This window comes from Gracilinanus agilis, chromosome 4 (assembly GCF_016433145.1).
Source record: "Gracilinanus agilis isolate LMUSP501 chromosome 4, AgileGrace, whole genome shotgun sequence".
Lineage (NCBI taxonomy): Eukaryota > Metazoa > Chordata > Mammalia > Didelphimorphia > Didelphidae > Gracilinanus > Gracilinanus agilis.
Genome location: NC_058133.1, coordinates 450,670,017 through 450,742,105, shown reverse-complemented (window position 1 = coordinate 450,742,105; position 72,089 = coordinate 450,670,017).

The window sequence follows — 72,089 nt, the reverse complement described above, 5'->3', positions numbered from 1 at the left end:
GAGGGGGAGAGAGGGAAAGAGACTTTTTTTCCCCTCCACTCTCTTCCCTTTTCCCCCTCAAGAATTATTGCCTCAGTCATTTGGTTACAATTTTTGAACAAGAGTCTTTAGAAGTGGATTTCTTCCACTGTTAGATTGGTGATCCACTGTTGGTTTAATCTTATTTTTTTACATAGGCCAAGTAGTGTTTCTCATTTCCTCAATAAATCAATAGATGTTTCTTGTATGATCTGTCCTTCATTCTGTCTTCATTGTGGAATCACTATTATCCTCTAAATTGATCAAGGAATTATTGGCACTGTGCATTTTTGATTGATTCAAAGAAGCTTTCCACACCAGTGAATACATTAATTGAAGTGGGTTTTGGAATCCCACTCACATTTAGAAACAACCATACATCATTCAGAACCAGCTCACCTTTCAATGCAATAAACATTTGGTGAACAAAGACTATGTGGAAACACAGTGCTTCATGCAAAGATACAGACAAGGAATAAAAAACAACCTCTACCCTCAAGGAAGTTATAGTCTATTGGAGTGAATAAAGTTAACATCTAGAAAATAAAATAGCACGGGCAATATGAATTAGGATACAATATTCCTGTTTTATGCTATGGAATGTAATCATTGAGTCATGCTTCACTTCTTTATCATCACACAACACCCCCTCAATGATTTTGCAAGTAGACATATAAACATTTTGACTTTTATGAGTCCCTAAAATTTTCTCTTTCTTATTGACCTTTTGGGGCTTCTCTTGTGTCTCATGATTAGACTTCAAATGTTTTGTTTAGGTCTGGCTTATTCCTCAGGAATGCTTGGGAATCTTATATCTTATTGAATGATCAGTTTTCCCCTGAAAATATATTCAATTTTGCTGGATAGGTGACTCTGGGTTGTAAACACACATATTTTGCCTTCCCAAATATCATATTCCATGCCTTTCTATCATTTAATGTAGAAGCTGTTAGGTCCTGAATGATCCTGATTGTAGCTCCATATTATTTGAATTGTTTCTTTCTGGCTGCTTGAAATATTTTCTCCTTAGCTTGGTGGCTCTTGAATTTAGCTATTACATTTCCAGAAGTTGTCATTTGAAGATTTCTTTCTGGAGATTATCTATGAATTCTTTCAATTTCAATTTTATTTTTTTGTTTGCGGATATCTGGGCAGTTTTCTTTGATAATTTATTGTATTAAGATGTCCACGGTTCTTTCTTGATCATGGCTTTCAGGTAGTCCAATAATTCCCAAACTGTCTCTCCTAGATCTATTTTCTAGGTCAGTTTTTTAAAACAAGGTATTTCATATTTTCCTGTTTTTTCATTCCTTTTATTCTGCATTATTGTTTCTTATTTTCTCATGAAATCACTCATTTCTGTGCTCAATTCTAATTTTTAAGGCCCGATTTTCCTCCATCAGATTTTGGTTCTCCTTTTTCATTTCTTCTTACATTGCTTTCATTTCTCTTCCCCACTTTTCCTCAGCCTCTCTTGGTTTTTGAAGACTTTTATGAGCTCTTCCAGAATCTGTGTCCAATCCATATTTTTCTTTTGGACTTTCTATGTGTTTGCTTTGCTTTCACTGTCCAATTCTGTATAAAAACTCTTTAGAGTTAGGTATTTTTGTTGTTTTTTGCTCATTTTCCCTACCTAGTTATAGGTAGGCTCTGTGTTCTGTGAGGTGGGGTACCCTCTTAAACTTCAGTCTTTCCTTGATGCTATTCTCAGCTTATTCTATGGGTTTTTACCAGTTTCAGTTTTTGGAGGATGATGTGATGACCTGAGGATTGAGAGCTCTGAGAACCCCCATCCCCTGCTTCTTAAAGTAACCCTTGAGATCCTGTTAGCTTAAAGACTTGTCTTATGATTGGTTGTAAGCTTTTGGTCTAACTTTGATCCTGATCAGGTTGGAAACTACTTATATTGTAACCTCAGACTCAGGTGTAAGTTTTTTCTCTTACTGTGTATTTGTTCTAATTGGACACATCCTTGATTGCCCTGTCTGGGGAGTCTGCTCTCAGCTTTAGTAAAAAAAAAAAAACAGACCCTCCCTTAATACTATCAGCCACCTCAACCTGTGAACTATGTTCTCATCCCAAGCCCAGACTGGGACTCCTGGCTTTGCTCTGGGCCCATATGGATCAGTCCACTTCAGCTCAGACTGCCCTGTACTGGGACTCCGGAATTCTCCTCAGGCTTGAAATTTCAAGGGGTGTTGGTTGGCTAGGACCACTATTTGCCCAGGCAAGATCTCAGGGTCTGAATGTGGGTGAGGGATTAGCTGCCAATCCTGAGACAGCAGATGCCCTAAGAGTCCTCTGCCTACCTTTAGGGTTTTTCTTTTCTTGAAAGTTGTTTCACTCTATCTTCTTGTTCGTTCTTTTGCTCCTGCATTCATTTTGTGGCAATATTTTAATATTGGTTGGAGAGGATTCTCATGGTGGCTCAGAGTTTCTCTGTTCTACTGCACCATTTTGCCTCTACCCCCCAAAGCTCCACAGTAATTTTGAATGTTTAGATAATAAACTTCTCTCTTGACTAAAATTGATGCATCTTGTATAAACAACACCATAGGCACCATGTTAACCAATCTATATTGTTTCTCTCTTGAAAAACCGAGAACACTTTGGGATTTTCTTAAGTTAGTATTTTCTTCTAGGATATTAATACTTCATTTAAGGTGCTTGAGAATAAGGATTAATTTAAAAGCTAAATTTAGGAAAACAAACCTTGATTCAGTTTCTGCCTGTCACATGTATTAATTATATGACTTCTCAGTGTTCCAGCCAACTCAATTTATGCATGTATATGTATATGCATCCATATGCATATACATGAATATATGTTTGTGTGCATATATAGGCATGTTGCATATAAGTTGTTTATCTTTATTAGTGGAAGAAATTTCTATGCAGTACTTCACTTCTGTTTAAAATCACAGATTTCTTTCTATCAAAAACCCAAAATACTCCTATTGCCTAGAATTGTACCTTGTTCTTAATAAATATTTGGGGAATTTAATTGATTTCTTTTCCAGTTCACCCTGGAGTATATTTCATTGCTAGTGATTCTTTTCCTCAGAAAGTATTATTTTGTCCAGCTTACTTTTAAAGGTCAGAAGAAATGTGAAATCTCAACCACTTCTATTTATCACTCAAAATGTGTGACATGAGCATCATAAAAATGGTTCTTGTTTTGAAATTTTCCTTCAGGAAGAGTCAAGTATTTTGACACCTACATTTAACTCTATCATCTTCATTCTCAGAGTTAATTATCTATATGAACAAATCTTTTCATGATTTTCATGAAAATTTTATGGAAATAATTATAGACATGTTTTCCTTCTTTGAACTCTTATTATTACTTCATCACCATCAACTTGTGCATATACATCAAATTTCTACTGATAAATATATTTAACTTCTCATAAAATATCATTTGAATTCTTTGCTTTTAGCATAGAAACATCTATTTATTAAGCTGATTTCTCTATGTGTAAAAAGAATTAATTCTATATGATGGTTTCCAGCTCAAGACTACCTGTTTGATTTAAAAGACCTGCTAATGTAAGTTGTCTTTCTCCCTGCTATGATAATTTTGCTGTCTCAAGCTACACATGCAAATCAAGTTCTTTACTTCAGGGTAATAGTATTTCATCCTGTCTCAAATAATAGCCATGTGTCTATGGATAGATCACTTAACCTCTGTTTTATCCAGGTCTCTTATCTTTAAAGTGGGAATAATAGTAGCACCTAAATTTAACTGATTTTGTGAGGATAACTTGAAATGATATTTGCATCATACCTTGTAAGCCTTTAATCACTATATAAATATACATTATGTGTAGCAGTAATAGTATTAACAGAATAACAGTAATAACAGTCAATATTTATATAAATATAATTTTCATATTTATTTCCATCAATCATTTAAATAATAAGCATTTGCTAAGCTTTTCTATGTGCTATGCTTGAAGATATATGAAAAGTAAAAACAGTCCCAAAAGTAAGTAAATAGGTCTTCATAATCTACCTTATATATCCCCATAGAGAAGGCATTAGCCTGTGAGAAACTGGAAAAAGAGCCTCTGTAGAAAGGGAGTTTTGAGATGAGTCTTTAATGAAGCTGATAATTTTAATAAACCTGTATGAAAAGGAAGAACATTTCAGAAATGGGTAGGGATGGGGATGATATTTGAACCCCATATCAAAACTGTGATTATCCCTATTTTATAGAGAAAAAACTCTAGTGCAGAGATATTAAATGACGTTGATCTAGTGCTCTCTCATTGTGTGGTATCTTAATGTCTATCATAATCAAGAAATGTCATTTCTTTGCATAGTGAACAAATCATAATCTGTATGCTTCATTAGCCTATATCTGTGTATAGCTTAAGCTCAGAAAGCAGAGCAGCTATTGAAATTAAATATATATCAGTTTGAGTCTATTTCACAATAATAATGAACTAAATATAGAAAGATACAAATGGATGGTAATCTCATTACTGATAATATACCAATGTTGGGTCTCTTAATATTTGTGTGTGCACGTAAACATGTATGTGCATGTGCATAAGTGTGTGAGAGAGACAAAGAGAGAAAGAGAGAGAGACAGAGACAGAGACAGAGAGAGACAGAGAGAGAAAGAGAGACAGAGAGACAGAGAGAGAGACAGAGATACAGAGAGAGACAGAGACAGAGACAGAGAGACAGAGAGAGACACTCTGGCAATCCAATAAAGCCAATGAACTCAAAATATGCTTAATAAAATAACATATGCAAAGATTTTAAGGGAAATCAATTATGTTAAATTACAGCTATTGAAATATTTAAAAATCATTAAACCAAGTTAAGAACCTCTACCTCATAGACAAAATGACACATCATCTCCTTGATATAGATTGAATTCCATTATAAATCACTTACATTCTAGAATATAAGTTCCTTTAGGATAAGGGCTACACATTTTTTAAGTCTTTTTATTTGTCAAACATTGTAGAACACTTGGCACATAGGTATTTTTACACATGCTTATTGAATTTAACTCAATTATGTATTCCTTCCCATGATGTAAATTTCAACTCATCCATGCCTGCCCATTTTGTACAACTCTTGTCTGAGCAACCCCATAATTTTTCCATGGGGAATCATGCAACATATTGTGAAATGTCTTCAAATTCTAACTCAGAAAATGCATAAACAATAAAGGAGATTGCTTGATAAAATGGAGGAGAGTATTAGTTCTGTAGTAAAAGAACCCAGGTTCAAATCTACAGTCTGATATTTACTCTATTAGTGTGACCTTGGGAGGTGTCTTCTAGTTCTACATTTATGATCCTATGAATTACTTACATGAATACAGTACCTGAAAGTTTTTAAAGTACCTTATAGGTATGATATTTGAACTTCAAAATGGCCAGAGATAGATAACACAGTCATAGTCTTCCTTTACACATAAGGGAACTGAGGCTTTAAGAGGTTAAAGGATTTGACCATTATGATAAAACCAGTCAAATTATTGCAGCAGGATTTTAATATTGATCTTCTGATTCTAATTCCACCACTCTAATTTTCATGGTGACAATGGTGGCAAAGGAAGGTTTTTCTGGATGTCAGCAAAATTCCACAGAACAAAATGCGTGAATTCTAGCATTATGAAGCCTCTTTATAAACCTTAGTTTCATCTCTGACTCAAGAGGAAATGTTTAACTTGAGCATCATTTAGCATTTGTCAAAGGAGAAAAGAGCTGAGCTTTTTACCAAGAGAAATGAACAGATGCTGTCAAATTCACAAAGAAGTATGGAATGCTGCGTGTTGGAATATTTCAAGGAGAGATATAGGAAGAAATGGACTTCAATAAAACAAGATTCAGATATTAAATATAATAGAAGTAAATGATATTGTATCTGTTATGTATCTTTGTAAGAAACATAACCTTCACTAGAAAAAAGTTAATGAATAATAACCATCATTTTAAAGGGATAAAGGGAAAAGGAAGTGAAAGTAGTTTAAAGGAAAAAGGAAAGATGGAGTAACCATTCCTTCCACTGAAAATAAATTGGTAAAGGGAATAGTTCAATGACAACAGAATATCTAACAGTTACAAAGTGCAGCAGGACTCCCACAATGCACCTGGTCAATAATTGTTTTTTTTCCTTTTCATAATTTCTTTAAATTACAAGGGTTTATCAAAATAGAAGGAACAAAAATAACCTGAAATAAACAAATCTTGCTGAAGTCTGATGAGATGAAAATTTAAATAGTCATTTTTCCAGATTATTCTTTCTCCAGAGTTTTCTTTTTTATTATTATTCCAAATGTTTACGAATCCAAACAAATCAAGCATTTCCATGTACAAAGAAAAAAGAAGATATTGCACAAATGAAATCACAAATTTCCTATGTGACTTTTTTTCTTCATATCTGTATGATGGATTACATTCGTAAGTTATTTCAACCTCTCCCCCCTCTTCCTGCATCACAGAGGATATTTTCAAAGAGATCAATATGTTCATATGCAGTTTTCATGTTTTATATTTATGTTCACTTTCTAAAGGTAATGTTCTTTTTTATTCTTCCAGCATTAGTTCTGTGGCTGTGTATAATGTTCTCCTGGTTGTACTCACAATAATTTCACTATTAATTATCTCCTATAATTCCTTTTAGGTTATTTAAAAATCAATCTATTTATCATTTCTTAATATATAATAGCATTCCATCACAATTATATACCAAAATTTGTTCAGCCATTCCCCATTTGATGGCCATCTCCTCAGTTTTCAATTCTTTGTCACCACAAAGGGAGGTGCTATAAATATTCTGGAACATATGAACAATTTTCCTCTTTCCTTTATTTTCTTGAGAAATAGAACCTTCAATGATATTTCTGGGTTTAACCATATCCATAATTTTATAACTCTCTGTAATTCCAATTTGCTCTGCAAAATGGTTGTATCAGTACACAGGTCCACCAGCAGAGCATTAGATACCTCATTATTTCACATCCCCTCCAAAATTTGTCCCTTTCCTCTTTTGTCATTTTAGATGGTCTGGATGACTATTAGGTGATATCTCAGAAATGTGTCTTCTTCAAATTGCTCTTAATTCTTCCTCAAGGACCAAGGAAACATAATTAATTCTCATCATTAAGTTTCTTATACTTAAAGTCAGCTATAACCTCCATTTAAGATTCTAATTCTGGCTTAACACAACCCATATTAAAATTCTTATTACGCGGTCTCTAGTTCTCTAAAAAATTGAGTTGCTCTCTTACGTATGCTCTGAGGTTTGTCTATGATCTTTTAAAATTTGTCATCAGGAGCCAAATAAAAGTCTCCAACACACAAATTCTCATTTTGGATACAAGGCCAATCTTAAATTACTTTCAACAAAAGAGATACTACATTTCCTTTTGATCCCCAAATGGTACCTGCCAGTTCCTTGAGCACAATAGATGCTTATGTTTATTGATTTGTTGACCATTAATCCTCTAAAATGAAGACAAAAAAATTGGGAAAAATGGAAACTGCTTTATAATTGATCTATTCCAAGTTCAAGCAACATCAGACAGAATCTCAGAAATGTGTTTTTGTTCCTACCATTGAATTTCTACTGTTCCAGACAGAGGCAAAAGAAGTAGAAATTCAGTTATTTTAAAAATTAATCTCTTTATAATATCACATATTTGAAAAAACAGGAAATATTTTTTCTTTTTTTTTCATAATAGTTACTCATATTTTTAAGGTATCTTAAACTATTCAATTCCTGACTAAATATTGTTGGATATTGTTACTCATCATTAGCTTTTATCTCAAAGATCTTCTGGACTTTTCAAAATAGGCAATAAAAATATTTTTTCTCTGGTGGAAAATCACTCCTCTTCAATAAAAATATCTTTCCAGAAATCTCAACAGCTATGTTGTTGTTTTTTTTCTGACTCACAAAACCACTCATACCAGACCTTTTTTGTGTCCAGACAATTTGCTTCTCTTTTCCTTTCATTCTTTCCAATGTACCATATCATCTATGTGTTGTTTATATCTTTCTGATCTTCATTTAGATATTGTTGTTAGCGTAATTCCTTATTTTCCATTGGGATGGGAAACATTATGGTCTTCCTTTTTTATGAATGGAATTTATTTACAAGTGTCTCCTCCTTCTCCTCTCCACATCATAGAAGGTATCATTCAGGAGAAAGATATTTGTATAAAAAGTATATCTTTCTTTTTTTTCATTTTCAATTCATTTTCTGGAATTAACATTCACAAGTTATTCCTCAAGTATTAAATCTGTAGCTGTGTATAACATTCTTTTTGTTCTACAAATTTCACTGTTCATTATTCCATATAGTTCTTTCTAATTTTTTTCATAACCTGATCAATATTTCTTATGGCAAAGTACTATCACAATGACCTGCCACAAATTGTTTAGACACTTCCAAATTGAGGGGGCTGATGATCCCCTCAATTTCTAGTGATTTTTCAACATGAAGAGACCTGTTATAAATGTTTCAGAACATATACGTTCTTTTCCTTTTCCCCTGATTTCCTTGGGAAACTGACTCAGCAAGGGAGTTCCTGGATCTACATTTCACTTTTCTAATAATGATTATAAAAAAAATTCTCCTCACTCACACATTTATTTTGTGCCTAGTGTTTGCCTTCTTGGGACTCTATAATCTCTAAGAGTTTAAAAATGTTAAACAATAGGACAATAGGAAAACACATATCAGAGATGAATAAGTTACAAAATATTTCCAATAGTGACATATTCACAATAAATTGTCACTTCAAGGAAATAAGATGTATGGGTTCTCATACATCTCTAGGAGAAGGTGATAGAAGGAGAAATGAAAACCTTTCAAGAATCAAATACTAAAATCACGAACAAGTAGGAAGTAAATCACATAGTGGAGTTTCCCAAAAAGATTGCTGTTAAGGCACAACAACTCGGTGCTCCTAATAATATTTTTAAAAGGTACATAAATATGACTCCAAAGGTTAGAGTGTTAGACAAGGAGTCAGAAAGACATGATAGTCATTAAAAATCTGATATCCAAGTTACTTGATTTCTACCTTCTTCAGTTTCCTCACCTATAAAGTAAGGATTATTTCACCTGTTTTATAGGATTATTTTGAGCATAAAATGAGATACTGTTTTTAAGTACCTTAAACATCTTAAAGCAGCAAAATTCAACAAAAATGATAATGATGATGATGATGATAGGATAAAAATGTATGGAATTATAAGAATAGTTTCAGGAGTGCTCAATCTCATTATAAACTGAGGGGAGTAAGCAATACTAAACAGTGAAAATGTGTTTCTAATTAAATGAACAAAAAGAGACTAATTATAGAAGGAAAGATAATAGGGGTACTTGAAGTGGATAAGAAAATGACAACTAAAAAGGAAGCAAAATCAGCTGCCTCATATTTTGATTTCCTTGGGTTTTCGTCATGAAAAAAGAATTATTTTTGGACTGGAAAGGTAGAATACAAATGTTACTGTGGAGTTGATACCCAAAATGTATGGATAGGTAGGAAAAGAGCCTTTCTCTGCCCTTGTTGAACTAATTGTTGTTAGACTTAGGAGAATTCTACCCTTAGGTAATAAAGAAACTGTCAGAGGTGATGGCTATGCTGTGGTCAGTAATGCACAAAAGAATAAAGACAATAGAAGAAATATCAGAGGTTTCCTTATTTTGAGAAAAGTAAATTTAGTGCAACTAATGAACTCTAGGTCAGCGAATTTTATTTAAATGCCTGATAAACATTTTTTAAAAGGCATCATTAAGGGAGCCAAGATGGTAGCTTAGTAACAGCAAAAGCTGAAACTGCTCTGACAGTCCTTCCAAACCAATCTTTTAAAAGTGCTTCAAAATGACAGGAGTCAAAAACCAACAGCAAGACAGAGTAAGGGGGCTCTACCACTGAAAAGATATACCAATAAAAGATAGAAAAAGAAGTCATGTTGACAAAAAACAAAGAATCATTAAAAATGTGACTTATCAGATTGAACTAATTTCTTCCTTAAATGAGTACTCACGAGGAGATTAAATAATACTGTAGTAACAGTTTATCAAATTCTTATTGATTATATTAATATGGCAAATTCTTATGTATTGCCTGACATGCATTTTCTTATAGCATATCCATGGCCTCCATTGAAGATCTCTGATTTAATAGGAATAAGATTAATGGATTTTGAGCAGATGCCCATAAGATTGTATTTGCTATATGATGAGGATGAAAGATAACAAATTCTTCAACCCAAAATTTTCCAACAGTACCCTCAAAATATAAAATATTTTAGGGGGCAGCTGGGTAGCTCAGTGGAGTGAGAGTCAAGCCTAGAGACAGGAGGTCCTAGGTTCAAACCTGGCCTCAGCCACTTCCCAGCTGTGTAACCCTGGGCAAGTCACTTGACCCCCATTGCCCACCCTTACCAATCTTCCACCTATGAGACAATACACCAAAGTACAAGGGTTAAAAAATATATAAAATATTTTAGAACAGTGGTTCATAGATTTTTCTAAATGTCCTAGTTACCTTTGCAATCTGATGAAGTTTGTAGACCTCTTCTCAAAATAGCATTTTTGAGTGTATTCAAAAAAGTAGATAATATTACAAACAAACCAATTGTATTTCAATATGATTATCAAATTAAAAAAATAAAATGCATAGACCAACATTTGAAGGTCCTTGGTGTTATAAGATTTCTAAAAATTATATAGAAACTTAGTAGAGGATGAATGGAAGGGCATAGACCAACTTAAGCTGGGTAAAAAGCATCTGATGGGTTTGTACCTACTTTAATTAAGGGAATGTCCACATTAATAATATCATAGATACACTAATCATCTAATCTTTAGGAAAGGGCTCTAAAGTGTTTCAAATAAAATCTGAGAAAAAAATAGATAAACCAAGGATACAAAGACCAATCATCACTCTATATGCAAACACTGTGCCTGCCTATGCTTTTGACTGTTGTTGTTTAATGCGAGATAAAAAATGCTAGAGATTCATGGATTAAAAAAATCAATTTGTTCTAAGAAATAATAGAACAAATGACTTAAAAAGACATGGAAAGACATCAACTAATGCAGAGTGTAGTCATCAGAACCAACAGCATATTTTATACTGTTACAAGTCTTATAAAAATGGCTAATTTTAGACTTTTACAAATTGAAAAATAATGAAATGTGCATAAAGAAGAAAGCAATAACAGCACAGTAAAAATAATTTGGATGTTATAAGAAGTATGATTAAAATAATGATCATGATTCCAGAGGTGTGAGGATGCAACTTGAAGTTAAAGATTTAACTTACAACATGAAATGTGAATTTTTATATGAATCCATTGAGGGAAATTGTTTTGTTTGGCTACTGATTTTTATTGTAATAAATTTTCTTTCTCTTTTTTTCTCAATGGTACTGGCAAAGGTAGAAAGGAGAATGCTATAGATGTGGAAAGTTGGATACATTTTTACTCAAAATCACTATATTATTAATTTTGCTTAATTAGTTTTCTACATTACAAAATACCTCTCAGGCAGTGAAGGTTTAAGGTATTGATTTGTAGTCATATAATTAGCAAATATTAGTTATATTTTGAGCCCTAGATCTTCCCAACTGAAAATCAAGGGCTCTAATGGGAGAGAAAATATTTAAAGAGTATCAAATGAAGGTGCCATTGTTGTATATAGGAATGAGAAATGAATTGGGAATCAGATCTTTGAATGATCCCTGAAACAGTAGCTATTAACCCACTAGGCAGATATTTTAACCAACTTGGTGTTGGACTTTGGTATTTTGTTTTGTTTTAATTTTCACATTTGACATTTATGTTATGCTCTATTTCTTTTAAAAGATTTTATGATTTTGTGGTAGTATATTCAAAACCTTCATAATCCTATGGGACTATATGTATGTGACACTTCAAAAATGCATATCATGCTTGGAGAGACACATTCCTTTAGAAAGCAGACTGACTGAAAATTCACAGAATTCTGTTAATTGTGTTATCTGGACTTTCTTTTTAAACTGTCATGCCCATGATATATTAACTTGGCTTCATTTTAGAGCCTTTGCCTCTCATTTGCACTTATTTACAAGATGCAATCTTCCACATCTCATATTCTGACTTTTTAACAAGACAGCTGTCTTGCCATGGAGAGGCAGAAGTGGTTTCTGTTGTAATGAAACCATGTCAGATCTCTCACAACTGCATATTTTAATTTAATTCTCCTTTTGATCAATTGCATGCTAAAATCAATTGACATGAAGATTATATTTCAATTAAAACACACAAATAAGCATTGCTTTTAAAATTGAAATCTCAAAAAATAATCCCCATTGGCAAACAAAATGAAACATCAAGTAATTAGACATTTCAAAAGAGACAAGATGTATAAATATGCACAAATTGAGTATGTCTTTGATATAGTAATATTATGGTCCAAAATAAAATATATCTTGACTAATCATTCAGCCCCTTGTATCAACAGTCTTTTATAAATGCAGATATTCTTTTTAATAAGTGAAGCATTATTTGGAAGACCTCTAATAAAGGAATAAATATAAAAAATTCATTGAAATATTAAATATTTACTGCACTGAAATATTTGAGCTCCACCTGATAGAAGTATTTTCATACTAATCATTATCTATAGGAAATCACTGCAGCTGAGAAGCTGAAAAACAGTAGGAGACATAGAAAATATGAGCAAGTGTCATTGTGAGAGGAAAAGAAAGTTGAAAATAAGGTTTAAGTGTGCTGGGATTAATTTCCACTTCTAAGCCCTTCCTGCAGATAACAGCGAAGTTTGTTTTATTCTATGAGAAGAATATATAAAATGCATAAAACATCAAAAAAAATCTAATAAGATATGAGAGTGTGTACTCCATTTCAGGGGGAAAATTCTGCAAAACAGCAAAAGTTCAATCACTTTTCTGGGAAATATCCATTTATATGTGGACTATCTTCTTCCCTGTCCAATGATGCTGGATAATAAAGTAAAATTATAGAATTGGGGTATACATCTCATTGACTTGCTTTCAGAATCAAAAAAAGTGAACAACTAGAGTGAGATCATAGGACAAACCAAAAAAATGGAAGTAAGTTATACAGGAGTGGAGGAAAAATATTTGAGGTGAAAAAATGGAGAAGTGTCTTAAAACTAAATGCTAATCATTCATTCAAAAAAGCATTTATTTAGTGTCCACCATATATCAGAAACCCTGATATTCATTGGGATTAAAAACACAAAATCAAAATAATTCTTGTCCTCATCAATTTTACATTCTAACAAAGAAGACAATATAAAAACAGTCAAGTAAACGTGAATACATATAAAATTACTTCAAGGGAAGAGGGCATTAACTCTTGATAGATTAGGATACAATGGTAGGCTATTGACATTTTAGTTGAGATATTATGAGATGGAGATGAGAAGGGGAGTTTACAGGCACAGGGCAATAACTTTTGTAAAGGTATGGATTTGGTGCATGGAATTTGATTTATGGCACTGTAGTTTACCTTTAAAGATACTTAACTGCAATAAGCTTAGAAAATTTCTCTGGAAACAGATTATGAGCAATTTTAGTTTTAGTTTTGTTTTTTTTTTAATTTTAGAGACAGATGGGAGCCACTATAGGTTCTTGACAAGGGAAGTAGCTTTTTCAGAGTTGTGTTTTAGCATTGTCCCTTTGGAACTGAGACATATGATTGGAAATGAGAGAAAATAGAGTCAGGGGGACATATTAGTAGGATGTTTTTGTGGTAATCTTTCCTGAGGATGTCTAATGAGGAACCAATCCAATAATTGCTGAGATAGAATTTTCACTTATGGATAGTTCTTTTAGGAATTTGTGTTCCCAGTTGCTCAAACTTAAATGTGTCTTTCTTTAAATTTTTCCCTTTCCTCTGAGCTCTACTGTTTTCAGAACAAACATCAAATTTCAATTCCATTTTTATATCACAGTCTTTCAGTTATTTAATTCTCCACCTTTAAAATTTCCTCTTTTTTCAAATGCATTAGTCCTTTCAGCAAATCCTTATATAATGTACTAAGGTATTCACTATACTAATTGCCTTGTTCTGAATGTATATCACTTCATGAAAGGCATTCCTAAAACTTGGCTTCTGGAACTAAATGTAATATTTCCCATTAGAGGGCAGACTGCAGCAAGACTAGCATCCTTATTCTGCCTACTCTGCCACTGAACTTGAAGACTTAAGATTTCACAATCATTTTGACTGCTAGATACCATATTGATTTCTACTGAACAACACTGAGTCAACTAAACCATCCCAGTTCCTTTTTTAATCATGGTCTAGATACATCTCTCATTGCTCTTAAGAATTGCATTTTTTATTCATATGCCATATTTTATATTTATCTCTATTAAAATTAATCATACTAGATTAGCCTTTGATATCAGCTTGTTGGGATCTTTTAGGACCATTATTCTATAATCAAAACTTTTATTGTTGACATTCCTGATCCCTTTGGTATAACTGATTTTTCTGTTTTGAAATTTTTCATATCACCTTGTCAAGTTTCTCCTACTAATTTGCCACATGATCAATTAGCTTATGCTTATGTTGTTATTTATTTTGTTCCTCAATAGATTGTTGCTTCACTGTAGGTGAAGGCTTTGACACATTTCATTGTTCTTACTTTAGCACCTAGTACAATTCATTATACACAATAGGTTAATGTAAAATCAATATTTTGGACAGACTTGCAATAAAATATTTATACAAATAAAACAATATTTATTTCTTTAAATTCAGAAATCTCTAGGCTGTTTCAGATAAAATATGGATATATATTTTGGGATATTTAGATAAAATATGGATATGGAATAACAGTAGATGTTTTAATTGGTAGTCCTGCCTTTTCTCCCTTCTTTCATCCATCATTAGTATATCTCCTACCATGATGTTAATAAAACTTGTCTGGCCATATAACTCGCTTGCCATGTAAATTCCCTTGACTCCCTATTTCCTCCAGAATTAAATACAAACTCCTTTGGATGGCAACATAGTAGATTTCAGATTATGGCTCCAACCTACCTTTTGAGCTTTACTGTACATAAATTCCCTTTAATGAACTATATGATGAATATAAATTCATGTTTCTCAAATTGATTCCATACATCTAATGAACTCCCAAATTCCTTTGAATCTTAGCTCAAATGACACTTTTTACATGAGATATTTTCATGATCTACCTTTGTTGACAAAATTACCTGTTCTTCTCTGTACCTCAAAAATACTATGTTTTGGTCTTGATATTATTATCTCTAAATTTACTGTGCTCATTCATTGAAGAAAATCCTTTGACTTTCCTTTTTGTCTATATATCACTAATGCCTAGCTTAAAGGATGGCACATGTTACTTTCATAATAGTATTAAAAAAGGATTCATTGGTGAATGAAAATGACAGGTGATCATATTTCATGTCTGTTAGATCCTTAAGAAGAAAGATTGTTTTCTGCCCTTCTTTGATCCTTACCACAGTGCCTGGTTCTTAGCATATACTTAATAAATGCTTGTTGATGGACAATCATACAATAAAACTAAAGTTTCCAAACAGATGAGGATCACTAGAAAGGCAATATAGAATAACATGATAAGTATGAGCATGCTGTAAAATGACAAAAATTTATTAAAGACCTCAGTTCAAATCTGCCTTAGACACTTATTAGCTGTGTGACCCTGGGCAAATCACTTAAACATATTTGCCTCAGTTTCTTGATTTGTAAAATAAGCTGGAGAAGGAAGTGACAACAGTGTCATTGTTTTTTGTTAAACTTTTATTTTTTTCCAGATATGCTGATGTAGTTTTTAATAATAAGTTCCTGGCATTTTGCAAAAAATTTTGCAAAGAACTAATATAGTTTGGGCAAGCATTATCATACAAGCCATATTTCCATGTTCATCATATTGTGAAAGAATGGATGAAATAATGTGGAAAATGGAATGCTTCAATCTATATTCAGATTCTGTCTGTTCCTTCTATGATGGTGGATAATATTTATTTGTCAAGAGTCCCAGCAATAATACCTTTGCTAAGAAAACTGCAAATGGAATCATGGAATGTGAGACATGATGAAATGACTCAACAACAACAACAACAACAACAACAATACTGTGATGTAAAAAACATCATTAGAGGATGTGTTTCCCAAAATGTAAGTGAATTTGTCCTATATTGAGATATAACCAATCAAAAGACCATGTGCTTCACTGGTATTCTAGAATATAAGAAAAATAGTAGAGGGAGGAGGTTTTATGGAAACCTTGAAAAAAATTTATGGCATGAAACGGGATAGAAAATCAGAAGATGAGACGATAAGAAAGAAAGTATAGGTATCTCTGGATCTGTGCCATTGTTAGAAATGTTCCCATTCAGAAGATCAAATATTAAATAATTTATCAAAATATTAAAAATGCAATTTTTTTGGATTAGGGAAAATCTTCTTCTTACTTTATTCCACTGATTGACTTCTTTGGCTTCATTTAAGTCACAGCTTAAATCCTAACCCTTTTTAATTCCAGTGACTTCCCTTTCTTAATGTTTTTTCCCCCTACTAACTTTGTATATTTCCGTTTGCATTTTTTTCCTCCAGTGACTTACTTGCATTTCCCTAGAGGGCAGAGACTGTCTTTTGACTCAACATTGGTGCTTTACACAGGTTCTGAAACATAGTAAATACAAAATATTGATTGATTTAAAATAATCAAAATATGTATTAACAGTTTTCCTAAGTCAAATAAGAAAATCTAGGGCATAAAATGGGTTTTAGGGACATCTGAGTTGTAGCAAAAATACCTAAACATATGTGTGTCTATATAACTTTTATAAAGATATACATATACCTTCATTATAAACTTCTATAAAGATGTAATACATACCTTAATTTCTTTGTACATCATTATGATAATTTATTTCTGCTTTTGTCCCCATTCTCCCATTATCTCACTATTAACTGAATACTCCACAGAGAGCAAATTAACTTAAGGGTCACATTTAAATGTCTAGATGTGAATTTTTCTAATTGAGGTCTAGTACAAGTATTTTCTTGCTTTAGCCGAATAGAAAAACATCTACCTTTTGCATTTTTTTTCTTCCAGGATAGTCAGCAATATAAGGGGAAAGATCAGAGTTTCAGGATATTTCTAAACTTACAAAAGAAAAAGCAGAACTGCACAATACCTTTCTTTTTTCCTTTCCTCCTCCAGCTGTATAGAGATCTGCCTCAAAAATTATTGCCTCAAGCCTTGAGAAAACTGATCTTAATCTGCATTTGTATTATTTTTTTCTCCTGAAGAAGCCAAGAAAGAGGGGAAAAAAAGATTAGTTCTCTGATATCAGTCTTCCCTGTTAGCAATGTCCCCAAACAGATGGCATAGCAATATTTTTGTACTGTATCAAAGTGGTTATGTTGAAAGCAATAAAAGGAGTAGGCTTAAGATTCTTGGCAACTACTAACTGTTTTATTTCAGTTGTATATAAATATCTAAAAAGGATAATTCATTTTTAAACCAACAATGCTCTGGCTTCCTTTTTTCATTTTTATGGGAAACATATGCAAGTCTGGAAAGGATGGAATACTTGTATTATCTGCTCTTGGGGAGACAAGAATTGGGGTATCACTTTATCCTAAGAGATCTAAGTAATGGTAGAGTTAACGTCCATCAGACATTTTCATAGTCAGAGATATCTGATATACTCAGATACTAAAAAGGAAGAGATAGACAACAAGCTTCTTGGCCCAGGTCAGAAACAGAGCATGTGAAAGCTTCCATGCACATCAAAAATAAGATCAGGCCTATCAGAGGCTCTGTGAGATTGAGTCCTCAAAATAAATAAGTTAATAAGTAAGAAAAAAATGAGTAAATAAGTAGACAAAAAATAAACAGATACATATGTATATACTTATGTATATACATGTATGCATACATACATACATACATACATAAAATAATGAAATGGGATGAAATAAAATTATATATTAATATTAGGTTTCTACAATCCATATCTTGTATCACAATAAATTCCAAATGAATTCATGACATATATATATGTAAATCATATCGCAAACAAGTTAGAGAAGAAAAGGAGGAAAATGATCTATTAAATTTATATACAGATAAAGAGTACATAAAGAAATAATGGATAGAGAGGAACAGAAAAGATGAAATGGATAATTGTATTACATAAAATTAAAAAGATTTTATAAAAATCCTTTTGCACAAAATTCAGTATACAATATATCTCCTATTTATTATTCATATTTTAAATCATATTTTATTCTATCATTTCAGTAAATTATTATTTAGATAAAGAAGCCTAGTTGTCAAACATGCTTTATCAATCAACTGAAACATTCAACCTTTCATTTAGGATTTAGAGAAATTTTAATTCTTATTTTGCAAATTATGTTATGATTTTAAAGATATTTATAACATTTAAAAAATTAAGACATATTACGTATAATATCTAAGATTTAATTACAACAGGGAAGATGAAAAATTTTAGGTTTTCATACTCATCCATTTGAAAATCTTGAATTACTAATAAGTTTGATCAAGGAAAATTTGATTTATTATGTATAACTGAATAAATTTGTTATAATTAAAAATGAAATTAAGCAGAAGTTTTTAACTTTTCCTATGAAACGAGTTTCTTTTAAATGTTCACATAAATGCTAAAATAGCTCTTAAACATCACGACATTCTTTTTCAAACGTCAGTATTCAAATGTACCTGTGATCTCAACATATGGATATACACTCATCAAAGATGTTCTCAATATGGATTAAGATTATTTTGATCATTAATATAACTCCTGGATTCATTTTGCTTCTAGGATCCAATATAAAAATCTCTTGGCTTTTAATTTTTTTTTTTTTGTAACATAGCTCCTTCCAACATTTCCAGTCTCTTTAGAACTGTCTGGTTTTATATACTCTCCTTTTCAATCAAGGAACGCTGAAATTTCCATCACACACTGTTGCCCTACTCTGGGAATTTTCACTAGCTCTACCTTTATGCCTGGAATACTCTTCATCTTCTGCTCTGATTCTTCACTTCTATGACTTCCTTACACCCAGCTTAGGTCACCTTATGAAAATACCTTTCCTGTTACTTCTTGATTTTAACCATTTCTTTCTGTTATAATCTCTAGTTCATATGCTGTTTGTATGTAGTGACTTTATTTCTGTCTCTCCTATAAAATGAAAGTTCCTTGAGCATAGGTTTTGGACTTTTTTTTTAATCCTAAATGCTCAGAACAGTGCTCTGGATATATGTAGCTGGTGCTTAACATTTTTTTACTCATTTCATGACTTAATTCTATAACAATGTACAATCAACTGAGTGATTTAAGGATGTTAAGAAAGTTTGCTCACAACAGCTCTATGAATTAAGAAGTAGAAGACTTGTTACCCAATATTTACAGATGAGAAAAATGAATCATTGATTCTTCCAAATTTTTCTTCACCCCTGTACCCACCATAACTACTCTATTTTCAACTCCAGTAAATTCTAATTCAATAATTTCTCTCACAACTCTCCTTCCTTCTTTACGTATATAAGGTCTTGAATTGTTTATACCCTTATCATAACTCATAAGCATGCTTGTAAAAATGGCTCCAATGACCAGTCTGCCTTCAGCTGCCCAAATAATCTCCCTTAACTACTGATCTGACCATATTACTTTCTTCTCACAAGCCTTTTGCCAATAGTTCCAGCATCCATCTGTTTTTCATAGGAATATATATCTAACCATATCTTCCACATAATATACATATGAAATTGATTCTTCATTGAATTTATTTTTTAAAACATTATTGGTTTTGTTTTATAATATATTAAATCATATGCAAATCCTTTCCCCTCCTGCTGAGCAAATCTCCCTTCCCTTGAAACAGCAATAATAATAATAGTTTAGCAGAACATCATTAATATTTGAAAATGTATACGTTTCATATGAATAATTTTCCACCTTTTCATGCTCCAGAAGTGAATTAGTTCAATTTTCATATTTTTCTCTGTTGCCAAACATGGTAATTAGAGTTACAGAACACTCTTTAATTTATTTAAACTCTAACTGCCTTGGAATATATTCTTATCAATGTGATCTCTAGGTCAAAGAATAGACATTTCAATCATTTTTCTTAGCTTAAGTCTCAATTGTTTTCCAGAATTTTTGGCAATTTAAAAAATCCTACTAGTGGTAAAAAAAAATTGGATATTTACAAGAAGAGTGTTGACCAACTTCAGCCAATAGGTTGCTGCCCATATTGGTTTTGTCATTTTAATCTGAATTGCTACTAAATCCACAAGTTATCCACGAATTAATTTATATCTGTTTCAAGTTGCTAAATATGTAAACATGATTTATTTTAATATTCCTTGTGATGGCAATCTAGATTTTCTAAAACTGTACAAACAACCATGGATGCTGGTATTTTTACTACTTTTTTACTCTCCCTCTTCAGTTCTTTAGGCACTAAGTGGGCTAATGCTAGATGTGATTAAGAATTCCATCCTGTCCAAATTTGAGAGGACTTCCCCAATATTAGTCATAGGTACCATATCTGTTAGTAAATATAAAAAAATTGCCAGGGATAATTAATTTATTTATGTGTGTATGTATACTTACTAATTTCTTTTTTCTTTCTTTAACAAGAAATTAATAGGATCCAATGTTTCTTCTGAGCATTATCTCTTAAATATCATTTTGATTATTGTAATACAAATGTTTTATTTTTTCCTCTCCTTATTTTGGTTCACTTATAGAATGCTCTAAATTATATTCTCATATTCAAGAACTATTTCCACAATGATATCTTCTTTTTTTTTCAATGTCAGTTATGAGAAGTAGAGTTTCTGAGGTACCAAATTTAAATTCTTTTCCCACATCATGTCTGTACTATTACATTTATATTCTCACAAATATGCCTTTCCCTCACTTATTTGTAATTTTAGTGTTTTTATTTATTTATTTCTTGGTGTCACACTTTTTTTCTGTGTCTCACTTTTAGAAATATTTTTGTACCAGGTTATATGAGAGGTATTCTGTTTCCCTAATTATGAGACCTGTTTACTTCTGATTCTTACCACAATCACTCATCACTTCTAAGCCAGGTTGTCTTGCCTCTGGATTTATGTGTTCTTATACTTCTTGGATGTTAGAGGACTCCATAGACCCATGTATTCTTCCCTTGTGGATAAGATGAAGTTCTGGGAGATAAATTTGAAGGAGGTAATCTGCATGCTCATTTCTCTAAACAAAATCCATTATATGATTATCTTCTTATAACAGAAGCATACCTAGCCTATAAGTATATATCTTCACTGAAATTCTTTTCTTTTCTTTTCCAGATAGATATCTCTCTTTTGACTGTTCTCCCCTTCCCCAGACCTTCTTCTAAATTTATTTTACCCTATATCCCACTCTGGTTGAGAGAATTAAAAAAAATGACTAACCTTTATATCTATACCTCCAGGCAGTAAAGGAATATGTTTCCAGGTCTGCTTTTATTGATTGTTTTTGTTTGTTTGTTTGTTTCATTCCTTCTCTCTTCATTCAAGTGACTTACTGTTTTTAATCATCCCACAGAACATATTGAGTCAATTATTGGGAAACCCAAAATTTAATGTATTATCAAATTAGTTTATTCTCATTTTCTCCTCCTTCCTTAAAATCTCCTAAAAATTTGAATGCTTTAGATTCCTTTGACTCTTGATGATCTTTCTTTGTTATTTCATTTATTTCTCATTGCAACAACAACAAAACAGAATGTAGTTATTTTATTTTACTGATTGATCTTTATTTTATTATTTGATTTATTTACTTTTCCTGTGTTTCTTTTGTTAGGAACATTTGTTAAATCACTTCTACTTTTTTCCTAGTATTACTTCCTTGTTGCTCCATCTATTTTTTTATCAACAATTTGGCTTGAATTTTCAATATGTGTTATTTTGGATTGAAGTTTGAACTCTTCACTGTTGGGGATGAATGATTTCCTTTTTTCCCTTGACTTCTTTTGGCTATAAAATAGTTCTGAGTTATTCAAATGGATGCTTCTCCATTACTAAATGCCTTTCTCATGTATGCTTACAAACTTTGTTGTGCCTATGTCATTGAGATTTTGCAATTGTACTATTAAATGTGTTGGAGTTTCATGCATGACATGCTCCCCCCTCCCACCTTCAGTATCAATCTCTATATTCAAACAATCTATATTAAAATTTTTTGGATGATTTCCTACTTTCCATCAATAGATTTCAAGTAACTTTTTTCTTAATAGTAAGACACTGAAAACTTCTCACATAACAAAGCTTTATTTTTATGGAAAATAGTTGGAATCTCCAATAAGTCAAGCAAAATGTTTCTTTTGCCTTTCAAATTTGTGTGCGAATATATGCATAAACATATCTCTGTAAATATATGTTTATTAAACATATCTCTTTAAATATATATTTGTGTGCAAATATATGCATAAACATATCTCTTTAAATATATGTTTAAATATAAATATATGTGAGTATTTGTATACATTTGTGTATATGTACATACATGGATATGTATGGATGGATATGCATGTTGTTTTATGTGTATATGTTGTTTAATGTATACAGTTGCATATGAATGCATATAAACATATATAATCATCCTTATAGCAGAGGAAAAATTTAGCTAAATCCAAAAAAGTAAGCAACATACATATATGTGGAAAATAATTATGATTATACAGTTTACTTTCCCTTTAGAAGCTTAACAAAAGTCAGATGAATTAGTAGTTACATCTACCATGGTCCTTACTTGTAGATGACTATTTTCCTCCTATAAGTGACAATGAAACTTCCCTCAGGACTTAAAGGTTCTAGGGGGTTAAAGCTCAAAATTACTAGATAGTTGCCTGTTGATCTAAGTAGATAAAACCTAGCATGTACCTATTTCTTAGCAAATAGAGGCAAGGAGAGCTGTAATAGATTGGACCAATCATAATCCTTGGTGAATGACCTTTCCAAACTACTGTTAAGAAATTGTTATTTTGTTAAATGTCATATAGTATGCAAGTATTATATTTCATTATATTTTTGATACCATATCAATTAAGTTGCCATAATCAGGTAGAGGTCCAAAATAACACCATTATTTATTTTGGGAATTCATGTGTCAAAACATTGTTCTGTATATTAAAGCATGTAAATATATATCTAAAATTTTTATTTAATATTTTCTTTTCAAACTATCCAACATACTTGGTTTTATATGTGTGTAGGTACACACACACAAAACACACATATATAATATATCCATGTATTGTATGCATTATATGTATTTTATACATAGTTTTTATATGTGTATATATATGTATATTCATGTATATGTCGTCTATATTTGTATATCTCTATATCCAACTAACTAGTTAAAATATATAGAGTGTAAACTTCTCCCACACCTAATGCAGTGAATTATCTGCACATAACAGGTGTTTAATAAATGTTGAATATGCAAGTGGTGAATGAAAAAGTAACTAATTGTTATTATTCACTTTTTTACAATTTTTCAAGGAATTTAAAGAACAATGTATTAGCCACAGGGCATAAGAGTCATACTAAATTGTTATTCAAATGGAGCAATTATCAATAGCATAATGGAAATAGCAATAGATTAAACTGTCTTGTAGTGTTGGAAGCAGAATCACTGTCTCTACTATTCTTTCATCTCAAATATTTCCAAGCTCTAAAGATAAATAATTCAAAAGAATATCAGGAATATTTTGGCATGAAAAAATATAGAGAAAAACTGAAGGGTCCTGAAGGACAAATATTAGCTAAAAGAATAAGTACATGTATTTAAATTTTAAACCTTTATTTTACTTATCTAATTCTTTCCTAAATATCTGATTATGGTTCATAAAAATCATAAAAATGGATGGGAGAGATAAAAAATCAGCAAATTTCCAAGAATGGGTTGATGAGGCATTTATCATTTTACCTTCAAATGAAACTGGGCTGTTTTTGAGACGTGACATATGCTGTGGGCAGATTTCATCACTATGGATCAAATAAATCTTGGGACTCCAGAAAGAAAAGCTTGAAGATGTAGAGGGAATCTGTCAGTCAGTAACTATTTATTAAGCAAGTTCTTTGTGTCATGTCCCATATTAAGTTCTGAGTACAGAAAAAGAGGCAAATCACAGTCCTTGTCCTAAAGTTGTTCACAATCTAATGCATCAAAGCAAAAATCTGTGTTTAACTTCACTAGTGTCTAACTAGAAAACTTATTACATCAGGCACAAATAAAACTTCCTAACAATGCTAGATTTTGTTTAAATTCAGATTAGGTCTTGTCCTTAGTTTGTTCTTGTTGCTATTTAAATAAACTCCCTTCATGGAAGAAGTGTTCAATCATAAAAAAGTTTGACATTTCAATCAAGAAGTCTTAGAAACACAATTTCAAGTTTAATCTCTCATATATGCTAGCTATGTGATCATAGGCAAGACATTTCAGCCTTTTAATCTCCAATCAACTTTTTGAGATTATTGGAAACATGTAAATCTCCAGTCTTCATTAGTGGAGCAAATGGGAATTCCTGTGCAACTGTTTTTGGAACTACAATAAGGAAGGAGCATCAAATAGTCAAAGAACTGAGATGATAATTAGCTGTAAAAATTTTTAACAGCTCTCTAAGGTTGAGGTATAAATAGCTCAAATGCTAATTTTTATTTCTTTTTTTAATGCTTAAAATCTCAACTGTTATACTAAATAGAGGAAATTAATCAGTGACTTTATTCACTGGTTTAATATTTGTAATTCATCCATAGCCTAGTAACTGTTATCTCTGTTGCAAGCATAGGTTAATTTTCTTCCTTGAGAAAAAGTTAGAGACTGGAAGAACACTTCTCCATATTATATAGATTACTAGGAACAATTAAATTTCCTAAAGTAAAATGAACTAGTTTTTCAAAGGTGAAAAAAAGGAATATGAGTTGGAAGAAGGGAGACTGAGCCTTCATCATGGTGTTGGAGAGAGGAAGAGTTTTACACAGAAGATACTGGGAAAGAAAATGACTTGTACAATTGAAGCTTGAAAATTGAATGGAAATTCTTTTATAAGAGGAGAAAGTTGGATGGTAGAAGTAGAAATTGTATGTCCATCAAAGAAAGATGTAGTATAGGCACAGATGTTATTCAGAAAGAGATCAGCCACTAAAGGTCACAGAAGAAAAATAGTAAAAGTCATTCCTGACTCAGGGATCCTGAAGAAGCCATTTGTCTACCTGACAAAAACAATGGAGACTCTGTTCCCCTCCATATTTAAGAGAATATGGAAAGATTTGTATTAGACAATAATAGAATCAGATGGATGAAGAACTGGTTGAGTGTCTGATTGGTTTATTCCTTTTCAACATAACATGGTATACAATGGGAAGTCCTAGGGCTATCTCTTGGCCATGCAGTTTATGAAATTTTTACCAATAACTTAGATAAAATCAGAAGTATTATTTTATTTGTATCAGATTTGTAGATGGAATAAAGCTAGGTTGAAGGCATAGCTAACATACTGGATGTGTGGTCTTGGAAATTTGGGGGTCCTTGAACTAATTTTGAGGTCTCTGATCTAAACTTTTGAAGTTTAGGGGTATTTCAAACTACATTTTCCATGATTCCTGGCTTGCATAATCACATGTAATGTAGAGAGAAGAATAAAAAGGAAGTGCCAGGATTGGCAAACTCTCTTTTCCAGTTGAAGCAGCATAGTGAAAGAGGTAATGGTAGGTCTTTTAAACTGATTCTCAACAATGCACATGGCTTCCTTTTTCTAATGGATATCAATAAATCTTTTAAACCCATAATATTTTTAAATATATTGTTTTATATCCATTTTATTTCTTACAGATGATAGAATATGGTTGTAAAATAATTTTGAGAGGATAAAGCACTGAAGCAAATTTAATAAAATTAAATGAAATGGGAATAAATTTAGCATCTTATATTTGTGTATAAAATCAACTTTATAATACAAAATTGGGGAAACCTATTTAAAAAAGAATATTCCAGAAAAAAAGATGTGAAAGTTTATTTGGAGTGCAAATTTAATATAACAACATTATGATACATACATACATACATACATACATACATACATATATGTATGTATATAGACTTGGCCTTTATTAAGAGAGACAAACCTTTTTAGAAATAAGGATGTGAAAATTCCACCCAATTTTTATTTTGTCATACTTTTTTGGGAGTTTCAGTTCTAGGAACCATTTTATGAAAGACATTGCTAAAATGAAAAGTGAATGGAAGAAGGCAACCAGTGGGAAAGGAACCCAAATCTATGTTCTATGATGATTGACTGAAGAAACTATGACAAGACTGAAACATTGGGATTTTTAGCCTAAAGAAAAGAAAACTCATGGGTTAATGATACCTACTGATGAGTATTTGAAAGGCTGAAATATAAAATAAGGATTAGATTCTTTCTCTTTGACACCAGAAGGCAAAACTAGTAATGATGATGGGTAAAAGCAGGCCAGAAAGTCAGTTTAATTTTTGATGTTATAAAAAAGAAACACCCAGCTGTGGAATAATACAGAATTTGATTCAGAAGTTTTTACTTACTATTACAATGAAAGAAAAAGGATATGAGTCACAATTTGTTTAAAAGTACCATGTAATAGTACTATATTTTACTTTATTTTAGATATTTTTTATGAATATGGGAGTTTTTGTTTGAAAGCATCAGGTTATTCAGAAATTGTTACAATGATTCTAACTTTTACTTTTGGAAAGTGATGTGGTCTATGTATTTGAAAGACAACATTGAACTTTAATTCTCCTCTTTATATTGTTTCATTGTTAGGCTGTGTTTATTAGAAAAATGATGATCTTATTTTTTGTAATTCTTAAAAGCCCTTTGAAATATGTTGTTTAGTTGCTATTATTAAAGGTCTATTTAAAATAGTATTTCTAAGAAAAAAGTACATTTAGTTGAGAGAAGTGGATAAGAATAATGACATTCCAAGGAACAGCTGCTTGAGTTATAGACTAATCACATGATATCCAGCTTTTGCTGATTGCTTCACAGATAATTTTACTTTTATTACATTTGAATAAGTAATAATGAGCTATGTCATGACAGGAGTGATATATAATTTTTAATTTGCTAACCTATCTGTCAAATATGACATTCATGTAAATAGAGAGATATGGTAGTGAAATAAATGGGATTCTCAAGTGGCTATGATCAAACCCAGAATGGGTTCATTAGTAATTCATGTTACTTTATGTCTCATCAAGTAATGGGTCTTTAGGTTGAAAGGAATGTGGTCCACTTCCTTTGAAATATGTAAATATGTTTAATATTTACAAATATTAATAAATAACCTAAACTATATGTTATAAATTTAATTTTGTTGTATTAATATAGCATTATATTAATCATATAATTCAAGACTCCTTCATATAGACTATTAATCATATAATTCAAGACTCCTTCATATAAATATATAAAAATGTAGGTGAATAGCTTGCACAGGGATGGATGGATGTGTTTGTGCTATGTGCATATGTCTAAGTACATCAATGAGCTATTAGTCAGTTACTAAACATTTATTGTGTACCTATTATATGTCAGGCACTGTATTAGGTTCTGTCAACATAAAAAGAGGTGAAAGGCAATCCTTGACCTTAAGGAGACCAAAATTTAACAAGGAAGTCAAGAAGGAAGTAAATATGTACAATTATCAAACATAACATGAAGCTTGTAATCAGAAAATTCAATATTGAAGAATATTAGATAATAGGACCCAATATTCCACAAAACTTCAACTGAGTTCAAAGTGGTTTTTATGATTACAGTTCTATGTAACCTTTTCCAACTCCAGAGAGAATTGAAAAGTCAGAAATGGATGTTAGCCTTTTTTATGATTATCTGAATAACAGGAAGAATGAGTGTACTTAATAAGTCTTCTTTAAAGAGTCTTCATGTGTGAACCTGAGAATCTCAAAAGCTAATTTAATGCAAAGTTAATTTAATGGTTAAACAAAAGGAATAATTTATGTAATGAGTAGGCATAACCGTAGCCATAGTTTTGCACTTAATTCTCCTTTAACTAAAGGAATAACTACTTCTATTTTTTCAACAGAAGAAGCAAAACAAGAGGTCCTAAGAGTTTATTAATATGTACAGCTGCCCAGTTCTAACTTACAGAAGAAAAATAAGGCTATTGCCTATCCAGCTAAAACATTTTCTTTCTTTTAACACTTGTTAACTTAATGGTAAAAGAACTAGGTATAATTATCCCCCCCCACACACACACACACAGAGTCTATTGTTTCTGTGCCGAGAGACTGAAAGTGCTATAAACACCAACATTTTTCACCTTTCCAAAAAAGCTTCAGTTGCTGCGTCCTTGTTGTGGTTCTCATTTCTTCTTCTCTAACTCTTTCTGGGAAAGAGTGGTTAGAGAGAAGTCTCAGAATAAACAACACTTAATGGTAATAGAAAAAAATATACAATCACGAAGTGAATATACAAGACCAAAATGACTCACCCATTTTCATTCTGAGTTACTCCCTCATCCCTATCAAACTGGCCAATAAGGGAAAAAAGAAAAAATGATGAATGTTAGAAGGGATGTGGGAAAAGTGGGACAGTCATCCACTATTAGTCAAGCTGTGAACTGATAAAACCATTCTGCAGAGCAGTTTGGAACCATGCCCATATCAGGATTAATTAAGCATAAGAACTAATTAGGAGCGTTTGGGTTAATTTAGGTTTTAGCAGTTAAGGACAGAGGAAAGATACTGGGAGATTACCTTTAAGACCAGTTGGAATTTTGGGCAGAGTTCCTAATAAGGAACTCTGAGAAACTTGGAGTCTGTTGGAATCTGTCAACTCACTCCTGGAGGTGTTTTGCCTGCGAAGGAGGCTAGAGGGTTGGCTCTCTGGGAAAACTAGAAAACCGAGTGGCAATTGAAGGAGAAAGCTGATTGGAGTGCTAGGAATAAGGTTGTGGAGAAGAACAACAGAAAGTGAAGGAGAGATTGTGTTTTTTCCTATTGAGGCTACAGACAGAGGCAGGCCATTCTGAGGCCTATTTTAGGCCCAGAAGCCTCATCTAAGATTGAAGAATGAAAGCTGGCAGAGAGAAAGATTCAAAGCTGAGAGAAAATAACAGAGACAGTAACTAAGAGGATTATAATTTAAGCATAGTGTATTTAGAATAGAACCTGGGAATTAGTAGATTAAGGAGTGGTAAGGAGACAGGGAAACCCAAGCAAGAAGCAAGTTCTAGTGAACTAGAGGGAGTGGGTAAAAGTTTAGATCCCCTTTTAGATTAGAGAATTATTCCTAATCCTCGAAACTTTGTTTACCTTTCTTTACCCTTCCTTAAACCTTTTCAATATTGTGTTTTTTTTGTACAATCTGCCTCTAAACACCTTTATTTTCAGCCATATCTGACTAGAGCCAAATCCAACTACAGCCTCATTAGCCACAAGTTGTTAATCAACTATCTGATCAATAACTGAAAGAAGATACTGTATCCAAATTTCCACCCAACACCCAAGGGCCCATAAAATTGCTCTTGCCCTTTACCTTGATCCATATCCCAAAGAGATCAAAGGTACTTGTACAAAAAAAATCATATATATATATATACATACATATATGTGTGTGTGTGTGTGTGTGTGTGTGTGTGTGTGTGTGTGTGTATAGTCTTTTTGTAGTAGCAACTGGAAACTAAAGGAATATTCATTTATTGGGAATTGGCTGACCAAGTTGTGGTATATTATTGTAATAGAAGACTATTGTGCAATAAGAAATGATGAAGAGGATCACAAAAAACCCTGGAAAGACTCATATGAAGTAATGCAAAGTGAAGTGAGCAGAACCAGAAGAACATAACAACATTAATAAAATATGATGATCAATGAATGATTTAACATTTATTAGCAATGAAATGATCCAGAACAACTTCACTGGACTCATGATGAAAAATACAATTCTCTGCACTAGAAAGAACTGAACAAAGTCTGATTGCAAATCCAAGCATGCCAATCTTAACTTTATTTCCTCTGCAAGTGTAAGTTAAGTTTTTCACGGTTTTGCAAGAAGCCATAGTGTAAACGACATGTGTCTTGTTTCATAACATGATTAACATGAGAAAATATATTATGTAATAACTCATGTACAACCTGTATCATAATACCTATTATCTTGGGGAAGGGGGAGGGTATCAGAGAAAGAGAGAACCTGTATAGCAAAATGTTAGAAAAATGATTCTTGAAAATTGTACCAACTGATAATCTGAAAAAACTGTCACATGAAAAATTTCAAAATAAAGGGAAGCATTAATAATATTCTGAAACTTTAATGTAAAGTGATTTTTCAAATAGCTAATAAGGTACATCAAATATATTTTATGAAGTTGTGTTTTTATTGACCTCTTACCAAAACTTAAAATGAAGGGTAATGCTTATGAAAACTTTTAGAGGGACATTTTAGAAAATATAGATGATAAATGGGGAAGTGAACACAGAGAAATCTGTGAAGCTAATATTTTAGTCTTATAAATCTTTATACAGTAAAGACTTCAAGGACTGATTTTTCTCTCATCTATAGAAAACTTCTATATGCTTTGAATACATTTGTATGAAATAAATATGCTTGTGTTTATGACTGAAAAATCAGACATTTAGAGCTAAAAAGTAATCATTTAGATCTATGATTTAATGAATGAGGAAACTGAGGATCAAGTCATTTATGGGACTTCCTAATTTTCAAAATATAGTAAATTGCAACAGAGGAAATAATTTGAAAGTTCATCTTCAGAACCCAAAGCCAATGGTTTTCCACAATATGCTGTGGCCTCAAAATATTTATAACAACCAGAAAAGTACCTATACAGAATTATGTGACATAAGACCTTATTTTATGGGCATGAGGCAAAATATTTTCCTTCCTATAAAGCAATGAACATTGAGCTTTCTACACTCAAAAAATATAGAAGGATAGGGATGGGAGAGAAAAAGGTCAATATTCCTCTTGGGCAACTTCAAAGGAATTTGATTCCAAATACAGTGAATATGTGATAGATGGCACCTAATTTGAACACTTAATAGGTAACATCCTTAAAGCTATTATCTCAAAAAAATTTAAAAGCACTGATCAAATAAAAAAATGATAAATAAGCCTTTCCAAACACATACATACACCTTGTCTCCAAACTCCAAAGCTCTGCGAACTCTGCTCCATTAGTGTAGAAGCTGAAAGAAGGACTTTAATTTCTCAGGGTCACAAATATATACTCAAATAAAGGTGTCACTTTCTTTCAGCAAATTAAAGGGTTTTTTTTGACCAGCTCTACAGCTAAATCCATTTTCAGCCTTCTGAAGTGAAATACAGCAAACTTACAGTCTGAATTCACACCAATTTTTTTTCTGCTGTTACTCAATCATGAACTGTGAATTTCCTCTTCACCATGTCTTGAAGGAAAAAAAAAGACTTTAGTGAATCATTTCAATTGGGATAGTAATTTTCTATAATATGAAAAAGTTGAAAGTTGGGAAAAATCTCAGATTTTATCTGTGAGCAAAATATCTCAGCTCTTCAAAGGAGCCCCATGAATACTTTTCATTCTATCTTGCTTTTCAGACTTTCACCTTCTGTTTGCAGAAATTTCAAGCCCAATTTTCCCCCTTCTTCCTGAAATCACCAAAGGTTGTCCTTTATTTGTTAAGTCTAAGAATTAGCCAGAATACCACTATTAATTTTTTTAATTCTAGTGATAAAAGTATGAAGAATGAAATTACTAAAAAAATCACTTTTCACAAATAGATGTCAAGGATATCTCTGGAATAGAAAATTTTTTGGCAATTTTTTGTTTTATATAACTGCATTTGAGATATTGGTATAAGTTAAAAACATTTAATAAGATTTGCATATGTGAAAACATGAATTTGTTCTTTGAAAAAGTGCCAAGGTGATATGCATTCTTTAAAAAAAAGCCATTAACCTTCTCTTCTGTTTTAGAACCAATATTGGTTCTAAAACAGAAGAGAAAAAAACGTTACACAATGGGGGGGTTAAGTGACTTGCCCAGGGTCACACAGATAGGAAGTGATTGAGGCCAGATTTGATCCCAAGATCTCCCATTGCTAGGTCTGACTTTTGGACCACTGATCACCTAGCTATTGCACTGAAGTGACTTGAAAAAAAATTTTTGGCATGTTTTGACATATGAAAGAGTTGACATACATCATAGGAAAAAGTCTATATACAGTAGTGCCCCTATATCTGTTTATTTAGTATTTTTACATTTTTATCCAGCTCTACATACTCTATAATCCAGTGAAATCTACCTTCTTTCTTTTCCTCACACACTCCATCTCCTGCATTCATGTCATGAAGTGCTCTCTTACCTCACCTTCACCTCTTGATCGTCCTTTAAAACTCAGCTCTCCATTTCACATTCTACTGGAAACCTTTCATTCACTCTCTCCTTTACTTCCTTCCCTCTCCTTTTGCCTGTGTGTCTCTCCTCCTTAAAACTAAATGATGCCACTCACTATTACGTCCTACTTTTTATTACTGATTAATTTTATATTGGTCTACTTTCTTAGAACTTTATAGCTCTTTTATCTCTCTCTCTCTCTCTCTTAAAAATCCTACTCTGATGTCTCATCCCTGGATCTCCCATCCTGGGATCTCTCAATGTAGGCCAGCCAAGTACAATTCTGGCAAATTCTACCATATAAGAGAGGCCTTTTAAGTATAGGCCCAGAAATTGATTATGCTTGTTTTCAATCTAACAAGATACAAAGCTAGGCTTCTCCTCTGAGAATAAGCACCATCAAGCAACAACCAAATCAACAGAAATGAACAAAGAACAACCCAAATCCCTTGTTTACTAAAGGAGAAAGTATAAATAGTTCAAGGAAGGTAAAGAAAGACAAAATAGCTGGACTAGACCAACTATACACATTTAGCAAATCTATCCTACAGGTAAAGATATTTTGTTTTGTTTTGTTTTGTTTTTTAAACCCTTGTACTTTGGTATTGTCTCATAGGTGGAAGATTGGTAAGGGTGGGCAATGGGGGTCAAGTGACTTGCCCAGGGTCACACAGCTGGGAAGTGGCTGAGGCCGGCTTTGAACCTAGGACCTCCTGTCTCTAGGCCTGGCTCTCACTCCACTGAGCTACCCAGCTGCCCCTACAGGTAAAGATATTTTGAAGGCATTGAGGGATTGATTTTCAATTTATTTAAAAGAGAACAAGATATGAATTTTTTTCGGTGAAGAAGTAGAAAAATACAGAAGGTAATATAATGGATAAAGAAAAAGAGACAAGAGAACATTAATAACTATTAGCACATATTCATTACTTTCTTATCTTTATAAAATCTTAATGAGGATAATCTCCACATGGATTGAGGTTATCTTTGACAAAAAATATGAGTAAAGACAGGAATGTTTTTGTGAATAACTTTCTATGATAGACCAAATATTTATAATCATATAATTGCCTGAAACTTGATATAGGAAGAATCTAGTTTAAATCTACCTTGGACACTGATTAGATATATAACCATAAATGAGTCACTCAATCTTTGTTTAACTTGAATTCCTCATCTATAAAACAGGGATAATAATAACACCTACATCACAAGTTTGTTTTGAAGATTGGACAATATTTCATTATGTTTTATAAACAAAGTTTTCTACAAATACTATTTCATTATTATTCATCTATAAAAAAGAGGATTAATTTCAATGTTCTCTAAGAATTTTTCCATTTCTAAATTTCTGATCCCTAGCTATGATACCATGTAGAGAACATAAGGATCCATCATTTGTTTATAAAAATTCATAACTGAGAAAAGCAAAATTCAGGGTTAATTTCTCTTCCCAAAAGGCTTCTTTCTTATACTTGTAATTATCATACATGCTTGCTTGATCTACACAAAATTTGAATAACTTTGTTCAATGATATCATACTTCTCAATGCCATGAAAGGATTATAATACAGAGATGTGGCCTAGCCAAATATGCTGACTATTGTTACTGATTATAACCAGAGAAGAATTTGAATAAAACAATAAATTCCTTATGAAAATAAAAAGTTCAACATGTGCTTGATTTTCCGGTTGATATTTTGATGACTGAGCCAAATTTTAGAGTACTACCGTTCCTTCTTATTGATAGCTGTAACTATTTTATTTTATTATTTTATTTTATACTATTTTACTATTTTATTATATTTTATGTTCATAAAATATAACTCTAATAATCCAAACAAGAAAAATCAAATGAACAAAGAAATGTGTTGTCTAGCCTATGATATGAAGTTCATAGGATCATAGATTCAGAGTTGTATCTTCAAAGCTTAAGACAGAGTCTGGCCCATGACTAGAGCTTAATAAATAATAACTAACTGATGGACTTCTTACTGTGTGCCAAGCATTCTGCTAAGCACCATTGAAAAATATGAAAGCAAAAAGATAGATAATCTTACCCCTGAGGAGCTTAGATCCTAATTGGGGAAGACAACACAGAAAAGGAAGCTGAAAAGTAGATTTGTCAGGGAGATGATGAAAGTACCTATGAAGGGTGCTGAAGGCTAGAGTCAAAAATACAACCAGGAAAGGAATGAACTTAGGCTGGTCTAGGCTGCTCGCCAAAAACAGAGACCTGCGAAATAACTCACCAATGAGAAAAAGAACAGAGGCATCATGGATTGTTGCTGTTTAATTATTTAGTCACATCCAACTCTTTGACTCCATGGACCCTAATGTCTATGGAATTTTCTTGGCAAAAATACTGGAGTAGTTTGCCATTTCCTTCTGTAGGGATTAAGGCAAACAGAGGTTAAGGGACTTCTACATGGTCACACAGCTAGGATGTATCTGTGGCAGAATTTGAATTCAGGTCTTCCTGACTCCAGGCACTTCACCTTATCAACTGAGACATCTCACTTCCTCCTTTAGAAATTTTGCCATGGTTTAAGTGATATCTTATCCCTGGCAACAAATTCCATCTTTCAAACACTAATATTTTCTTATTAGGGCTTCATCACTATAAATCACTTTTGTTACTTAAAGAATAGGAATAACAAATACATCATACCATATTGACCTGCTATTTTGTTTCTTTTAATTTTCCATAAGGGATTAAATAGACAAGGATGGTCTTTAACTCTGATTTTTTAAAAATCTCCAACATTAATGCTAATGAATAAAATTTATCTTTTGAGGTTATTGTAATAGTCATTTCATTTCAAAACTGGAAATCAAAAATTAATATAGAAGGATGTATATAAAAATGATATTAGGGTTTAAAAAATTAAAAATGGAAATTGACAAAGATGTTGGCATTCATTATTAGTTAATTAAAATGCTATTAATTTTTCTGATTTTATGCTTTTGTTTTATTTCTATTTTGGAAAAATATGAAGATAATGAATTTGTTATTCCCAAATGCCTTCAACAGGTACTGTCTACTAATTGGGGCAGCTAGATCTTCCAGGGTTCAAATTTGACTTCAGATACTTTCTATCTTTGTGACCCCAGGAAAGTCACTTAACCCTGTTTGCCTCTGTTTCCTCATCTGTAAAATGAACTGGTAGAGGAAATAACAAACCACTCAAGTATCTTTGCCAAGAAAATCTCAAATGGAATCATAGTAAGTCACTGCTGAAACTGACTGGACGATAACAACACAATGATCTAATAATTATCCATCCCTCACCTGAATACTGAAATGCTATATTTAACCAGTGAAGTTTATGATCCTTGCATAGCAAGAACTAAGGTATGAACACAGGCAATGATTTACAAGCAAGTAAAAAGAACAAAAGAGATCATGTTAAATATGCATGATTAGAAAAGAAATTAGAACAGCTATTTAGCAATGCTGAAGAACATATAATCTAAGTGTGGCACTGGTATCCATATAAATAGGAATATTTGAAGGCAGATTGAGAAGAAAAGGTGACTTATGATTGGAAATATTAGTTAGAAATATCCATGAAAATGAGAGAACCAATCCATTTAAATATTGAATAGATCAATTCTCCCCTACAAAGTTCCATTTTAATATTTCACTATAAAGTGGACTTTGGATTTTCAAAGCTAATCTCAGATAATAAAAAAAAAAGTTCTTTATCTTCTAACCAGACTTTTTGAGGGACTATATGTTTGCTGTACCAGAACCAACCTAAGTAAATTTGAAAGTTGTATAAGAAATTATTTGGTCCCAGCAATTCTCTAAAATTCTCTACTATGTCAGAGAAAAGTTGTATTTCTGGTTAAGAAATGAAGAGTGTGGTGCAAAAGGGATGGCTGGACCTAGATGCTCTCTGAATTTCATACTATTTCCACCCCCCACATTTTTCATTTCATGCATTGCCTTTTAACATTGAAAAGTAAATTACTGGAGGGCAATAATTGTTTTTTCTTGGCTTATATTTGTGTTCCTAGAGACACTCAGGAAATGCTTAATAAATAAATGTCTTTTGTTTTGTTTTGCTTTATAAACAAGGTTACAGTATCACATATTTCCCTAAAATTACACAAGTGGTGGAACTCATTTGATGCAAGTTTTAATTCAAGTCCATTGAGGTTTCCATCATTTCCTGAAGCCTTGATAACCCCATACTCCCACATGCCCTGGGCTACTTTTATTTGAAACTTTTGGTTATTTCATGGTGATTTCCATTATGAGAATATATTAAATAAATATTTGATGAGATTTCACTTTCATATTTTAAAAACAGACTTGGGAGGTTCTATTATATATTTATTTATAATTGTTGCTTATGGATTCTCCTATGGATAGTTAATATTGCTCTGTATTTTATAAAGCAATATATAGAAGTAGTATTTTTACAATACCTGTTCCTTGGTCCCCTTCCATCATCTGATTGGAGAGGATAGAGGGTGGACATGAGATAACTCATCCTTATGCAGACAACTTATTTCCCACAAAGCTATGGGGCATGCAATGTTCTAGCTGCCCAGAACCTAATTTAAACTCCACACCCCTTTTCAGTTTGTTTCTATGTTCTGTCTTACTATTTTAAAAAGTGAATTTCTTGAGTGTAGCAATTGTCTTTTACTTTTATGTCCCTAGCATTTAGCAGAATACCTAGAACATAATAGGAAGGTAATAAATGTTTATTGACTTACTATCTCTTTATGTTCTTGAAGCCCTTTCAGCTAGAAAGCATATTCAAATACAAATTAATCATCACAACCTTTGATGGTAACTTCTATTATTATTCTGATTTAACAGGTGAGAAATATGAGCGTGAGAGAGCTTACTTGACTTTCCTAGGATAACACAACCAGTATGTGTCTGAGCAAGGTTTTAGAACTTAGGTCTTTCTGACTCCAAATCTAGCACTTCATACAGTGAGTTTTCTCATATAAAATTTAGTTGAAAGTTTATTTTAATGGGTAGGTAGAATTGTTATTTGTTATATAAGACAACAAGGTTTTTTTAAAGGTAAATATGTACTTTTATTGCAAGTTTTGAAACTTTTCTTTAAAAAGTTAAAAGTACAATGATATTACCATGAGATTTTCAGTATAAAAATTTCATATTGGGAGTGACATAATATATTTTTCAGGGATCTTGGAAAGTCACCAGATAATACTAAAGAAATTAGAGTGAGAACTGATAACAAAAGCTTAGAGGGATGAAATATTATGTCTTTCAGTCAAGGCATATTTACTGAATAAAATGAAACTCAGTTCTCTTTGGAGCATTTCAATAACAGTGTTTGAAAATCCAGGGTTGTGTTATTTTTTTCCTGCTGGTGGGAAAATGAATCCTCAGTCATAAATCAACTAACAAATATATCTGCAAAGAGTAAACATTATTCCATAGGCCAATGTTTCCCAAATAATGCTCTCTGATCCTATAGAATTGTTGGACAGATAAGGAGGCCACAGCTTTGGGGAGAGGGAAGATACATTTTCCAATTCCTATCTTTCTTTGATCACAGACCTGATTGTTAGAAATAAAATTAAGCTTTCTATAGTCAATGTCCATTCACCTTTCTCTCCTCATCTACTCTTCTGTGCCTCCCACCATAACCTACTAAGATCCTTTCTTTCTCTCACACTGAGATCACTTCAATAGTGAGTGCCTGCTCTGGACACATTAAGACATCTTTACACGTGTCCCCATGCACTGTTTTAGAAATATTGATATGGATTCTTCCAGAAGAACTCAAAAATCCCAGTGCCCTTTCTGTGACTCTATAGCTACTCTCCAAATATCAAAGATATGGACATGTATCAGAAATGTAACCCATAATCTATTGCCATTTGTAAAAAGGAGTTTATAGGTTTTTTTTAAAAAAATACTAAATCCTCTTGGCTTATATAAAATAAGTTTTTATTATATATCTTTTAATCATTAATATATATACAGTAGTGCTCCTATATCTGTTTATTTAGTATTTTTTGATTCAGTTTTTCATGATTAACCATGTGAGGAAAAGAAGGAAAATTTGCAAGTTCCAGAAAAAAAAGTAGTTCATTAAGTTCAAATCACCCACCAAGAAAGTAAAGGCTATCACATGGTGAATCCTGCTAGCCTCATATATGACTCATCTCTTTTTGTCCTTATAACTATAGTCCCATATAAATTTTCCTCCAATTTGCCTCTAGTGTTCTCATTGATTGCATTCCTTGTAGTGTTATCAGAGCATTTTTCTTTAAGAAAACTCTTAGTTATTGTAATAATGTCCCCAAAGTGAAAGAGCAGTGATACTGGTACTGTAGTTGTGTCCCTTTATCTACTGATTCAGCAATCCACTGATTCACTTGTCCATGATTGACAGCCATCATTTACATTCATGATTTCAGTCATCCATGGTAGATCTTGGAAGGCCATTGGATGCTGCTATATTCACTGACAAATAGAAACTTTAAGGATTATTCAAACATAATACTAATTAAACTCTAATCTTAATCATTTTCCTCCATATGGTATGCATAGTTAGTGGGGGGAGGAACTCTACACATGCAAACAATTCCACTTTAATTATCTCTTTTTATAATAAAACTTTATCTTTCCTGCAAAAGGTAAAGCTGTCAAGAGAAATTATACCATAACATATTAAAATTTTTTAAATAATAATAATTAGGATAGTGTCTATGAAAAAGGTGAAAAACCCACAATTATCAAATGATGATGGGTATAATGTTTTGATTTTATTGTATAATCTATTGTAAAAAAATGTCATGGAATAACACCATTAAGTTTCACTATTTAACTTTCTTTTCTTCTTCTTTAGCTATTCAACTGTTTATGCCTCATGCATTTTCCCTGATCCAGAGTCAATCAACAAGTATTAAAAGGTAACAAGAAGCCAATAGAAAAGTTCTGAGACTTGAGGTCAAATCTCATGCCTAACTAGTAGCTGAATGAATGTAGGCTAATCATTTGAACTCTCTGAGACTCAACTTACTGATAACATATAAAGTAAATAATGGCACTTACCCTATCTTCCTCACAGAAGATAAAAGTGCATAGGAAAATTTAAAAAAATCTATACTTATGTAAGTTGCTGTTTTTTAGCTAATTTCCAAAGGGTATAATTTAGGAATTTGGGGAGTTGATAAAAAATAATAATTTCTTATTCTAAGTGACTTATCTGATAATATGAAAATCTAAAAGTGTTATAATTGAAAATACAATTACAAAGGGAAGTAAAATTCATACATTCAATGTGTAATTGAAAAATGAAAAATGATTGTTTAATGAAACAAGGTATCAGGGAGGATGGAGATCACTCTTGCTTTAGACAGGATAATCTGGGGAAATTTGAGATCTGACTAGGACTGGTGGCAGAACACAGAAAAGGGACTACAACATCAACATATCAGGGGCTTTAGGCTGTGAGGACAAGTAAAATAGACAATGAATAAAATCTCATTTTTGACTTCAAAATTTTTTCTCTTTACTATCTGGGACATAATATCCCCACGGCTAATTTAGTATAAGGGAGCATGGGAGGGGCTTTGATTACAGATTTCTTGATCATTCTGTATTTAGTCCATTTGATGAGATTACATGTTTGTTGTGTATTTTCTGATGGGCATTTCTCATGGAATTGGCCAAGTCCATCTTTAAAGACAGCCCAAATTCAATTTCTGAAGCTTGCAAATCTTCAAAGAGGATTGGCTTATTAGAGTTCAATGGAATGGACTCTGGTTCAAATATGCTTCTTCCATCCTCATGGTCTCTGAAAGTAAACAATTTTCTCTTTCTCACTTGGTTTTTAGAACTTTGAAAGGACAAAAATAATGCATATTCTAGATTGGGAGAAGAGAAGTTACACTCATGTTCAGTCTTGGAGGTCGTCATATTATATTTCAACTATCAAGGCAACAAATATTTATTTAGCACCTCCTGTATATGAGGCATTGCACAGAAAAAGTGTATTAATTGGATTTTGAGGTATAAACTATTTTTGTAGGAAATAGATATGTAAAGATTAGCATTAAGTAGTCTGCTAGGATTCTGCTGGACAAGTAGATATTCCCTAATCTATCAATAAGTGGTAAAGTATGGTAAGCACCGTTATTACTATGTATTTACATGTTCTGGTTAATCCAAAAAATTTTTGAGAAGATAGATTCCATGTTGAGTTAATTGTATTCAACTTTTCTACCAAAAGTCCTCAATACAGTGATGCTACAATGAAACTTCAGATATGAGATATGTGGTATAATATGTAGTTTATAGATCTGGGAGAATCACCAGATAATAACAAAAAATTAGACTGAGAATTCACAACAAAGGCTTAAAGATGAAATAATATAACTTTTAGTCAGGGAATATTTGCTGAATAAAATGAAACTCAGTTCTTATTGGAGCATTTCAATAAGTATAGACTATCTAGACGGCAACTGAACTTTGTGAGTTGCTAAAGAAGAAAGCCCCTTTCTGTGAGACTAGTGCTATTTGAATGATTCACTCTTTCTTCACTAAGCAGAAAACTGTGCATGAAGGGAAGGGATGCAGTTTTCCTTCTCTAAGCAGTAGGTGGCATCAGAAATTCTCTTAGACCTTTAAAGGGTCTTCACCCCTCTTCTTAAAATTGAGGAAGTTGAAAGTAGGTGACCAATATATTCCTTTAAAACACTAAATCTTAATATGCTTTGATCCTGTGAACAGAACCAGGAGACTGTACACAGTAACAGCAACAAACTATGATAATCTATTGTGAATGACTTAATTATCAGCAATGCAGAGATCCAGGTTAACTCCAAGGGACTCATGATGAAAAAAACTATCTACTGCTCTAGAAAGAACTGATAAAGCGTGAATGCAAATTGAAGCATACTAATTTTCAATTTTATTTCTTCCATGAATTTTTTATCTAGTATAAGCAATATGTGTCTTGCTTCACAATTTGATGAATATGGAAATATATATTGCATAACAAATCATGTACAACCTATATCATATTACCTACCATCTTGGGAGAGGAGAAAGAGTGGGAGGGAGGGAGAGAGGTGGATTGCAAAATGTCAGAAAGTAATTACTGAAAATTATATCAATATGCCATCTGGAAAAAAGTTAAAATTAATTTAAAAACAGAAACTATGATCCTTCTACAGAAATTTCATATTGCTTTAGATAAAATGAGATTCATGAGAAAAAATTCAATAATTCTATATTTCATATTTAGGAAATAATTGAAAACATTTTACTTGAATGATTTTACTTTTCTTTTTCTACATTTCTTTAAATATAATCACAGAGCTGGGAAAGTCTTAGCTGCTCATTTGACAAATGAAGAAACTGAGGTTCAACTGAGTTGAGGAGACTTGCCAACAGGCCATGGCAAAGTTAAGATTTGAACTCAAGTATGTTCACTCCTCTACTAATGCCTGCACTACATTAGTAAAACTCATTTATTTCTCATTATTCAAAAGCTAAATGACTTTAATGTCACAGTTTTTTTTCCACTAGAGTTCAAGTTTGGGCAGTTAGATGGCACACTGGTAAGAATACTGAATTTGGAGTCAGAAACACTTAAATTTGAGTTTTCCCTCAAACACTTAACAGTTATGCAGCCATGGACAAGTCATCTAGCCTCTTTCAGACTCAAATTATTCATTTGTAAATAAAGGATTATAATAGCATCTAATTCCTAGGGTTTTTGTTGGATCAACTGATATAGAGCATGTAAAGTCTTGAAAAACAATTTAGATGTTTCTAATTTTCACTTACATGCACCTAATAGATTTTTTAAAGGAATAAATATGCATATCTATAAGCTCTCTGAATAGAACATAATTATTATCATTAAAAATATTTAATTTGAATGAAACTCCATGGTCTGTTGTGTGGTATAATAAAGTGAGAAAATATAGTGGCATTTACCATCAGAGATTTGCTCATAAATTCTCATTTAGATTCCTTCAAAAGAATTGTCATATTTTCAAATTGGTTTATATTGAATATGTGTATACACACACATAAAAACATTTTAGTTATTTCCTTTTGCAAATATATTTTACATAAAAGAGGACAATACTAAATTATATTAATATAATAAAGTCTATACCTTATGAGTCACACACTTGAAATAGTTCTGAATTTAAACAAATGAAAATATTAGTATTGTAAGCACATGTTTAAACATGTCCATTAAAACCATACCTAGAATGAATGCAAGTTCATTCATTCCAGGCCTCATCCAGATGCTCAAATCCTAACTGGAGTGGACACAAAGATCCCTATTATAATACAGCTCATTAACTCATTGTTTTGACTTTAATATGAGTCAAACCACATTCCCTTGAAAAATACTTACTGCATAAAATAATCTCATAGAGAAGGAGCTTAGGTGGGAAAACAACAGATTGGAACTGACTATCTGCAATCAGACTCTAGCAATTCCTCCACACTTCTGCCACCCACTAGGTAAGTTACAGAACTTTCTTTTCTTTCAGTCTCTTCATTTTTAATATGGGAATAGTCAAAATTAGTACCATCTCACACCTAGCAGATTGGCCAATATGACAATAAAAGAAAATAATAAATGTTGAAGGTTATGTGGCAAAATTGGGTCACTAATGCATTGCTAGTAGAGTTGTGAATTGAATCAACCATTCTGGAAGGCAATTTGGAACTATGCCCAAAGGGCTTTTAAAGACTACCTGCCCTTTGATTCAGCCATGCCACTACTGGGTTTGTACCCCAAAAGAAATAAGGAAAAATACATGTACAGAAATATTCATAGCTGTCCTCTTTGTGGTGTCAAAAATTAGAACAGGAGGGGGTGTCCATTGATTGGGGAACGGCAGAACAAATTGTGTTCTCTGATGGTGATGGAATAATATTGTGATGAAAGGAATAATGAACTGGAGGAATTCCATGTGAACTGGAACAACCTCCAGGAAATGATGCAGAGTAAAAGGAGCAGAACTAGGAGAACATTGTACACAGAGACTGATACACTGTGGCACAATTGAATGTAATGAACTTCTTTACTAAAAGCAATGCAAGGATCCAGGACAATTCTGAGGAACTTATGAGAAAGAACACTATCCATATGCAGAGAAAGAACTGTGAGAGCAGAAAAGCAGAAGAAAAACATTTTCAATCATATGGTTCAATGGATATATGATTAGGGATATTGATTATGAATGATAACTCTGTTGCATATATTAATGATATGGAAACAGGTTTTGAACAATGATACCTGTAAAACACAGTGGAATTGCTCATTGGCAATGGGAGTGAGGAGGGAGAAGAGGAGGGAAAGAGCACAAATCATGTAACCATGGAAAAATGTTCTAAATTAATAAATAAAAATTAAAAAAATAAAAAAGACATTTATTCAATAATGATTTGGAGCATTTTTTCATATGACTATAGATAGTGTTAATTTCTTTATCTGAGAACTGCCTGTGCATATCCTTTGACCTTTTTCTTATCAATTGGGAAATATGACAAATGAGAACTTTATTGGAGACAGCAGCTATAAAATAGTTTCCCCAAATTATTGTTTCTCTTCTAATACTGGTTGTACTGTTTTTGTTTGTATGAAACCTTTTTTAATTTAATATAACTAAATTATTCAATTTAGGTAATTAAAATATTCAATAAATCAAAATTATTCAATTCTTTTTTGTTTTAAATGTCTTGTTTAGTCATAAATTCTTCCTTTATCCATCCTGCTGAAAGGTGAACCATTCTGTGATTCCCAAAATGGGCACTACCGCCCCCTGGTGGGTGCTGCAGCAATCCAGGGAGGCAGTGATGGCCACAGGTGCATTTATCTTTCCTATTAATTGCTATTAAAATTTAAAAAAAAAGTTAATTTTCAGGGGGCTAAGTAATATTTTTTTCTGAAAAGGGGGCAGTAGGCCAGAAAAGTTTGGGAACCACTGGTCTATGCCTAGTTTTTGTCATACTATTTTCTAGTTTTTTCCAACAGTTTTCATAAAATAGTGAGTTCTTCCACTAAAAGTTTGGATCTTTGGGGTTTTGAACATTGGATGATAGAACACAGAGTTTATTGAACGGAGTGACCAATTAAGGTCATTAACTACTCTGTTGCTTACCTAACCTATTCATTAACCAATTACTTTAATCCTTACCTAGTACCAAGTTCTTTTGGTGAGTACTGCTTTGCAATATAGTTTGAGATACGATACAGCTAGGCCTCCTTCATTCATATTTTTTCATTAATTCCACTGATATTCTTGACCATTTGTTCTTCCAGATGAATGTGGTTATTATTTTTTCCTAGCTGTGTGAAATAATATTTGGGTATTTTCATTTATATGGACCTTGGCAGGTAAATTAATTTTGAAAAGATTATCATTTTTATTATATTGGCTTAGCTTATACACGAACAGTTAATGTTTCTTCTAATTGTTTAGGTCTGACTTTATTTGTGTGAAAAGTGTTTTATAATTTTGTTCATGTAGTTGCAGAGTTTATTTTTGTAGGTAGACCACCAGATATTTTATATCATCTATACTTATTTTAAATGGAATTTCTTGTTCTATCTCTTGCTGTGGGACTTTTTGGGTGCTAATTAGAAGTGTTAATGATTCATGTGCGTATATTTTATATCTTGCAACTTGGGTAAAATTGTTCATTGTTTTATAATTTTTTGGTTGATTTTTGAGATTCTCTATGTATACTACCATATCAGGTGAAATGAGTGATAACTTTGTTTACTCATTGTCTATTAATCCTTTCTAATTTTTTCTACTCTTATACTTACAGCTAATAATCTTTCTACTACAATATTGAATAGTAGGCGTAATATTGGATATCTTTGGTTCAGTCTTGATCTTATTGGGAAAAGTTCTCATTTATTCCCCAGTAGAGATAATACTGGTTGATGGTTTTAGATACATGCCATTGATCACTTTAAGGAAAACTCTATTATTCCAATTTTTAAAATAATAAATAATTCCTGAATACATGTCAATAACATTACATATCAATAACATAAAAATACTATTTTTGACATTTGCAATCCATTCTCCCTTTCTCCATTTCATCCCTCTTCTCTCCAGAAGACAAGCACTATGATGTTGGTTGTACATATATTATCATACAATATTTGATGTTCATCATGTGAAAGAAGACACAAATTCCTATGCTATGAGAAAATTCAGGAAGGAAATAAAGTAAAGAATGGTACATTTCAATTTTCATTCAAACTATGTTTCTTCTTTGGCAGTATATATCCTCGTTTTTGTCACTAGTCAATTGGAGTTTTCCCTGGACCCTTGTCTTGTTAAGAATAGTTAACTCAATCATAGTACATCATCATAACAAACTTTTCTAATATTCTTTTTTCCAACTTAACATCTATCTTTTCTTCAGGGAAGGAAGGGCTGGATTTGCCAACTTTTGAGAGGGCAATGATGAGATTCCCTACGAGCAAAATTATGCTGTATATTTTCTCCTGTAACTTATGTAATTTCTCCTTAGGAATTTTAATGTTATACCATTTGGTGCATTTATGTTTAGTATTGATATTATTTCATTGTCTATTCTACCTTTTATCAAAATATGATTTCCTTCCTTATTTCTTTTGGTTAGATATATTATTACTTTTGTTTTATCTGAGATCATGATTGCTACCCCTGCTTTTTTCTTTTCTTTTTTTTTTAAACTATAACTGAGGCATAATATATTCTGATCACTCAGCTTTAAATGTGTTTTCGTAGACAAAATTTTGTGGAATTCTGGCTTTTGTTCTATTCTGTTATTCTTTCCCATTTTATGGATAAGTACATCACATTCACATTCATAGTCATTATTACTTATTGTGTTTCGCTCTATCTTATTTTGTCCTATTTACTCTTCTCTCTCTCTCCTTTCTGCCTTTTTCTGTTCACAAATATTTTGCCTCTGACCATCACTTCCCTCACTTTGCTCTGCTTTTAATCCATTTCCCCTTTCTCTTATTCCTCCTGTCCACCTACTTCCCTATAGAGTAAGATAGGTTTCTATAGCTGACTGAGTGTAGGCATTATTCCCACTTTGAGTTATTTCCGATAATTAAAATGACAATCCCACCTAAATTATTCTACTTATTCAATGTAATCCCATTCAAATGATCAAAAATTTATCTTATTGCATTAGAACAAATAATAATGAAATTCATTTGGAAGAAAAAATATGATTATCAAAAGAATTGATGAAAATAATGTAAATGAATTAGATCTAGCACTATCTACTTCTAAACTATATTATAAGGCAGTAATTGTGAAAACTATCTGATATTGCCTGAAAAAATAGAAAGATATATCAGTGGAAAAGGATAGAAATAACCACAAACAGTTGCAAAAGGTTATAGTAACCTTGTATTTGACAAAAGTATAGACCCATGATATTTGGATAATAAATCACTAGTATAAATTATGGGAAACACTGGAAAGAAATTTTGCAAAAACTAGGTATTTGACAATATTTTACACTATTCCCTAAGATAGAATCAAAATGGACACATAGTCTAGACAAGAAAGGAGATATACCATAATTGAATTTGAATGTGGAATATATTAACTATCAGATTTATGGATTAGAGGAATTTATGAATAAACAAGGGATGGGGATCATTGTGGGATGTGAAATGGACAATTTTGAGTACATTAAATAGAAAAGTTTTTGTATAAATAAAACAAATGTTTCCAAGATTAGAAGGAAAGCAGGAAACTGGGTGGTTTTTTTTCATAGACATTTTTCAGTGAGTGATCTGATATCTAAAATATAAAGAGAATTTTCTTAAATTTATGGAAATAAGAGTCATACCCCAATTGATAAATGGACAAATACATGAACAATTTTAAGATGAGGAAATCAAGTCATAAATAGGTACATAGACAAATGCTTTAAACACTACTGATTAGGGTAATGAAAACCAAAACAATTCTGTGGTTATCAGTCCACACTCATAAGACTGGCTAAAATTATAAAAAGGACAAATGTCAAATTTTGGAGTGATGTGGAAAAGTGGGAACACTACTATTGGACTTGTGAACTGATCTATTTTGGAATGCAATTTGGAACTATATCCAGAGTGTTATATAACTATGTGTACCCTTAGACCCAACAATACAATTGCTGGGTCTATTTTCTAAGGAGATAAGAGAAAAATAAAAAATATTCTATATGTTCCAAAATAGTTATATCAATTCTCTTTCTGATGGCAAAGAACTGGAAATTGAGGGGGTGTCTGTCAATTGGGAAAATGTCTAAACACATTGTGATATATTGTTGTGATGTAATACTACTGTGTTATAAGAAATGATGAGCAGTTTAATTTAAAAAAAAAACTTGGAAAGAACTACATGAAATAATAGTGAAGTGAGCAGAACCAAGAGATTATTGTTTAAAATCCTACATCCTGTCTTAAAATTGATGCTGTGTATGAATTCCAAGGCAGAAAAGCAGTAAAAGCTAGGCAACAGGGGTTAAGTGACTTGGTCCGGGTCACACAGCTAGAAAGTCAGTCACCTACCTCCCCCCAACAAGTAAAAATTAAATAAAGCTACTGATTTAATATTTGAAGAAAAACTTGTAAAGGTTCGCCTCCAAAGAATGAACTAAAAAATGGAAACACAAAAGATATAATGTATGTATTATTTCCTGAATTATAGTTTCTTTTGTATGGGAAGGGTATGAAGGGACTGAGATACATGGAAACAAATTCTATTAATTAAAACATATATTAACTCAAACATCCCTGCTCATTCTTTTGTCTCTTGGCCAAAAGTAGTAGAGCCTTCCTCACTTTCTCCTGGTATCACATAGACACCAATGAAGCACATAAGCAGTCTATCAGTGATCCTTCACCTTTATTAGCTGATATAAACAAGTAATTTGCTACAAACTAATAAAACTAAATTTAAAGTTCTCTCTAGCCCTTTTCCTAGTAGACTGAGGTCCTTCTGTTTGAAAATAAAACCAAACAAATCTATCTCTTACCAAATATTTTTAATAGTCACATAGCCACCATACTCAGTAATAAATTGATCAAATAAAGGGCTTTCTTTTTAAACTTTTACTCTCTAAGCGGAGATTCCAGTTTATTATCTATCATAAAATTAGAAATTATCAAATATGAATCTGAACATACTGGGAGTTAAGTCTTAAGTTCCTTTCTGTTTTTCTGGTAAAGGAATTTAAAACAGAACAAAAGGAAATCTAAGGTACCTACCTAATGATCTCTATCTAACTAACTTGATTCCAGCTTTACTATAGATGTCTAATAGTAGAAAAAACCTGATTGTTGTTGAGCTGAATTTCGTATAGTAAAAAAACATTGTTCTTGAATCCATATCTCTTTAGGAAGGGAGATTAAGTAATGTATTCAAATAAAGGAGAAAAAAAGAGGGAAGTGGCTAGTGAGAAAATAAATACTCAGAGTTAAATTCATATTGCGGCAAAAATGGAGCATTAGATGTGGAATTGGAAGACTTAGGTTCAAATTCCAAGTCTACCAAACTACTTTTGAAACCTAGACCAAGAAACAAGAGCACTCAAAACTCTAGTTTCTTCATTTTTTAAATTAGACCATCAGACAAGACCACCTTTAGGGAGTTTTTTGGCTCTAATAAACTAGATCCAAATGGGAACTTATTTCGTAGAAATATTTCTGAATGTTGCAATCTCTCTGAGATTTCTCAGTGAATACAGTAGAAGAGTAATATGTAATGTATGATTTATATGCAAAGTCAATATTGCAAAGAACAATTTTAACAATGGACCATAAAATGGAAATATTTATAAAATTGCTTTGGTTTGAGAAATAGTTAAGATTGGTATCTTAGCCAGTTTCATGACTTAATACAATGTCAGTGTGTGAGAATGAAAGAATCTTCACTCATAAGAATAATTGGTGGTGGGTCATAGTCAGGATGGTGGCTTAGTAGCAGCAAAAGCTGAAATTGCTCTGAGAATCCTTCCAAAGTAACCCTTAAAAAGCAAGTTAAAATGACAGGAATTAAAAACCACCGACAAGATGGAGACAGGCTTCTCCTGAGGAAAACAACTTGAAAGGCAAGCAGAGGGAATTGGTTTTCTTGGAACAATGGATAACTAGAAGCAAAACTAAACACAGAGTGCTGGCTGACCACCTCCCACCTGATATGCCAAGTTCTGAGTCTGGGCATAAGCCAAATTTGGGATTCTGAGACCATCTCTACATTAACAACAGAGCGTTCCACATCCCCACACCCACACCTTGAAGTCTCAAGCCCTGGGATCTGCACACAGTGAGACCTGGAAGTCCACTGAGCTTGGCCCTTGGAAGCCCTAGCACCAGGGCACAATAACTCACAATGCTCAGTCCTACAAGTCATCAGAAGAATAGAATCAGTAGTTTTCAGAACTCCCAGTTCACAGGTAAAAAAAGAGTTGAAAAATGAGCAAACAGCAAAATAATCACCAAAGATAGAAAATTTCTACAGGGACACAGAGCAAGGCACAGAGTCAATAGAGGATGGTAAGATCCAAGCAACCACACACAAAACTTCAAAGAAAAATGGGAATTGGTCTGAGGCACTGGAATAACTCAAAAAGGAATTCAAAAATCGAATAAGAGAAGTGGAAGAAAAATGAGAAAAAGAAATGAAACTAATGCCAAAAGATAATAGCTTAAAAAGCAAAATTGGTCAAATGGAAAAAGAGCTACAAAATCCAGTGAAGAAAAGTGTTCTGAGAAAAATAGAATTGACCATAAATCTATTAAGTGAACACATGAATTAATTTCTAATCTATTTTTTAAAAAATCAACTACTAAATTATTAATTAAAAATATAGGAAAGAGTTGTGATTCAGCTTCTGAACTGAAATAAGTAACTGGAAATAGGTAGGGGATTAGAAGGGGAAACACAATTATAGCATGATAAAACTAGTCCCTCACTGACTTGGAATAGATAACACTCACAATCTTAGCTGGGGAAATAACAAAATAACAGAAACCAAAACAGCTAGGGAAACAGTGTAACTTAACAGTGAGTTCTTATAGTCTGGGAAGGAGAAGTCAAGGAAGTTTATACAAAAAGGTTTTAATAATTAACAAGAGCAGGAAAGGGAAGTAAGAGTATCAACTATCACTAAATGTCTATGGGTAACTGCCAAGAGAATGTTGGATAGGGAAAATAACTTCTCTAACACTATCTATAAGCAGCCAGCTTAGGCAGGGCTGATAAGGCAGGAGTTACTGGATATCTCATGGAGAAGTCCACTGGATGATTTCAAGCTGGATCAGATCTCAGGAAACTCCAGGTAAACAGCCAAGTAAATCCACTGAGGAAGTCAGGGAGAAAGATATATCTATATGTCCACCATACAAGATAACACTCTAATCTCATCCTGAACTTCTCAGGCTTGATAGATGATCCTGTATAGAAATAACCCAAGATAACACAGAGATAACCCAAAATCCAAAGGCTCTTCAGTCAGCTGCTAAACTCCAACTTCCCAAAAGCCATTAGAGAGAGTCACTAAGAAAAGTCCTTCTCCAACATTCCAGGTTTGGAATGTTCAGCTCTGCCAGCTTTTGCTTGGTCTGCTTTTGAACTAACTCTAATAAAGTCTAATCTATAATTTTCCTATAACAGAAATGACAGTAAATATGTGAGAGACTAAAAAAGAAATGGTTGATTTTCAAAGTATTTTCACACTGTAATTGGAATACATAAAAGATAAATTAGAATTCTGCATGGATAATGAGGTATTTAAGGTACTACTGTTTGTGAATCATATTTGCTGGTTAAGTCATTTCCCTGAAGATTACAGTCTCCTAGTAAGAGCTAAAGAATGTGAGGAATCTGCATACTTATGTTTAAAAAGACCATAAGGAACAAAAAAGGTCTATTTCTGAGATTATGATATACAACTGAACAGATAACTTTATGTAGATATGAAAAGAACAATAAATATGTAAAAATAAATAGACTTAAAGTTAAAGAGGAAGGACCAGGAGGATGTCCTATCAGAAAATGCAAAATTAATTTAATAATCCCTAGTCACTTATACAAACAAGGGTCCATCTCTTATTTTTAAAAATCTACTGATGTTCACATGCATTTCTGAGAAATGGAACACAATATTTTCCAGAGAGCTAGAAATTAATATCTCACATGGGAAAATGGAGAGATATTTGTGCCTGAGTAATCTGCGACATCCAATTAACCTAATATTTCATTTATCTAATTAATATGAACTATTTTTAAAATTTTGACTTCCAAAAAAGTCTTTGATCTGCATTCAGACTTAAGCACATAAATAGGCCCTTTCCCGTTTTGTTTTTATTTCTTTGGGATATGGACCTAGTAGTGGTAATACTAAATTTTATAGCCATTTTGGGCTAATCACAAATTGCTTTTCAGAATGTTTGAAGCAGTTTACAACTTCAACAACAGTTATTTGTTCTCAATTTTCCCACATCTCTTCCAGTATTTGCCATTTTCCTTGTCTGTTATATTAGCAAATCTTATTTGTATAGAGTAGTATCTGAGGGTTGTTTTGATTTGCATTTCTCTGATTGATAGAAATTTGGAGCACTTTCTCATCTGACTACAGATGACTTTGATTTTTTCATCTGAAAACTGCCTATTGATAACTTTTGGCCATTTGTCAATTCGAGAATGGTTTGTATTCTTATAAATTTATATATATTTGAAAAATTATGCCCTTATCAGAGAAACTTGCTGTGATTTTTTTCATGGTTTTGATTACTATGAATTTCCCTCCATTCTATTCCCCTTACCTCATGTTTATTCTACTCTTTTTCATTTCACTTTGTCAATCCTCAAACATATTTTTCTTCTAACTATGGCCTCTTCCATCTTTCCTCCCTTTTCTCAGTCTCCTTCCCTTTCTTTTATTTCCTTAATCTCCTACTTTCCTATATGGTTTCTATACCTAATTGAGTATATATATTATTCATTCTTTGAACCATTTCCAATAAGAATAAGATTCAAACATTCTCAACCCCAAAGATACACATTTCCCAATTTTCTTTTACATTTATACATTTCAAAAGTTCTGCCTTTTCTATGTTAGATAGTTTACCCATTCAACCTCTCCCTTCCTTCTTTCTCTATGAGTATTCTTACTCACTGATTATTTTTATTTTTCTATATCATCCCATCATTTTCAACAAGTACTCATGTCTTTTATCATTGTATATGTCTTCTAACTGTCTGAATAATAAAGTTATTAGAAGTTACAAATATCATATTCCTAAGTAGGAATGTAAACAATGTAACTTTATTAGATCCCATATGATTTATCTTTCATTTTTACCTTTTTATGCTTCTCTTGAGTTTTCTATTTGAAAATCAGATTTTCTCTTCAGCAGTGATTTTTTTCATGATGAAAGTCTAAAAGTCCACTATTTCACTAATTTTCCATTTCATCCCCCCGAAGTATTATATTCTGTTTTACTTAGAGGGCGATTCTCGGTTGTAATCATAGTTCCTTTCTCCTCCAGAATATCATATTCCAGACTCTTCTAGCTTTTAATGTAGAAACATCTAACTCTTATGTTATCCTTGCTTTGGCTCCACAATTTTAAAATTATTTCTTTCTGTCTGCTTGCAACATTTTCTGCTTCACCTAAGAGTTCTAGAATTTAGGTATTCCTGAGAATTTTGAAATTTTAAGTGTATTCTTTCCATTTCTACTTTATCCTCTGCTTCCAGAATATCAGAACAATTTTCCTTAATATTTTCTTGAAAGAAAATGTCTGGGTTCTCCATTCTGATCATGGCTTTCAGTTAACAGAGTAATTCTTAGATTTTCTCTCTTTGATCCATTTTCTGTCAATTTTTCCAATGGGAATTTCAGATTTTTTCTATCTTTTCTTCCATTGTTTAATTTTTTAAAAATTTCTCATAGAGTCATTAGCTGTCATTTATCCAATCCTAGTTTTTAAGGAATTATTTTCTTCAGTGATCTTTTATAAATTGTTTTTAATTTGGTCAATTCTACTTTTTAAGAGTTGTTTTTTTTCATTGAATCATTGTCTATCTTTTTAAATCTGGCCAATTGTTTTAAAGGAATTCTTCTCTTCTACAGCTTTTTTGTGCCTCTTTTAACAGTTGACCTTTTTTTTAGGGTATTATTTTCTTTAATATTTGAGTGTGTGTCTTTTACTAGGCTGCTGATTATTTTCTTCATGATTTCCTCACATCAATTTCATTTTTTCTCATTTTTTCTCTATCTCTCATATTTTTTAATTTCCATTTTGAGATTTTTCTGGGAATCTGTTTTGGGAGTGAAACCACTTAAAGTTTTTCTTTGAGGTTTTGCATGTAGCAATATTGATTTTGTTGTATCTAAGTTTGTGTTTTGATCTTCCCTGTAAACATAGCAACTTTCAATGGTCAGGTTATTTTGTTGTTGTTGTTTGCTCATTTTCCAGCCTATTTTTTGACTTTTAAATTTTTGTTAAATTAGGGCTCTGCTCCCATGATTGTTGGAACACTCCCCAAGCTTCATCTGTTTTGTGTAGACATTTTTGTAATTAGTTCTGGGGGTATTCAGTTTTTTTCTTTTTCATTCAAGGTAGTATGATTTAAGGAAAGGAGAGTCTACTACTTTCCTAACTGTGCTCTAAAGGCAACTACACACACACACACACACACACACACACACACACACACACACCATAAAAAAAACCTTGAAACTTGGAGCAGTACTCCCTTCACTACAGCTACAGATACTAAATCCAACAATTTAAAAAAAGAAAAGAAAAAGACCAGAAATTGAGGGGGAAAAGAAACAACTACCAAAAAATTCAACATAGAAAGTTATTTTGGTGACAAAGTAGACTCAAAACCAAAAGATGACACAGTCAATAGTTCTGAATCCAAAACCTCCAAAGAAAATATTAATTGTCCTAAAGCCCAAAAAGAATTAATGGAAGAGCTCAAAAAGTATTTTAAAAATCAAATAAGAGATGTAGAAGAAAAATAGGAAAAGAAATGGGAGTGATACAGGAGCATGATGAAAATAGAGTCAATAGCTTGGTGAAGGAGGCACAAAAATTAATGAAGAAATTGATATTTTCAAAAACAGAATAGATCAATTGGCAAAAGAGGCACAAATCCAAAAAAGAGAATATTTAAAAGATTTGGCCAAATGGGAAAATAGATATATAAAAATGCACTAAAGAGAAAAAATTTTAACTTTTTAAAACTTTTTAAATTATTTTTTCCATAGTTACATGATTCATGCTGTCTCCCTCTTCTCCTCCTCCCCTCCTCTTGGGGTTAACAAGCAATTCCACTGGGTTGCACTTATACTATCACTCAAAACCTGTTCCTATGTTATTCATTTTTGTAAGAGAGTAATCTAATAGGACCCCAAATTTAATACCCAAATAAACAAGTAATAAATCATTTTTTTTCTTCTGCATTTCTACTCCCACAGTTCTTTCTCTACATACGGATAAGTCCCTCAGAATTGTCCTGGATCACTGTATTGCTGTTAGTAGCAAATCCTTTTATATTTGACCATCTCACAATGTTTCAGTTACTGTGCATAGTATTCTCCTGGTTATGATTATTTTGCTCCATGTCAGTTCAGGTATATCTTTCCAGTTCTTTCTGAAATCATCCAGTTCATCATTCCTTATAGCACAATAGTATTCAATCACCATCAATTTATTCAGCTATTCCCCAACTAAGGAACATCCCCTCATTTTCCAATTTTTTACCACCAGAAAGGTACAGCCATAAATATTTTTGTACAAACAGGATTGTCCCCATTTTTGTCACTTTGGGATACAGACCTAGTAGTGGTATTGCTGGATCAAAAGGCATGCATTAGGAGAAAAAACTTCTTGAAAGAGAGAAATGACCCTTTAGAAAAAGAAGTACAAAATTCACTGAAAAAAATAAATCTTTAAAAGAAGACCTTATTTTTTAAAATTCATAAGAAAATGAGTCAAATGTATAAAACAAGCCATTTCCCAACTGATAAATGGTCAAAAGACTATAAACAGGCAGTTCTCAAACAAAATAATTACAGCTTTTCTATATCCATACAAAAAATGCTCTAAATAACCATTAATTATAGAGATGCAAAATAAAACAACCCTGAGATACCACCTATTATATTATCAATTATGACAGAAATGGAAAATGACAAAACTCAGGGGGTATGGAAAAGATGAGACATTAATGCATTTTTAGGAGAGTCATTAATGGATTCAATCATGCATGAAAGCAATTTGGACATATGTGCAAAGAGCTATAAAACAGTACAAATCTTTAAATCTAACCATACCATTACTAGGTTTGTATCCCAAAGAATAAAAAAAGGAGGAAGGAACTATATGTACAAAAATATTTAAAGGAATTATTTTTAAGGTGACAAAGATTTAGAAAGTGAGGAAATACCCATCAATTAGGGCAATGGCTGAGTAAGTTATAGTTTATGATTGTCATGGAATACTAGTGTGCAATAAGAAATGACAAACAGAAGGAACTCAGAAAAACCTGGAAAGACTTACATCAATTGGAGCAAGCTGGAATAAGCAGAACCAAGAGAATATTGTACACAGCGGCAGAAATGCTTTTACAATGAACGACTGTATTTAACAGTTATTCTCAACAATTTAATGATCCAAAACCATTCCATGGGACTTGTGATTTTTTTTAAATGTCATCTACTCCAGAGAAAAATAATTTAATATGAATCTCATCAAATCAAACCTTTCTTCACTTTCTATTTCAGGGAAGGAGAAGAGGAAAGGAGAGGGAGATTGTGAATTGCAAAATATCAGAAAATGATTATTAAAACTGTATGTGTAATTGGAAAAATGTAATTCAAAAATTTAAAAGATAACCACGCATAATTCAGAGCTTAAAGGGGCCCATAGTAACTGGCTGGCCAGAAATTAATCTATATGATTTGCTCAGATAATATAGATCACAGGTGAAAGTGAAATATGGTAAGTAGTTTTACTGAGTTGGTTTTACTTCTCAGCAAGGTATAATTGCTTGGAGGGGCTTCTGTATTGAATATTAGTTAATACACATTCATGACCCTTCTGTGTTTAAGCATTTCTCTTGCAGTAAAGGAATAAAAAGGTATTCTATAAATTTTAAAAAAAAGAATCTAAATTTTTTGAGGATAAGGGGATGTCTTGGTTGTTTGTATTGTATTCTAAGTTGCTTAATGCAGTATCTGAAATTCATTTATCTAGTCCTTTCCTTCTTGTAAAACATTTCTGATAGCATAAAGGATAACAAAAAGTTGTAATATGAAGGCAGGAAGCAACCATCTACCAAAAGTAATATTTGATTGGGAAATAAAGGGTCTATGTTTGAGTCTGACCTCCAGAGCCAGGAACCAGTTTCTATATTTGTAAAATGGAAAGTAGAAAAAAAATTAGAATAGGAGGGCTGGCATAGATTATATCTAAGATTCTTTTTAGTTCTGATATCCTAGAATCATAAAGATTTGACCAGTAAAGCTTATGACAGGAATATTTCATTATCATATATATAGGATGATTTGAAGAGGAAAAAAAAAAGGTAAACTTTCACCTATATTGATGTTGTGATCTGAAGTTAAACAGGGAACAAAAGACAACAACAAGTAGGAGATAGAGTCCTAGGCACTGAGTTGGGAAACTGTGAATTCAGATCCTGACAAATTGCTCTTTATTCTAATTAATCAATTCATTTATTTATTTAGCTGTTTGTTCATTTATTTATTTATTTGTTTTTAAGGCCTTACCTAATGTCTTAGAATCAATACTGGGTGTTGGTCCTAAGGCAGAAGAGTGGTAAGGCCTAAGAAATGGGGGTTAAGTGACTTGCCCAGGGTCATACAACTAGGAAGTGTCTGAGGCAGATTTGAACCCAGGACCTCCTATCTCTGGGCCTGAATCTCAATTCACTGAGTCACCCAGCTGCCTCCCAAATTGTTCTTTAGTTAAATGAGCTTGTGCAAAATACTTAACTGAAAAAACTCATTTTTATAGATAAAAAGATTCCATAAAAATGTTTTTAAAAAGACTTTTCCAAGAATGTTTTGAGGCATGAATAAGTTTGAGTAAATTAATTTATAAATCATGCAGTGTTAAGTAAATGATACTAATTATTATTATAGATAATTTATTAGTTTTATAAATTCATGATTTAGTTTATTCATATTGCCCTTAATTGTAAACAGACTTCAAGTTATTTAAGATTTAGTTATCACAAGCTCTTAGGAATCCATATAGAGATTTATGAAAATGCAGGCCTTTAAAACCACTCAAAGGGCAGCTGGGTGGCCCAGTGGAGTGAGAGCCTGGCCTAGAGATGGGAAGTTCTAGGTTCAAATTTGGCCTCAGACGCTTCCTAGCTGGGTGACCCTGGGAAATTCACTTAACACACATTGCCTAGCCCTTAACCCAGTGGTTCCCAAACTTTTTTGGCCTACCACCCCCTTTCCAGAAAAAAATATTACTTAGCCCCCTGGAAATTAATTTATTTACATTTTAATAGCAGTTAATAGGAAAGATAAATGCACCCGTGGCCATCACTGCTTCCCTGGATTGCTGCAGCACCCACCAGGGGGCGATAGTACACCACTTTGGGAATCACTGCAACCATTCTTCTGCCTTGAAAACAATACACAGTATTGATTCTAAGATGGAAGGTAAGGGTTTAAAAAAATCACCTTCTCAAGTTATCATACATAGCTTTCTACATCTACCAGTTAAGTATATATTTTTATGTATGTGTATGTATATACATACATTGGTTGATTAACTGCTATAGGGATTAAAAGAATGAAAACAGAGTTCTTATTTAAATGCTCACCAGGACAAAATGTCTAGACTAGAGATCCATAAAAATGAAAAAGAGAATTAAATTGAAAGCTTCAATGGCTTCCTCTCATCCTGAAAGATCATAAGATATTTTACTAATTTATCCAAAATATATGCAATGATCACTTCACTCTCCGATGAAGTAGCAATGGTAAGCTTTGTACACACTCATTATTAAACTCCCTCTAGCAATCCAGTAATATACATTGGTACCAAATATAAAAATAAAAGACTTTGTCTAAACATAAAAGAGACAGAAAAGACTATTAGAAAAAGTTAGCAGAAGGAGAGTATGCATGGAAAAGTTGATTGTTTGGGCAAATGAAATGAAAACTCTTGACTGAGGCAAAAAGATGGTGCTAGAACATGTGCATATGATAAATAATATATGCATATGTTTATGTGTGTCTATGTGTACAAATATGTATAGAGTTGTTTATGAATAAACATGTATAAAATTATACATATATGTATACCTATAAATATATACATGCATATATATTTATATATATATTCCCTCTCTCATTTAATAGATGAGGAAATGAAGAGCCATATTTTGGAAAGTAACTTGTCCAAACTCACACACCTAATAAGTGGAAAAGCTGAACTTAATACAAAATCTTCTCTGAAAGTTTCTATTTTTTTGTTGTTCTTAAACTGTAATTTTACTATGTCATGTTAGAAGTAATTTCAAATTAATATTTATACCCTGAAAAAAAAAGCTGCTTCTCTTTTGTTCCTCCCCATAAAAGGTCAACATGAAATAAAAATTTTAGGAGATGAGGAAAGGGTTAATTTATTTTTCCTATCAAGACATTAAAGGACCCTTTATAAAAATATTTCAACAGAAGTTGATGCTTAATGGTGGATGCTAAAATAACTACCAGACAGTGTGGAATATGACTGAAAAATCAGGCCCTTGAACTACATGACATTCACCCAAATGAAATCCTTATTAACCTGCTGCCATGCTTGACCATTATTTCTAAATTGACTAATAGGAAAGACTGCCTTATTATACTGTCCTGACATTCTTTCATTACTCAATATGGAATTCAAAATTTGATAATAGCCAGCTTGCTCCTGATTGCAAATAAAAGGAAGAATACTAGCCCATTTTTTGAAATATTTGAAAAAGACCTGTTTTTGTGAGTGCCCAGGAAATATTATAGTAATAATGATGATGATGATGATGATGATGATGATGATGATGATAATAATAATGACCTGTATCAATGATAGTGCTTCAAGGTTTATGAAGCTCTTTTTGTCTACATTTTTCACATATGATCTTTACAACAATTGTACACATGTGGAAAATGACAGGTTAGGCAACTTACCCAGTCACCCAGTTTCAAGTGTTTGAGGCAGTGTATGAATACAGATTTTTCTGCCTTTAAACATGGTATCCTCTCTGTTACAGAATTTTGTCTTAATATGTGTTAATTCAATCTTATTAATTATCAGAATATTGTTTATCTGTCTCCCCCAAATGACAGGTATTTTATAAAGTGTACTTTGTAGAGTATTTTTTTAAATTAAAATGTTGATGATTATTCTAGGGAGCAAAATTTGACAGGAGAAAAAGTCACTTTAGGATCAGTGTCTTACAGAGAAGAAGAAGAAGAAAATTAGTGGATAGATTCCCCATGGACAAAGTAGTTATTGGTGGTTGATCCCAAATTTTAGATCACTTTAATTTAGAAAAGATTGAGAGAGACACACTAATGAGGAGTTCTGTAATGGCTGCATGCCAGGGAATCAGTCAACTGAGCTCTTTTAAACTCTATCATTCACCTCATTAAGCTGGTGAAAAATGGAACTGAGACTTTCACAACCTTATTCCCTCCAGACTCTTGACCCACTGAAGGCTAATAGTGGAGAACACTAAGTCTCAGTTAGCTATAATAGACTGCCAGTTGGACAGGATATGATGTAGAACAGGTGAAGGTTTGAGTTTTATGACTACTATCTAGCACCATGAAAAAGTCCATAGAAGTCCAATTCAAGCTGCCTTATTTTGTTGTTGAAGTGTATATGGAATTACTTCATTTTAAGTCACAGAGTACTTACTTTACTAAATTTGGTAAAGTTTAAAAAAAGTTTTTAGTTCCTAAGTGTGAGAATGGAGAAGAAAGAAAAGGAAGTTTGCAATAAAATCAAGTTGGAAACTGAGTGTCTCACAGGTGGAACTCAAAGAGGGAATTCCAAAGGAATCTGAAGAGAGGATAAAGAGAGAACTTGAAGTCTGGAAGGGGTTGCCGAGTTCTCGCCAGCATTGGAATTTTGGAGTGACAACTTCCTGTAGGTTAATTGTTGGTCTGGGAGAGGTGCAGCTGCCTAGTTAGTGGAGCCTATGGACCAGTCTCTTCCAGCTTCTGGACAGAGCTCCCCTTTGGTTCCTGCCTGATTTTTCCTGTCCTGAACTTTGAGATACCAGTTTGTTCTTGATAAGAAGATTAAATGAATTAACAAACAACTCATACAATTCAGATGAATAAAAATAAAATACAAATACTATGAAATGACCATAATATATATTGCCAGAAAGGCAGCTTGGAGTAGATAAAGAATTGCCTACAAAATCATGGATATCCAGGTTTACATCCCATTTTAAAATAGCCTGATGAATAACCCTGAACAAGTCATTCAAATTCTCAGGACTTTAGGCATCTTGTGTCTAAAACAAGTAAGTGCTAACCAATAGTAGCTTCAGATTCAAATGTTTCTTATTTTGCAGGGAAGAGTAGTCTATATAAAATAATAGTAATTTTTGTTATTGTTATTATTATAGCCAGCATTTAAATAGAAATACTATATTCTAGGCATTATGCAAAGTTCTTTACTAACATTATCTCATGTCATCCTCTTAGCAGCTCTGTGAGACATGTGCTATATATTATCCACATTTTATATTGAGAAAATTGAGGAAATCAAGGAAAAATGGTTTTCCCCTGGCCACCTAGCAATTAAGTTCCTAGAGGCTAAATGTGACCTCAATTTTTCCTGATTACAGACATCACACTCTACTGACTATACTACTTAGTGGCACCAATAAATAAAATCACAGGTCTGAAAAACATTGAATGAATGAATTAACAAACTTAAAAAAAACCATTTTTATATGCAGATCACTGTGACAAGAATGGAGCCTACAAAGAATGAAACAAGGATGGCCCTATTCTCAATTTTCTAATGGTGGAGACATTGTAAAAGCATATAGACTTCAAGTGTGCATCAAATAAAAAATTTTAATGGCATTCAAGGTTCAGCAGCAAAATAAATGTTACAAAGCATATTATTTAATTTTTATTGATAATTATATCCATTTCTAATGATGAACAAGTTGGCAATGCCACACACTTGGGTGGCAAGAACTTTATTTTCCACATATTAAGTAGCTTTGCTTGCTGAGGAGACCTAGAGACACCTGTTGGGAGATCAAAACATGTTAGGGATTTTAAAGCAGCACAAAGTCTAAATCAGCATTACCTTAACTTTTTCCTATATCTATCACTTCTCCCTTCTAGATCAAGCCAAAAGAAGGCCATTTCCTTTTCTATTTGGTGGTTTTTCAACATCCTGATTTCGGTTTTCATGTCATTCCAGTTTAATAAGTAATTTTCAAGTACCTAAAATTTCAGATAAAACTGCCAAAGTCCTTAAGAAATATGATACTACTGGATGGATTCAACTATAAACAAATTCATGAATGTAACTGGAGAAAGGAGGAAACATTAATAACTAGGATATAATAATTATTCTTCAAGATGGCAGTATCTGTATGATACTTTTCAATGCTAATCTTTTCTTATTACTTCAACCACCTCTCTTATGACCTGATATTAGGCCTAGATAACCTCCCCTGGGTATCTTTCCTTCCCATAATTAGATTATAAAAATAAATGAATGTAAAACTTATACTTCTAAAAGATGAAAACAAAATTTTTCTCTTGTTGTAATTGACATCCTTAAATTCCCCCCCTTCCATATCCAGTTAATATGAAGAAATCATTTTGGTGGTTATCTTATCTAAATCCCTCAATTTTTTACATATGGGGAAACTAAATTGTGAGCCAGTTAAGACTTTTGCCCATGGTCACATTGGTAGTAACTGAATCAATATTTTAAGCCACATCCTCTGATTCTATATTAATTTTTTATAATATAACTTTGATTCCATTTAAAACTAATAAGTTTAACAGATATTATCAACTTTGCAAGTAATCCTAAAATAAGATACAACAGAAATTAAATTACAGACTCAAAATTTTAGGGTGAATGGAATCTATAAGAAGTCCACTTCAAATTCTTCACTTGATAGATGTGGAAGTTGAGGCTTACCTAGAAAAAATATATACAACTTCCCAATATCACACACCTAACTGGAGTGGCAGAATAGGAGCTGGAATATATTATGAAATGCATTAGTCCAGTTCCTGTCTTAAAAGATCTAGTAGAGTTAAGCAAGTCACAAGGTTACTGAAAGGGTCTTCAGAGTTCAGATAATCAAACTCAGTCAATTTAAAGAGAAAGAGACTGAGACTGAAAGTGGAAAAATAACTTGTCTTATTTTGTAATGATTGAGAATCTAGCAGTGACTTAATGATGTATGTAAAACACTTTGAATATAAATGTAAGCAATTATTACTATTATTTATTGTCTCGTTCTCATCTTTTTCAATGTAGTTCTAACAAAAGAAAATATCCTCATTATTCTTCATACATTTAATAGTCTCTACTGTAACATAAAATATGATTTTGTGAAAATAAAATGTTGGAATATAAACTCATCTTTCCTAATTTGCCTTAGTACTAACATTATATCATTTCTCTCATCTTTTTAAGAATGGAGATCAGTTAGAAATTGTCCTTGGAAAATTCTATATCTGACTGCTATATCTTATGTTACATGTAATGTTCTGAAGAATATTTCACAGGTAGATAAAATAGCAGTATTTGTAATTTGGTTATATTATTAGGATACAGGCTCTTCTTCTGTAGGCTTACCAAAAGCAAAATTTTCCACTGTTCTTGAACAGCTCCAGCATCAGACAGAATGATGGTCATAAGACACGTGTTTCGGGCTTCTCTTAAGCCTCTATATTTTTGAAAGTTGCTGTTGTTGTCATAGTTTAAAGTAGTTTTGAGATTACTGGGATCTTAGTTTGGTCAACATCTATTAAAATCATTGTTTTTACTTTTTTATGTTATAGTGATTCCAAGCAATAGTTCTGTCTTTCATAATGGTACAATTTATTTCTTAAATTTTCAAGGATATTTTGAGGTCTGTGTTTTTAGAATGAGGATTTATTATCTTTTAGTTTCATTTGGTTTGCTTTACAAAAGATAGTAAGTTTCTGATGTATAATCCTAACTACATCTATACCTCGCTAAATATGTGCTAAACTTTAACAGTGACACATTGTACAATTTATAATCAGCATTGATTCTTATGTTTAGGGATTTATTGTCTTTAAGTTTAGTTTAGGAAAGATGATAAATTTCTGATATATAATCCTCACTACCAGGTTATACCTTGCTAAATATGTACTAAAAATTTGTAGCTAGCAGTGAAACATTGTACAGTTTATACCATTTTCTTAAATTAGCATTGATCTTTAAGTCTGTGTTTCTTAAGGCTAAGCTATTACTTTTAGTGGCAATTTGTTGATCCTAAATTACCATATAAATGCTTGCATTTCTTTAAAATGTTCTTCATAGTTCAGAAATTTGATTGATAACTTATAGGGAACTTATTTGTTTTGTTCAAGTGGACATCTCTCATGGAGGAACTTTTGATTACTTTTCTTTTTTTATTTCACTGGATCTATCCATATGTAAGCCATTTTGGATTATATAAAATAGATTCATTATTTTCCCCTTTGTATCATATTTTATTACTGTTCAAATGACAACTAATTGGAAAAGTACAACATCTCATTGTAATAAGGTGGGGAAGGTACTATCTCTTAAGTCAGAGGACCATATCTAAAAAAGAAAAGATTCTAATTTAAATTATACCTGAAAACTGAGAATTACAAATGGTTACCATTGATATGCTATTGATATGTTTCTTCTTTTAGAATTAGTGTTCTTTGTTAAGTGATAAGGATTTTTAAAAAAGAAAGAGTAGTTTCCCTTTTTGTCATTCCATGTATTCAAGAAATAAATCAGAATATTCAAGTCTTCAAAGTATATTTTTATGTTGAAAATAACAAAACATTGTTTTAAGGTTTATTATTTTGAGTACATTTTTAATGATGCATAGCCTAATTAAATGCAAATCTCATGTATTCTCTCTCCTTAGAGAGAGTAGACATGAACATTGTAACTAACAAAAATTGAATCAACAAATTGACAATCTCTTGTGGGTCTCCAGTGAATGGGTCTGCTCCCAAGATAGTTGTCTGGGATTCAGGAAGTAGAATTCTCCTATAGGAGCATTTAACTTTAAAGAACTATTAACAAGTAAAGAGTATTTACTTATAAAGAAATGAGACTCAAAATGCTAGGCTCCATGTTTCCACTCCATTCACTTTTCTCTATTCAGAGGATATACTCTAGAGAACCATAGCAGATTCCTATAATATGGAGTTGTCAGAAAGGGAAAGATAGCCTATTGCCACATATTATCTTACCCCTAGACACCCATAAGGAATTTCTTGTGATAAATCCTATGTGAATTACCTGTGGATACACTGCTTCCTGTACACATTACATGATAAAATGTCTAAATGTAGTTTTTCTGGGCCAAAAAGGATAGTATTCTGGATACAGAAATATCTCTGTCTGAAAACATGGAAGAAATTGATATCTATTTCATCATCTCTGCAGAAGAGGGAACCCCAATATCTGGTCAGTCAGTTAGTAAACATTTATTAAGTACGTACTGTGTTTCAGATACTATTCAGATGAAGGGGGATTTCAGTGTTCTAATCAATCTGATCCCAAAACCTAGCCTTCCAGACAAAGGTAGAATTATTATTTAGCATGAATATTAGTGGTTGCTTTGTGTGAGTAACAGTTCAATGGTTCCAAAGTCTTAGAATTCAGGGATCAAACTTTCTAGAAGGAAGATGGTATTTCTTGAGGAGTATTACCTCTTATATCATTACAGAAAGAACAAGTTTCATATGGCTCAGGCAGCTGAAATAATAATAAAAGGGAACAGTGACTTGGGGAAATCAAAGAACCTGTACATAGTCTCCCCAAGCTAGTATGGTGAGTGATTTAGATAGTGTATGACTGATGAGAGTGTTTCTTGTTTTTTATTTCCAACACTATATTGACTTTCAAGAAGATTTCATGAGAAATTTATGTTCTATATGTTTTTTCTCTATCAGCTTGTGAGTTCCTATGAGTCCTTTGAATGTCTTATTGATATCTTGAAACTTTTTGTACAAAAAAACAACATGAGTTCTATTGGCAAGAAATAAAGGCTGTCCTATAACTGATACATCACTAGTACCCCCTTTTTCCCCATGAGCTTAGTTTCCATCAACAGTATTAAAGGAAATGTAAGTAGAACCTCTACCTGGTTCAAATTGAATATTTTTTAGAATAAATTTCAGGTGATGTTATGTTATTACCATAAAGAAATAACAATATTTTTGGAATAAGTCTCTCATATCTGATCTGTTCCATATGAAAACAAAGCATTTGATGAATGTGGTTGAAGGGGTGGGTTTGGGGAGTGGACCATATGTTCCATTATCCATGGATAGTTGGATAAACAGACAGAAAAATGGTTGGATGAATTAGCAAAACTTAAATTCTATTCTGAGACCTTATTGTAGTGTGGTACTGACCATGGATCCTTTTTTATTACAAACTTTCTAGTTTATATATCAATACAGTTTTTCAATGTTAATTTGATGATAATTTGCAATTCAATTTCTCTTTCTACCATTCCTCCCCTCTCTACAAGAAGGCAGAGAATATGACATAGACTGTACATATATTATCAAAGAAGACATATTTCTAAAGTCATAATTGTGTGAGAGAAGACATACTGCTTTCACTAGAGAAAAATTCCTGGAGGAAACAATGAATGGTATGTTTCAATTTGCATTTGGGTTCTGCATATTCCTTTTAAGTTGGTGGATATTCTTACATTGATCTTTGGAACTGTCCTGGATCTTTGTGTTATTGATAATAGTTAAATCTTTCATATAATAATGTTAAGTCATTTAGTTGATCATTATGCATTATTTTTATTACTTCACATAACTTTCTTCTGGTTCTGCTCACTTCACTTTACATTGCTTAACGTAAGTCTTTCCAGGAAGTTTTTTTTTTTGTAATTATCTTGTTTGTCATTTCTTATGACAAAATAGTATTTCATTACAAGCATATACCACAACTTGTTCATCTAGTCCTCAGTTGATGGGTATCACTCCAGTTTCTAGCTCTTTGCCACCATAAAAAAGAGATGTTATGATTATTTTTATATAGCTTGGTTCCTTTCCTTTATGTTGAATTCCTTTGGGATACAGAGCTAGTAATGCTGTTTCTGGGTCAAAGTGGATGCACAGTTTTATGGCCCTTTGGGCACAGTTCCAAATTGCTCTCTAGAATGGCTGTACCAATTCATAGCTATACCGAGAGTGTATTGTGTCCTGAATTTTCCACCTCTATCTCAATATTTGTCATTTTAAGAAAATTTTAAAAATATTTTTTTCAATTTAAAGATATTTTGTTTTCCCAATTACATGTAATAATAATTGTCAATATACTTTTTTCCCCAAAATCATAAGATCCAAACCATCTCTCTCTCTCCTTTCCCTCCCTCCCGTCAGAGATGGTAAGTAATTTTATCTGAGCCACATCTATTATCATGCAAAACACACTCACATATTGGTCAGAGTTGTAAGAACACACCCATAGAAAACCAAACTCCCCAAATAAAACTATAAACATACTAATGTGAAAGACAGTATGCTTTGATCTGCACAGTATTACCCAACATAAGTTCTTCATAATTATCCTAACTCATTGCATAATATTGATTTTACTTTGTGCACTGTTCTCCTGGCTTTGCTTATTTAGATGACTCTTGGTTGTAAATTTCACTTGGTGGGTCAAAGAACCCCAACAAACCACCTCCCTCCTGGGTTGGAAACCCCAAAGTTAAGTATTCAGTTCAGTTGGTTCTTTTCCCACAAATCTTTGCATCTTCCCAACTGTCACTCTCCTCTCCTCCTTCTGTGTTCCATTTCTCACAGTTCCAAAATGCCTGGCTTGCCTAACTTCTTACACTTGCCTTCCAGAATATCATATTTAGAAATTCTGGTCCTTCGATGTAACCCTGTGTAATCCTGACTGGGGCCCTATGATATTTGAATTATTTCTCTCTGGCTCCTTGCAGTGTTTGCTTCTTGGCCTGGGAGCTCTTGAACTTAGCCATAACATTCCTGGGAGTTGTCATTTGGGGATGTATTGTAGAAGGTAATCTGTGGATTCTTTCAATTTCTATTTTACTCTCTTGTTCAAGAATATCAAGGTACTTTTATTGTGTCATTTTTTGTAATATGATGTCTAGACTTTTTTCTTAGTCATGAATTTCAGTTAGTCCAATAATTCTTAAATTATTTCTCCTGGATCTCTTTTCCAGATTAGTTGTTTTTTAAATGAGATATTTTGTATTTTCTTCTATTTTTTCATTCTTTTCATTTTGCTTTGTTGTTTTTTGATGTCTTATAAAGACATTAACGTCTGTTCACTTGATTCTAATTTTTAAAGACAATTTCTTCCATGACCATTTGACTCTCCTTTTCCATTTGGTCCATTTTACTTTTCATGGTACTCTTTTTTTATTCCTTGTTTTTTAGAGATTTTTTTTGCCTTTTTTCTAGTGGGTCAATTCTGTATTTTACAAAGCTCTGTTCTTCATTGAATTTTTGTGCTTCTTTTTCCAGGTGACCATTTTGCTTTTTTAAGCTGTTATTTTCTTTTTGCATTATTTTCATTTCTTTTTCCCATTTTTCTTCAAACTGTTTTGATTTTTTAATTGCCTTTTTAAGTTTACTAGAGCTTGAGTACAATTTCCACTTAAAAAACATTCATATGGTTCCTTGGATCTTACCATCCCATATTGTTTTTTTCTTAGCTCTTTGCCTCCAGAAATTTTTGAGGGTTTAAGTTTTTATTTTGCTGTTTGCTTATTTTCTCAGCCTTTTTTGCCTGTGGACCAGGCATTCTGAAAGCTGCTAGCTGATTTTGTTTCCTCTGCTACTGTCTTGAGGAGCTCAGCATTGTGAGATATTTTGATGTGGGTTTAGGTCTTCACCACAGCAGTCTAGGCTTAAAAGAAACCAGGACTATGGGTTTCTGGACCTCGCTGTGGTGTCAGCTTGTGCTAGGGCCTGACACTTCAAGGTGTGATTCTTAAGTCCTCTATTTTTGGTGTAGCCTATGTCCTGGGATCATGAATTTAGCCTATGCCCAGTTGCTGAAACTTGTGCAGTAGGTGAGGGTGTGGTCAGCCTGTACTCCTCTGTGTACAATTGTCCTTCTGATTCCTTCTTATGCCATAAAAATCAATTTTCTCTGCCTACCTTTCAAGTTCTGTACAGTGGGAAAGCCCTTTCATTCTGTCTTACTATTGGTTCCATAATCCTGTAATTTTGAGGCACTTTTTAATGATTGTTTTGGAAGAATATTCAAAGCAGCTTCAGCTTTCTCTGCTACCAAGCCACCATCCAGGCTGAGACTCTGAAAAGTGTTTTGTAATTGTACTCATAATTCCTGAGTTTGTCATGGTAGGTAGACACCCACGTATTTATATCATATACAGTTAATTTAAATTGAATTTTTTCTATATCTTGTTTCTGGTCTTTGTTGGTAATATAAAGCATATTTATTTTATATTCTGCAATTTTGCTGAAGTTTTTAATTATTTCAATTAATTTTAGTTGAATCTTTAGGAGTCTGTAATTATATTCTCATATCATCTGCAAAGAATAATATTTTTATTTCTTCATTGCTTGTTCTGTTTCCTTTAATACCTTTTTCTTCTCTTATTGCCATAGCTAGCAATTCTAGAATAATATTAAATAAAAGTGGTGATAATGAGCCTTCATTCTTCACCCCTGATCTTTTGGGGAAGATATCTAGTTTATCACTTTTTCAGATAATATTAGCTAATGATTTTAAATATATTCTATCATTTTAAAGCAAGTTCCATCAATTCTGATGGTTTATTATTTTTAATAGGAATGGATGCTGTGTTTTGTCAAAGATTTTTTTCATCTTGTGTTTTCTATTCAACTTCATATCTATTCTTAATTCACTTGCTTTTTTATTGTGAGGATTGTGTAAATTCTTTTTTGGGGGGACCATGACTTTTTTTTAGTCTATAAAACCAGTACAATACTATCTCAAACATTAATTTTTAGCTGACAGACTCCAAAAGGTGGTAAATACATATGTTGGTCATGCCTTTCTCTGTTAATCTTAATCTTAATCATTAGATAACAAAAGTATCATTTAATTTTTGTTGTTACAGTCAAAGAAAGCATTTTACATAGAATACATAGGTGAATTTATGTTTCTAGAGTGAAACATTGGTCAGTAGATTATGAGATAATGTAAAGAAAGGTGTAAAGAGAAAAACTTTATTTTCTAGATAGAATTTTCAGAAATTACTTGCCCATGTCTACCTTCATTGTATTAAATATAGAGAAAATGCCATGCCAACCAAGACATTTTCAATTCCTCTTGGAAGAAAATTATAATAAGAATGAATCCTCTTTAATGCCTGATAGCATATTTTACAAGAAAATAGTAAACATCCTAATCACCTCAGTGCAAACAACTTCCCTCTTCGTAAGAAGAAAGGAATGCCTTTTTTGGTGGTCTTTGGGTTAAGAATGAACAGCTTTCCTACTTTAATGTGTGCATAAATGTAGATCACATTTTTTGAAGCATGTAGATCTCTGAAATCAATCTGTACCTATCTATCTTCATTCCTGTAAGGAATATCTGAACTGAACTGATACTGTTATATATATATATATACATATATATATATGTATATGTATATATAAATGTACTAATATATATATATATAAATATCTAAGTACTAATGTACTAATATATATATATACACACACACTTTTTCTCATAGCATTGGAGCTGAGAAAGTTAATAGTTGTTTTTTAACTTTTTTTACTTTTTCTCCAGATTATATGTTGTTACAATTTTAATAACTATTTTCTGACTTTTTACTATTTGTGTTCTCTTCCTCCATCACATCCCTCCTCCTTCCTCAAAACATCAGGTAATATAGGTTCTACACATGTTATTATACAACACAAATTTCCATATTCTTCATGTTGTAGAAAAAGCATATTACACTAGAGAAGAATTCTAGGAGGAAATAAAATAAAGAATGACATGCTTTAATCTACATTTGGACTTTGTCAGTTTCTTCTGTAGCAGTAGATAGTTTTTATTTGTTTGTTTGTTTGTTTGGGTTTTTTGTCATGAGTCCCTTAAAGTTGTATCCTTGCACTTCTTATAATAGTTAAGTCATTCACAATTGTTCTTTATTGCTATTACTCTGTACCATATTCTCCTGCTTCTATGCACTTCTCTTTGAATCAATTCATGTTAGTCTTTCCAGGTGTTTTTGTGATTATTTTGTTAGTCATTTCTTATGGCGCAATAGTATTCCTTTACCATCATAACACCACAACTTGTTTAGCTATTCCACAATTGATGGACATCCCTACAGTTTCTAGTTCATTGTCACAACAAAAAAGCTATTACAAACATGTTTTTTTAAGAAGTAGTTCTTTTCCTTCTATTTGTTATCTTTTTAGGATGCAGGTTTAGTAGTGGTATTACTAGGTAAAGAGGTATGTGCAGTTTATGGTCCTTTGGACTTTGTTCCAAATTTTTCTCCAGAATGATTGCATTCACAACTCCACCAATAGTTTGTTAGTGTCTCAACTTTTCCACCTCCATTTCAACATTTATCATTTTCCATTTTTTTTCATATTTGCCAGTCTAGTAGGTATGAAGTGCTACTACATAGTAATTTTAAATTGTATTTTTCTAATTGATAGTGATATAGAGCATTTTTTCATATGACTAAAGAGACTTTTAACTTCATCTGAGAACTGTCTATTGATATCCTTTGATAATCTTAAACTCTTGTTAAATAAATTTAATTCAGTTAAGGCATTGTGGTGCCATGGAAAGAATTCTTCATTTTCAGCAAAAAACCTAGCTTCAAATTTTTATTTGAAGATTGATTAATTCTGCTACATGTTATTTTTGTTACTTTAGACAAGTCAAAATCTCTCTAGGCTTCAATTGTCTTTTTTGTTTGTTTGTTTCATTTTTGTTTTGTTTTAATCTATAAAATGGGTGGTTTGTAATAATTGGTCTCTAAGATCACACCTAGCTCTGAGTCTATAATTTCAGTGTTTTCCAAAGGCCTATGATTTGTTAAATCCAATTTTAGTCAATGGGATAAAACATTTTATAGGATTTTCTCATTAGAGGTGTATGTTCTAGGCATGAATCTATGGAACTACAAACATTCTATTTCAAGAAGACACCAATTTTATTGTACTTGAAAGTTATCCCACAACTAAATTTTGGCTACAACCATAGGTACTATAATTATATATATATATTATAACTATCAGCTTCTGGTAGTTAGAATTAACCCAGAAACTCACGTGCCAGTT